General features: G+C 42.4%; 2 protein-coding genes across 2 annotated transcripts; one reads left to right on the forward strand and one right to left on the reverse strand.

The window, feature by feature from the left end:
• The first annotated feature begins 17,321 nt into the window (after positions 1 to 17,321).
• On the forward strand, positions 17,322 to 38,979 carry frmd6 (FERM domain containing 6). Its single transcript, XM_072457832.1, has 13 exons — positions 17,322 to 17,482; positions 18,189 to 18,279; positions 22,520 to 22,599; positions 23,012 to 23,088; positions 23,163 to 23,349; positions 29,596 to 29,751; positions 30,798 to 30,863; positions 30,954 to 31,022; positions 36,005 to 36,179; positions 37,052 to 37,360; positions 37,468 to 37,599; positions 37,795 to 37,886; positions 38,382 to 38,979. Exons 1-13 carry the CDS (start codon positions 17,384 to 17,386, stop codon positions 38,670 to 38,672), a joined length of 1,824 nt encoding a protein of 607 aa, XP_072313933.1. The 5' UTR covers positions 17,322 to 17,383; the 3' UTR covers positions 38,673 to 38,979.
• Positions 38,980 to 49,255: 10,276 nt separating this feature from the next.
• On the reverse strand, positions 49,256 to 56,094 carry LOC140370866 (guanine nucleotide-binding protein G(I)/G(S)/G(O) subunit gamma-2). The gene is made up of 3 exons (XM_072458121.1): positions 56,027 to 56,094; positions 54,265 to 54,368; positions 49,256 to 51,000 (listed from the first exon to the last, which is right to left on the reverse strand). The coding sequence occupies exons 2-3, from the start codon at positions 54,349 to 54,351 to the stop codon at positions 50,872 to 50,874; spliced, it is 216 nt and encodes a 71-aa protein (XP_072314222.1). The 5' UTR covers positions 54,352 to 54,368; positions 56,027 to 56,094; the 3' UTR covers positions 49,256 to 50,871.
• Between the last annotated feature and the right edge of the window lie 15,995 nt (positions 56,095 to 72,089).

Below are 72,089 nucleotides of genomic sequence, written 5' to 3' on the forward strand. Positions count from 1 at the left end.
TTTATCCCGACTGATGCTGGGACCTTGATGTTTATCCTGACTGATGCTGGACCTTGATGTTTATCCCGACTGATGCTGGACCTTGATGTTTATCCTGACTGATGCTGGACCTTGATGTTTATCCCGACTGATGCTGGACCTTGATGTTTATCCTGACTGATGCTGGACCTTGATGTTTATCCCGACTGATGCTGGGACCTTGATGTTTATCCTGACTGATGCTGGACCTTGATGTTTATCCCGACTGATGCTGGGACCTTGATGTTTATCACGAGTGCTGCTGGGACCTTGATGTTTATCCCGACTGATGCTGGACCTTGATGTTTATCCTGACTGATGCTGGGACCTTGATGTTTATCCTGACTGATGCTGGACCTTGATGTTTATCCTGACTGATGCTGGGACCTTGATGTTTATCCCGACTGATGCTGGGACCTTGATGTTTATCCTGACTGATGCTGGGACCTTGATGTTTATCCTGACTGATGCTGGACCTTGATGTTTATCCCGACTGATGCTGGGACCTTGATGTTTATCCTGACTGATGCTGGGACCTTGATGTTTATCCTGACTGATGCTGGACCTTGATGTTTATCCCGACTGATGCTGGGACCTTGATGTTTATCCTGACTGATGCTGGACCTTGATGTTTATCCCGACTGATGCTGGGACCTTGATATTTATCCTGACTGATGCTAGGACCTTGATGTTTATCCCGACTGATGCTGGACCTTGATGTTTATCCTGACTGATGCTGGACCTTGATGTTTATCCCGACTGATGCTGGGACCTTGATGTTTATCCTGACTGATGCTAGGACCTTGATGTTTATCCCGACTGATGCTGGGACCTTGATGTTTATCACGAGTGCTGCTGGGACCTTGATGTTTATCCCGACTGATGCTGGGACCTTGATGTTTATCCCGACTGATGCTGGGACAGGTCGACAGTCTTTGGTGTTCAGAAGGTGGCGGCCTCTGTTCTGAGCGTGAGTAATGTCAGGGTTTGAGACGAGCAGAAGTCTGAACACGTCTGGAACTCACCAAGAGTCTTTTCCACATCGTGTGCTTCAGGTATTAGCGCTTTAGCTCTTAGCGCTTTAGCTCCTAGCGCTTTAGCTCTTAGCACTTTAGCTTTTTACAACTTTAAGCCTCTCTAGAAAGTAAACAATTAACAATTATTGTCATGATTTTAGTGTAACGATTATTGTCACGATTTTAGTGTAACGATTATTGTCACGATTTTAAGAACCTATTTTTTCTTCTAAAATGGTCCCCCCCCCTTTTTTTTTGTATATGTCAAGCGTCTTTGGGTCCCTGAAAAGCGCTATATAAATAAAAGATTTATTATTATTATTATCATTTCTTTTAATTGAACTAAGAAAAGACCTGATTTAGTTTTTAGGAAATTATCACTTGTTCACAGTCGGTTTAGTCCAGAATAACAATTACGATGATCAAAGTACGACTACAAGTTATATTTTTGTCGACTCGTCACCGTTAGTGGCTCAGCAGCTGCAGCAGAAGATGGAGCCGTAAGAGCTGGAGCGTGAGTTCATCGTCCTCAGATCTGTGCGGTGGATGACAACGTTTGGCCTGAGGTGAAACAGCAGAGCGACTTGTTCTTGTGTGACAGTGGATTACATAAGAGCGTTTCATCTGAGGAAGAGGAGGAGGAAGAGGAAGAGGAAGAGGAGGAGGAGGAGGAGGAGGAGGAGGAGGAGGAGGAGGAGGAGGAGGAGGAGGAGGAGGAGGAGGAGGAGGAGGAGGAGGAGGAGGAGGAGGAGGAAGAGGATCGTCCACCATCAGAGACCAAACACTGAGACCTCTGACCCAGAAGAGCCTCCAGGGCCTCATCACTGCACTCAAAACACTCAAATGGACCAGTGGAAAAGAGGCGGAAAGCACTGTGCCGTCTTTTAAAGCGCCCCCTACAGGTCGAACCACTCATTGAACTAAAATGTAGTTCAGATGAATATATTTTGGAATTTTGCTACAAAGTATACATCACAGAATAGCACATTTTTTAGGTTTATAATTTCACTTCCTGCTTGTAATTGATGACATCACACTAGGAAATTACCCAGCAAACGCTGGGCCAAAACTAAAACAAAAACATATGAGCATATTACCCCAAATCACTAAATCCATTGAATTCTTCTTCCTCTGTGTCACTTCTAAACAACTCCACAAACTCCAGAGGAAGAGGAAGTGCAGATTTTTCTTCTGCGTCGCTTAGAGCCTAGAGCGCCCTCTTGTGGTTGTCAGTGTGAAAATAATCAACATGTGAAATGCCGTTGACAGTGTGAAAATAACAAATAATATCACATATAAGTCACTCCGGAGTATAAATCGCCCCCCGACTTATACTCTGAAAATACGGTAATATGGCAAAAATGTTACTTAGTTCTCCTTTTATTCATTGTGATCATAATTTATTACGCTTGATTCTGGCTTAGTAACTACTTAATAAAGCTTAGGGTTTGGGATTAGGTGTTAAGATCATAAATTATTGTGAACTCGTGACGCTTCTTCTCACAATAACCATTTAGCCTCAGTTACTGTTCTGTTGTTCGTATCGAAAATGTCTGATAAAGTCTACAATAGTGACGATTTTTTAAATGTTTAATGTCAATTTTGGAAACGCATTAATAATAGAAATGTAATACAGTTGTGAATGTGTTTTACTGTGAATGTGGCATAATATACAGTGTTAAAAACCTTTTGGATCCCACTTTAGTCACTTTAACGTAAACATTTGTTGCAATATTTATGGTTTATTGAGCTTTGTTGCTTACAATTCTCTGCTTTGATGGCACATTTTGAGCACTCCTCTGTATATAAATAAAAGCAGCTAAAACAGGTTTTATACACATTAAGTCTCAAATTCCCCAAGTGAATTCTTCATCAAAGTGGTTCGTTCCGTTTACATTAACGCTGCGTTTATGGCGGCGCTCTCGGTCGTCCCTCTGAAGCGAATCGATAGGAAATGCCCTGGTCTAATTCTGATGAAGTGAGTCAGAGTCTGTTAGATCTGCAGCGTTTCCCATCGGCCGAATGAAGCGGTCGTTTGGCAGAGGTCGTTTGGCAGAGGTCGTTTGGCAGAGGTCGAGGGACGCCTGAGGTCAGACTGCAGAGATGGCACTTTGTAAACTCTGAAGAGCAAAGAGGAACAGGATGTGTCTGTCTGTGTCACAGGAAGAACTGCTACACAAATATTACAGCCAAATACATGTAGTTTAAGAACAGCAAAAGAGGGATTTTATAATATGAGGAATTAAACGGGTATTTGTTTTTTTTTTTGGCATGGCAATATGGAATAAAATGACCTGTCCAAGACCTGTCCCAAGACCTGTCCAAGACCTGTCCAAGACCTGTTCAAGACCTGTCTCAAGACCTGTCTCAAGGCCTGTCTCAGGACCTGTCTCAGGACCTGCCCAAGGACCTGTCCAAGATCTGTCCAAGACCTGCCCAAGACCTGTCTCAAGACTTGTCTCAAGACTTGTCTCAAGACCTGTCTCAAGACCTGTCTCAAGACCTGTCTCAAGACCTGTCTCAAGACCCGTCTCAGGACCTGTCCAAGGACCTGTCCAGGACCTATCCAGGACCTGCCCAAAGACCTGTCCAGGACCTGTCTCAGGACCTGCCCAAAGACCTGTCCAGGACCTGTCTCAGGACCTGCCCAAGGACCTGTCCAAGATCTGTCCAAGACCTGCCCAAGACCTGTCTCAAGACCTGTCTCAGGACCTGTCTCAGGACCTGCCCAAGGACCTGTCCAAGATCTGTCCAAGACCTGCCCAAGACCTGTCTCAAGACTTGTCTCAAGACTTGTCTCAAGACCTGTCTCAAGACCTGTCTCAAGACCCGTCTCAGGACCTGTCCAAGGACCTGTCCAGGACCTATCCAGGACCTGCCCAAAGACCTGTCCAGGACCTGCCCAAGGACCTGTCCAAGATCTGTCCAACCCTGTCCAAGACCTGTCCAAGACCCGTCCCAAGACCTGTCCAAGACCTGTCTCAAGACCTGTCCCAAGATCTGTCCAAAGATCTGTCCAAGGACCTAGTCCCAAGGCCTGTCCCAAGACTTTCAGATTGATCCGCTCCTTTTGCTTATTTTGCCGAAACAATACCGGTAATTGCAACGTTGTATTAGCCACATATCGCCCACCTCTGAGTAACATCGACAAATATAGATATGAACCGATGCTCATTTCAACAGTTGGATTTTAGTTGTGTTTATTGTTTAGAAAAGCCAAATGTGCTGAGAGAGAACAAAGTCAGGACACTGAGGCTCTCGAGGGGAGACGCACCCAAAGTCATGTGCATTTTTAGACTTTGCCTTTCGCCGAGGACAACAAAAACAACGCAATTACGTCGTTGTGAATGAGAGAAACGTGTCTCAATAACGGCGAAAAACCGATGGAAATATGGTGCCATCGCCGCTGGACACGTTCTGAAGCTGCGTTTGAGCCGTGATCTTTACATTTAGTCTGAACTTCATCACGTGCTGCAGTTGTTGTTAGATAATTTGAATAATCCTGACTATTTCTACCAAACAATGTACTTTGATCATCGTTAATCCTTTTCTGGACTATGCAGATTCTAAAACACATACAGAAAGACCAGTTTTATGAAGTCTAAATGGCAAAAAAGGACAAACGGTATCTACATTTTCATCACTAATACACTGTATTTGTAAATATTCTGTATCTAGAAGTTTCCAGACACCATATTTCAACATTTATTTGACTAAAAACTAATTTAAAAGTCCCTGCATACAGTAGAAATCATCATTTGACTTGTCGACTATCAAAAAACATACATTTTCCAGACTATAAGTCGCACCAGCCAAAAAATGCATAATAAAGAAGAAAAAAACATATATAAGTCGCACTGGTGTATAAGTCTCACCCTTGGCAAAACAATGGAAAACGGTGCGACTTATAGTCCGGAAAATACGGTACAAATAAGTTTCAGCCCTAGTTGTTTGGATGATTGACAGCTTTCCATCAAACCTGTGTATACATATTTCTGCACTTTTGTGATTTACTCTACAGTTCCTATGGCACTAGAACCTCAGCAAACATATTTAAATGCGTGTTTTCGAACTTTCCCGATGGATTTCCACGATATCGTCAGCAAATGATGAACAATAAAGCGGCGATATGCGGTTTTATGGGTCAAAATGTTCCCTCTCCTGCGTCCTGTGTTCTCTAGATGTTCCATTGGAGACGTGCGTGTGCGAGTGTGCGTGTTCAGTGTGTGCGTGTTCAGTGTGTGCGTGTTCAGTGTGTGCGTGTTCAGTGTGTGCGTGTTCAGTGTGTGCGTGTTCAGTGTGTGCGTGTTCAGTGTGTGCGTGTTCAGTGTGTGCGTGTTCAGTGTGTAGATGTCCGTGCGTAGGGCCGTGTGCAGAGCCGTGCGCAGGGCCGTGTGCAGGGGAATCAAAGGCGTCCATTGTTAAAGGAGAAGCAGATGTGCGAGTGGACTCTCCTGATGCCGCATTCTTTTCATCTCTCCAAGCACAAAGAGCACAGAGTAAAAGTACTTCAGCAACACTTTTTGAGGTACCGGCTTGACTTAAGTCATCAGTGGTGGATATGTTATACTTTTACACCATTGTCGCTTTTCTAAAACACCTGATATATATATTTTTTCTGCCAAGAACAAACAAACGTCAGATTTATTGTCTTATATTCACAGTTTGAAGGTGTAAAGCTGTCGTTGTAGGTCGGGATTGAGCCTTTGTCGGGTTTTTGACGATACATTTTTCAAAGCTGAAGCTAATTTAACCAAAAATGTGATTTAAAGACGTAATAAAGTAAAAAAGTTCAGACAGAATGCACATAAAAGATAATATATAAAACCCAGATTTGACCGACAATAAGCCACAGATGTCAGTTACTTCAGTGGTGGAAGAAGTACTCGGTTTTATCAAGTAAAAGTACAGGATACATAAAACTACACAATTGTACTCTATACAATACTATACAAGGAGCACAATAAAATGAAATAATCCATGTAAGTAAAAGTTTTGAAGTGTTTAAAAATGCGCTTTAATAGTAAAATTTAGAAAATAATTTAAAGGAATTATTCTGCTTTTTTGTTTTGTTAAAAAGTACTTTCGATATGATTATTTTGTAATTCGCTGTAACAATATATCACACTTCAAACGACCTTAATAACAATATAATAATGCATTTTGCTCTATAAGATAAGCTTAATTTGTCCCACAATGAAGAAATCCAGTCACAGAAGAATAGAAACACACAATTATAAACTTTAAAACTGGACTCAAATCCAACACGATGTGCATAGAGCAAAAGATGAAATAAAATTATAGTAATAGAGTAAAAACGGTGTAAATGGCAGTTAAAGTGCGTTATATTCTTATAGTCAATAAGTGGGTTTGGTTATGGTTATTTACAGCGCAGCATAAACGAGATGTAACATGACTTTTCACATTAAACTGCACATGAGGCGTGGACGTCACACGAACAGAGCGAGCGGTGAAGTTCATTCACTTATAGTTTATAAATCAACTTTAATGAGCTTTAATCCTCATGACAACAGTGTTTCCTCAGCTTCAGTTGCACTCAGAGTCATATTTTGATTGACTGATTCGTACTTGTTCGAGTTAATCCTGTGTTTGTCCTGCTCAGAAAAACCCAGTTTTCACCTACCCCCTATCCCCGCCCACATACCCTTCGCTATGTTGAGAGTATTTGAAAAATGAAGACTTGGGTGACACACGTTGTGATCTAAATTGTCACGTGAACTCTTTTCAAAAATAAAAACACGCAAATGACGCTGCGAAGAGGCGGGGCTCGTTACTGTGAAGAGGCGGGGCTCGTTACTGTGAAGAGGCGGGGCTCGTTACTGTGAAGAGGCGGGGCTCGTCACTGTGAAGAGGCGGGGCTCGTCACTGTGAAGAGGCGGGGCTCGTCACTGTGAAGAGGCGGGGCTCGTCACTGTGAAGAGGCGGGGCTCGTCACTGTGAAGAGGCGGGGCTCGTCACTGTGAAGAGGCGGGGCTTATCAGTTTTTAACAGAAAGTCAATGGACCCGTTTCTCTTACTACCATATTTTCCACATTATAAGGTGCACTTAAAAGCCTTTAATTTTCTCAAAAATCAACAGTGCGCCTTATACCGTATTTTCTGGACTATAAGTCGCACCTTTTTTTCATAGTTTTGGCCGGGGTGCGACTTATACTTATATTTATACTTATGTACGTATACTCTGGAGCGACTTATATGTGATATTATTTGTTATTTTCACACTTGCAACCACATTTCATACTCCAGTGCAACTTATATATGTTTTTTTCTTCTCTATTATGCATTTTGTGGCTGGTACGACTTATACTCCGGTACGATTTATAGTCTGGAAAATACGGTAATATGGATTCATTCTGGTTGTGCTCACTGACCTCGAAGCGATTTTATGTGGTACACGTTTTGTTCCTCTTAACGCGCCTTATAGTCTGGTGCGACTTATATATGAAAAATGATCGAAAATAGACCGTTCATTGACAGTGCGTCTTATAGAGCGGACAATACGGTAAGCTGTTTTCGATCCATATTGCGCTTTATGACGTTATAGCTCAGTAGCAAACGCGTGACGAAAGCGGTGCCGAGTGCGATGTTTCCGTGCGGCGCCGTCGGTGCCACGTCGACACAATCGTCTGAAGGATGAGCCGAGGGAAGCGCCGTCAGCTGCTCTGCGCCGCACGGATCAGGAGAAGCCAGCGCTTCGTGCGGGGCGGGCGGGCGGGGGGGACCGGACCACCGTGAGCAGGCTTAACGCAGAGACGGTCCAGAGTTAAACGGATTAACAAAACCCTGATTCAGATGATGTCGTGAATGTTGTTTTGGAGATTGTGCAGTCGAAAAGGCAACGAAACAGATGATTTATGCACTGTTGTGACAGACATTTCACTTTGTCAGATGATTAAACCTCACCGAACACGTTTACAGACATGTTTTAACACATTTATGTCGGATTTATATGATATCGTCTGAAAATCGTTATAGGGAAAAATATTCACGTTTTCAATATCGCCCAGCTCGATTCTCATGGTCGTTCTGCTCTTTCTTAAACATTGTGGTCATTTTTTTATTACAGATTCTTGCTCAAACAAGTATATCAATTCAATACTAGTTCTAGTATCAATTAGTATCTGATTTTTATACTTTTGACAAGTATAAACGGACTATAACGCTGACCAGTTGCACCAACAACTGGTTTTATTGCAAAGACTTGCACTTGATTGTATCAGAATGAGAAGAGAATATATTTTGTGAGTTTTAATTAAACAAAATATGTAAATTTACACTGTCATTTTGGATATTTTACTTTTTTTTAAGTTTTATTTCAAGAAAACAGTCCAAACGAGACAAAAAATAATCACTTTACCTATTTAACTATTAGTTGTAGTAACAAATAGAGCAATGAATGATCTAAAAACATCATTAAAGTATATTAGACGTTTGTTATAGTGACATCAGTTATGATATTAACTGCATCTGTACTTCACTCTATTTCTTATCTTTTTGCATGTTTGTCAGCAAAATTAAATCTTAGTCAAAGGCAACACAAGGAAACACAAAATGTAGTTTTTAATGAGGTTTTTTCCATTATTAAGGGAAAACCAAATCCAAACCTACATGGCCCTGTGTGTAAAAGTCACTTCCCCTGAGCCTAACAACGGTTGTGCCGCACTGTAATCAAGCCTTTGTGATCACTTGCCATGGGTCTATTGCAGCGCTGTATTTTTGCCCACTCATCTTGTTTTTTCCATCCTTCACGGCCTTTTTGCTGTCAGGCCACATCATCTCAGCAGGATCCAGGTCTCAAGTCAAAGTCCAGCTTTGACTTGAGACTCTTTGACCCTCTTAAGTCTTCGTTTAGTTCAGTCATTCGGTTACTCGCTGGTCGATGTCATAAATAGATTGATTATTGGGCAGTGATCGGGCCCTGGGTGTGGCTGGAGCAATTGAACATCCACTCGTGTCGCCTCTCCACGCACCCGACCCGTGATTGGGCCCGGCAGCGTCACCTGCTCGTCTTTTACATTCAAATACTTTCCGCCGATCACTGAGCGTTTAGTCGATTCATCGGTCGACGCCGTCTTAGTCGACCGAGTTGTTCAATAGCAATTACCGTATTTTCCGGACTATAAGTGGCACTGGAGTATGAAATGCGGTTGCAAGTGAGAAAATAACAAATAATATCACATACACTTCGGAGTATAAGTATATAAGTGTGAATATAAGTATAAGTCGCACCCCGGCCAAAAATATGAAAAAAGGTGCGACTTGTAGTCCAGGAAATACGGTATAAGAAAGGAGAAGGCGCCGCTAAATACTTCAAGCTCAATAACGGGTTTATTTTGACGTACAAATACTGACTAAATAGTTGTTCTGGTGAGTCTGTTCTGTCTTTAGTCGAGCGAGACTTTCTTTACTCCAAAAAGCCCTTCTGCTCACAAGAACGGGTCATATTTAACTCACATTTCACAGTCGTTTCTTTTGTTGACGCCCCTGCAGGGTTCAAAACGTGCACTGTAAAAACACACGACACTCCAACAAACTTAATCCAACTTTATTTACATCACACACTTTTATAAACAAGATATTTGCGCGGATAAAACAAACATTTAGCTGTAAAAGTCGGCAAAACTGAAGTGAAAACGGTGCAAAAATGTAATGTAAAGTGAAAAAAAGACACTCATATAGTCATACTTTTGTGTCATATTTGAGCACATAAGTAGTACTGTACAGTTTAAAAGTAGCAGTATTTTGCGTTTGGTTGTCCTGTCACATTGAAGCAGTAAAGTTGTGACTCTCGTGTTTCTCGTGTACTTTTTTACAGATGCTCAGTGTACGTTTCCCTGTAACAATAGCTCAGTGTCGTCTCTGAACAGGACACGGCGCCTATAGCGGGGACAATAGGGCCATCCAGGTCGCCTTTGTGCACTGAAGCGGGCGCGCTCCATAACGAGGCGCGCTCCATAACGAGGCGCTCTCCATAACGAGGCGCTCTCCATAACGAGGCGCTCTCCATAACGAGGCGCTCTCCATAACGAGCTCCAGAAAAGAAACCGAGCCAAGGGAAAGCTACTGTGCGCAGAAAAGTGAAGTTTGTGTTGTTTATGCTTTGTTTAAAACTGAGAAAAACAGATCTGTGAAGAACTGGACCTTTTTAAATCAAATGTGTTGTCAACAAATGTATCTTGACTTAGTTATAGTAAAGTTAGGTCCTCAAAGTTGTGTTGAAACTGAAAAAAAAATTAATAAAATCTACAGAAATGTGACAAAGTTGGAAGGTTTTTGGACACTTGTAAATGCCTTCAGTGTCTGTAACTCTCCGTCTCTGCGGTGTCTGTAACTCTCTGTCTCTGCGGTGTCTGTAACTCTCCGTCTCTGCGGTGTCTGTAACTCTCTGTCTCTGCGGTGTCTGTAACTCTCCGTAACTCTCTGTCTCTGCGGTGTCTGTAACTCTCCGTCTCTGCTGTGTCTGTAGCTCTCCGTCTCTGCGGTGTCTGTAACTCTCCGTCTCTGCGGTGTCTGTAACTCTCCGTCTCTGCTGTGTCTGTAGCTCTCCGTCTCTGCAGTGTCTGTAACTCTCCGTCTCTGCTGTGTCTGTAGCTCTCCGTCTCTGCGGTGTCTGTAACTCTCCGTCTCTGCTGTGTCTGTAGCTCTCCGTCTCTGCTGTGTCTGTAGCTCTCCGTCTCTGCGGTGTCTGTAACTCTCCGTCTCTGCGGTGTCTGTAGCTCTCCGTCCCTGCGGTGTCTGTAGCTCTCCGTCTCTGCTGTGTCTGTAGCTCTCCGTCTCTGCAGTGTCTGTAACTCTCCGTCTCTGCTGTGTCTGTAGCTCTCCGTCTCTGCGGTGTCTGTAACTCTCCGTCTCTGCGGTGTCTGTAGCTCTCCGTCTCTGCGGTGTCTGTAGCTCTCCGTCTCTGCGGTGTCTGTAGCTCTCCGTCTCTGCGGTGTCTGTAGCTCTCCGTCTCTGCAGTGTCTGTAACTCTCTGTCTCTGCGGTGTCTGTAACTCTCTGTCTCTGTGGTGTCTGTAACTCTCCGTCTCTGCGGTGTCTGTAACTCTCCGTCTCTGCTGTGTCTGTAGCTCTCCGTCTCTGCGGTGTCTGTTACCCACGGTCAGCAGCTTTAGCCTCGGCGTCCTGCAGGTCCAGACTGCGGCGCTGCATTCGTCCAATGACCCGCTCTAATGAGAACCCATGCCGTATGTCAACGCAAGCGAGATTTATGACCGCATTACCCACAATGCTCTCTGTCTCTGCACCAACAAAGCGGCGCTATACGACCCCGGCACGAGCGCTGAACGGGCGCTCAGTCCGAGGACGCTCGAGTCCAGAACACACGCTGCGGTCAGAATGTTGTGTTCAGTGACGCCAAAGGTCCGCGAACGTGTTTGTCAGTGTCACATGTAGTTTTGGTCTGGTGGTCTGTAGTTTTGGTCTGGTCTGTAGTTTTGGTCAGTAGTTTTGGTCTGTAGTTTTGGTGTGGTCTGTAGTTTTGGTCTGGTGGTCTGTAGTTTTGGTCTGGTCTGTAGTTTTGGTCTGGTGGTCTGTAGTTTTGGTCTGGTCTGTAGTTTTGGTCAGTAGTTTTGGTCTGTAGTTTTGGTGTGGTCTGTAGTTTTGGTCTGGTGGTCTGTAGTTTTGGTCTGGTCTGTAGTTTTGGTCTGGTGGTCTGTAGTTTTGGTGTGGTCTGTAGTTTTGGTCTGGTGGTCTGTAGTTTTGGTCTAGTCTGTAGTTTTGGTCTGGTGGTCTGTAGTTTTGGTCTAGTCTGTAGTTTTGGTCTGGTGGTCTGTAGTTTTGGTCTGGTCTGTAGTTTTGGTCTGGTGGTCTGTAGTTTTGGTCTAGTCTGTAGTTTTGGTCTGGTGGTCTGTAGTTTTGGTCTGGTCTGTAGTTTTGGTCTGGTGGTCTGTAGTTTTGGTCTGGTCTGTAGTTTTGGTCTGGTCTGTAGTTTTGGTCTGGTGGTCTGTAGTTTTGGTCTAGTCTGTAGTTTTGGTCTGGTGGTCTGTAGTTTTGGTCTAGTCTGTAGTTTTGGTCTGGTGGTCTGTAGTTTTGGTCTGGTCTGTAGTTTTGGTGTGGTCTGTAGTTTTGGTCTGGTGGTCTGTAGTTTTGGTCTGGTCTGTAGTTTTGGTCTGGTCTGTAGTTTTGGTCTGGTGGTCTGTAGTTTTGGTCTAGTCTGTAGTTTTGGTCAGTAGTTTTGGTCTGTAGTTTTGGTCAGTAAAGCTGCACATGATGGAGTTATGTATGTGTCGACATTAGACGTCTTGTTGTTTTGAAGTTTGGGCAGAAGTTTATATAAAATCAAGTGCATCGTTTGTAACAGAATTAAGTGAGAAGGTCGACTCCTCAGTCCGTGTCTTCAGTCCACTACAGCCCGAGTATTCTATATTATATATATCTTTATTATATTTATATATAGTCGCTTGCAAATCTTTTCGCTTGAGATTTTTGGAATTTTTAACGATGAAAATACGATGAAAAAACCTTTATTTGTCTCAGTGGAGAAATTCGGGTTTAGTTCAAGAGCAGCAGGAGAAAAGAGACATAAATGACTATTAAATATACTTAAATCTCCTGTACACAACGTTCAGTCCACAAATAGACAAAAATATAGTCATTTTGAATGCTTTTATTGCACTAAAATGAATAAAAAGCATTGACCTTTCTGTTAAAGAGCTTGTATCTCCACAAACCTGACAAAAAGAGCTTTAAAAATGAATAAAGAAGAAACAGAAACTTCTTCTTCTTTTCTTCTTCTTCTTTTCTTCTTCTTCGACTGTTTTGTCTGTAATTAAACCTAAAAATGACCTGAAACAGTCAGATTGTCTTGTGTAATCTCTTGGACTGTAATCCTTTCATCGATTAATCGGCGATCAATGGTGTAATAGTCAATAACTGATGTTATTTAGGTTCAAAAGGATGTTTCTGGGACGACGGGGAAATGGAGTGAGTTATCTGAAGATCTGGGAATGACTCGTGCGTTTATACATATTCATCTCACACATAAATACAATGTTTGCGTGTACTTTTCTGCATACATTCTTTACAGTTTTGGTCGGCGCATTGAGGTACGCCATCGTTTTGAGAGCTTTGGACCCGTTTGGCCACGCCTCCTTTTAGTCGACTCCCCCTGTCGTGTCTTTAGTCGACTACAGCACTCGCACTCTATATTCCTGCCCTTTTGTGGTTCATCTTACCATCATTTTCGCACATTCCTGTTGAAATATCGTCCGAATATCGTTATCGAGGCCACGCGAAAAACATCGAGATATCCATTGTCGTCCTCGTCGTCCTCAGAGTTCATGAACGACGCCTGAAACTCTAAAGCGGCTGGAAAAACGCTCCGTAAAGTTGGATTTCGGCTGCTTCTTTACCGTTTTAACCGGGGCCACTTCTTTTCACTTTCGTACGCGAGTCACAGATGCCTCGCCGGGCCCCTCTTTTTGATGCTAATGTCCCCGTCCTGTGGAATGTGCCCCCCGCCCCGCCCGCTGCGTTTGAGGTGAGGTGACGATGAGCTCGCCGTTGTCCCGTTACGGTCTTTTGTCCTAAAGGTGGGACGATCGACGCCTCCCGAAGGTGCAGGATGTGACCCCGGGGCCTCGTGCGGAGCCGCTTTAAACTCCTGTGTGTTAATGTTTAGGGGCCCGAGGTGACACGTCCTCCTCTTTTGTGAGTTAAATGTGGGCTTCTGTTTCGGGAAAGTCGCTTGCTAATTTTGACAGGTTTTTTTGGGTCTGATGAGTATTTTAACGAGATTTTTTGCATTTTTAACGATGAAAATACGATCAAAAAACCTTCATTTGTCTGAGTGGAGAAATTCGAGTTTAGTTCAAGAGCAGCAGGAGAAAAGAGACATAAATGACTATTAAATATACTTAAATCTGCAGTACACAATGTTTTAGTCAAAAATAGACTAAAATAAAGTCATTTTGAATGCTTTTATTGCACTAAAATGAATAAAAAGCATTGACCTTTCTGTTATAGAGCTTGCATCTCCATAAACCTGACTCGTACTTCCACAGAGAATGTTCAGAAGTGTAGTTTTAACTTTATATTTCTGTGGAATCACATGCAGCAGCAGATCTTCCACCTCCTTCAGTCTAAAACAACACTGCAAGTAGAGCAAAAACACAAAGTAAATATTGCACCGTCAGTTCCTTTTCACTTTATCCAGTCATGAATTAAACTGCTTTAAATATGTGGATTATGTTAAACGTGTGATGTCATCTGCGCATCTCGTTAGCGCTCGTTCAGCTGCGTCGCGTATTTAACCATTTAGTTTTTTCAATTTTTTTACTTTTGCTTCATTTGAGAGGCATTTTTAACAAGACTAAAAAAGTAATATGTACTTTTCTTTTGTTTGTATTTTTTAGTCTGAGTTGACGCCCCTAAATTCGAACAAACAAAACAAAATACAAATAAAAACGGCTCGAAAACTTAAAGAAATTGATTCAGTTGAACAAAAATTCGCAAATTTTTACCATCCAGATCTGAAACATTGATATATATTATTGCGTCTCAAAATCTGCCTGAAAGTACATATTTAAACACGTACTTTTTACTTTGGTAGATTTATTTGTGTCATTCGTGTACTTTTAGTCGAGTCACTTGTACTTGTACTTTTACTTTAGTCGCTCGTTTTGCACTTTCTTTCAAAGCGACGGAAACTGCTAATAAACGGCGGCGTCCTGCGCATCGCCGTGAGCGCGTCGGTCGTCGCGTCGCATTCCGTGACCTCGATAATGGGGGCGTGGCATCTCGGTGATGAAAGTCGCGAAGAGGGAGGAGCCACGTTCTGCGGAGACGCTGTTTACTGTCGCCAAGGCAACACTGTGGCCCAATAAAACAAACTGACCCAGAGAACGTGCGGAAGAACGTGCCATTTTGAGGACCATTCAAAAGATGGAAGATTTTCAATTGTTTAACAGTAATTGCCATGGCAACAGTCGACAGTCCCAGTTTGTCTACATTATTTTACACAAATCTTTAGCTATTTTTGCCACTTTGATGATTGTGAAATGTATTTGTCTTACTCCTGTGTGAGTGCAAGTCGTTCTGTTTGTCTGAACTCGTCATCTCCATGGCGACGGGCAGCAATGGAATGCCTGCGATTGATAAAATGCGAGATGGACAAGATAAAAGCCGCACTGTGGAACTTTCCAGGCGAAGCGATGAGATCTGTAGCTGAAAATGAACATGAAGCTGAAGTAATGCAGCACAATCTGTCATAATCAAATCAAAATCTGTAAATAGAACATGCTTTATGATGCAATATATAGAAAAAGAGAGAATAATAATAGTAAAAATATAAACTATGATAAAATAAAAGGTTTAAATACACGATAAATACTGCGAGTACAAACTAACGCAAACTAAGTGCAAATAGATGAAGTGATGTTGACAAGAGTAATTAAAAGTAACGTTTAATTAACAAAGACTTAATAATATCACTGTAAACATCAAATTATCTCTTTATTTTGACATTTTGAGCTCTTTGACTAAACATTAGAACATTTCGGAGTTTCTTGTAACGTGTTCATATAACGGCAACAGATGGAACAGAAAACACGACCCTGCTGTTTAATTAAAATTGAATTAAGATGTGACGTTGGCTAAAGTACAAATAACCTTGAGAAGACTAATAACAGCTGCACTTCCTGGTTTTAAGCTCTTTCAAACACTGCAGTTTTATGATCAAATCAGAGTTTCCTAGACAATAAAAGCATATGAACAAGTGGGACGTCCTGAATCAGATTAGGACACGTCAGAATCGAACTTTTCAAGCATAAATTGCAAATCCAATCGCAGCCCGTGTTGTGTTCAGTGGTTTAAATGAGTCTAAAGTCGTCACGCTGTTATTCGCTGTAATATTTATGGTTTAAAAGTTGTTCTCGCTCGTTGCGTTGTCCTTTTATCAGGCGTTTAAGCCGCAGCAGCTTCGGCGTTGTGTGACTCAGAGGCTGAAACGCGTCACTTCGTCCACACAGATGTGCCCAAGGACGCTCTGACATTCCCCCGCTCTGAAGTCACCTTTTGTGGACAACACGGAGGAGCGCTTTGCCCTGCTTTTACTTTCTTTTATTCACCCGTTCCTGCTTTTACTTTCTTTTATTCACCCGCTCCTGCTTATGCGCCCACACACTGCCCTGTTTTTACAATACTGTATTTTGGCAGTATTTAAACTATATATACTCGTTTGGCGCAAGTTAACATCATGCAAATATCGTTTGTACCGTATTTTCCGGATTATATGTCGCACAAGCCAAACAAATGCACATATAGCACATATAAGTTACACTGGAGTATAAGTCGCATTTTTTGGGGAAAATTATTTGATAAAATCCAAGACCAAGAACAGAAATGCAGTTTAATAATAACAGATGAGAGAACATGGTGAATAGGTGTACGTATGCTAACGCTAACACCTTCAGCTACATGACGTATGCTAACGCTAACACCTTCAGCTACATGAGGCACAGACAGAACTGTGGTAAGTGTCTGGTATGTTAACGTAACATATGAACAGTTATTCAGATAACTATAGCATAAAGAACATGCTAACAAGTTTACCAAAGCATCAGTTTTACCCCAAATCACTAATTCCATTGAATTCTTCTTCCTCTGTGTCACTTCTAAACAACTCCACAAACTCCAGAGGTAGAGGAAGTGCAGATTCTTCTTCTGCGTCGCTTAGAGCCTAGAGCGCCCTCTTGTGGTTGTCAGTGGGAAAATAACGAATAATATCACATATAAGTCGCTCAAACTATGAAAAAAGGTGCCAAATACGGTATGTTTGTTTTGGTTTTGGCTCCACAATATATTTATGGTTTTAAAGCTCTGGTCAAGGTCGACCCACAGTGCACTTGTTTTACATCATTTTATCTCATAGTGTTTGTGTAAATGTGTTTTATATGTATTGGTTAATTTTATTGAATGTTTGTTTGTTTGTTCTCATTGGGTTTTCCCTGTATAAATAACTGAAATGAATGAATGAATATTTTGAGCTTCATATTGAACTAAAACGACTTGATTTTGCTTCTAAAATAGTTCTTTTTTGGTTCTTCTGATGACTAAATATCGACTAAACATCGATGAACCTCATAATCGTCACCTCTAACTCTCACTTTCGTCTTGTTCTGTGGCACAGGCGCCGCTCCGCGCTCTGGTCCCGATGCGCTCTCCCCAGACGCCGGCCCCGCCCGAGCCCCGAGGAGCCGACACCCTCCTGGGCTTCAGCTGAACCCCGGACCCCTGGAGGAGGAGGAGCAGCAGCAGGAGGGGGAGGAGCAGCAGCAGGAGGGGGAGGAGCAGGAGGAGGAGGGAGGTTCACTCAGGCCGCGCCCCTCGAAGATGAACAAACTGAACTTCCACAACAACAAAGCCATGCAGGACCGCCGCTGCGTCTGTGTCTTTCTGCCCAACGACGACACGCTCAACGTCATCGTCAACGTGAGTCGCGCCGTCAGAGTTTAGCGCCGTCGCTGTGGCCGTTTGTCGTTTAACCGGGAAGACGCAGAGGGGGTTTCACGGTTTATCGTTAAGACGCATCATTTCAGTTTTTCGTTAGTCGACGAGTCAAACGATGAGTATTTCTATTGCACATTGAGACTTTTGAAATACATTGTCGGCATACAACGGCTTCATAACGTGTAATGTTGATTAAAAGCTGAAAGAATTTGTTCTTTTTTGCCGTTTTGATTTGATAATGCCGCCGTCTTTGTTATAAAATGTCTTTTTACGTGCGTTTTAGAGTCAATTCTGATGATCAAAATATGAGTCCCTGGTGTGATGTCACTTCCTGTCTTTTTCTACAGATTTTTCAACGTTTTCTCCACAAACACCTACTCGACTGGTGTAAAACTAAACAAATACACCAAATAAAGTCAAAATTACAAAACGGTCAGAACACGGGAATGAAAGAAAATGAAAAGATTCCTCCGTTGTCCGGTCACGGTCCCAACAATAATCATGAATAACAGTTAAATCGTGACGTTTTTCCTCACAATGATGGCAACGCTAACGTGCGCTAGCGTCACATCCCTACGTGGTACGGTTGCTTGTCGTAGATGATTCCCCGTCTCTTCTGCCTGTGGTGTGTTTGCCGTAAACGAGGCCTCTTCTCTTGAATAAACGCTCTCTCCTCGCCTTTCCGCAGGTGAAAACTCTGTGCCAGGAGTTGTTGGTTCAGGTGTGTGATCTCCTGCGCCTGAAGGACTGTCACCTGTTCGGCCTCAGCGTCATCCAGAGTGAGTCATCTCTTTACACACGCTCTCTTTCCGCCCCGAGACCGGTTTGTGCGCTCGGCGTCGGCGTTCGCTCGTTCTTTCGCCGCGCGTCCGGCAAAAGCTCCTCTCGTTAAGAGCACGTGAGCGTTTCGACCGTTTGAAACTCGACTCACTTTGTAAATACGGGTGTAGCAATAAGCAAATGTGTGTTATTATCGTGTTTATTGTGTTATTGTGGAGATGCTGTAGAAATGGCATGAATCTTTAATGTCACGTTCCAAAGAATAAAGTTACAAACATGCTTTATCTTTACGGATCAGGTCTATGTTCTTTTAGCTGATGCTGCAGCAAAACACTGCGTTTAAGCAAAGAAGGGAATACATATATTTAGTGCTGATTAATCACACTTTTGTACTATGATTATCACGATTAATCGCTCAGAGCGCCTACGTTTTATGTCCTTTTTTTTTTTATAAGCAATATAAAACATTTGAACTTCTATCTCACATTTTGTTCAAGATTTTGAAATGATGATGATGATGATGATGATGATGATGATGATAACTTATTAATGTTTATATTGTGACAGCCCACGATATTATTGTGAGACCTGTGATGATAATATATTGGTTATTGTTGCATCCCTCTTTGTAAATTGTTATATTTTTAGTTATTGTGTATTTAATTCTTATTGTATGTATAAGTCTCATTGTGCGTATAAGTCTTGCCGTATTTTCTGGATTATAAGTTGGACCAGCCAAAAAATGCTTAATAGAGAAGAAAAAAACATATATAAGTTGCACTGGAGTATGAAATGTGGTTGCAAGTGTGAAAATAACAAATAATATTACATAAAAATCGCTCCGGAGTATAAGTATATAAGTATAAATATAAGTATAAGTCGCACCCGGCCAAAACTATGAAAAAGGGTGCGACTCATAGTCCGGAAAATACGGTAGTTCCAGATACAGTATTTCTTTATGAGGGAATTAGCGCTGAACTAACAACTGAAAAACATTATTATCATTATTAAATTCACAGGGCACAGTCCATAAAGAGCCTCTGGTTGTAAAAGACTTGGCTGGTCATTGAAAACTCTTAAAACCGGCTCCTGGATGCTCACGATCTGTCCAGTTTGCTCTTCCCAGCGCTGCGTTTTCCCACCGCAGAGCGCTTCCTGAACGCGGCGGCTCTCACCTACGTGCCGCGGCGGTTCCCAGGGGCCGGCCTCTGCACTCACAGCGCTCCCTTTGTCCGCCACGTCCAAACTTGTTTTCATTGCCGCGTCCTTTTCTCTTGTCGCCTCTTTACAGTGTGCTCTGAGTCACCGCGACTGACCCGATGTGAGGGGGAAACTCACCGTGCGCTTTCATAATGATTTACTCAGTTTCACCGGATGAGACCGTGCGTTTAACCAGGCTTTCAGATAAGACTAGAAAACCCCCCGTCCAAATAAATTTGTCCGCAAAATGTACTTAAATGTACGCCTATGGCGCGAGGACTAAATACAGAAGGCCAAAACTATGATCACACTCCGCCACTTAGAGCGGCGTATCACGCCGTATTTTCAGACGTTTTAACTAAATAAAGCGGCGCTTTTAGCGCCGTCGCACGTTATGCCGCGCGTGCCGTGAAAGGGATCCCTTGGTTCCTTCTTTTGTTTCATTCTGTCAACTTGAGTTGAAGTGTGTCAATTGACAGATTAAAATAACCTTCGTAAATCGTTTTACCTTGTTTGATCTTTGTCAATTTAATGCGGTGTTGATGAAATTCTGTCAAAGTGCGAGATAAAAACGTGGAGCTTCAGGAAACGCGGAGCTTAGGAAATCTCCGGAATAGGGGTCGACAGCCAATCAGAGCCAAGCACACAAATGTCGTCGACCAATCAGCACGCAACATGTAAATTTTCACTTGTAAACAGTAACGGCGCGGAACGTTCCGGACTATCGCCAAACGCTTCCCTGCCCGATTTAATGATAATCCCTTTTTTTCAAAGATTTATTAATAAAAATGACTCCGTCCTTGCACATTTCAAAATATCCCGTCCAAAATCTTTTTTTTAACCATGTTTTGTTTCCTTTCCCTTTTTATTAAGTTGCATTTAGACTTAATTCATGGCTGTTTGGATGAGTGCGCTATAATTCACCAATACTGGAGATGAATGAGGCGCATTTGACTTTAAACCTCGGACGCATGACTCCATCGACGGACACGACTGATGGATACCTTCGTTCTACAGACGTTTTAACTGCAGCGAAAAAGGCTGTAACGAAGAAACTGATGACGGGAACTGAGCCGAATGCGGAGAACTGGGAGGACTTTGCACTGAAGATAAAGAACTGGACCGACGCCATAAATGAAATTTGGAGAGAAAGAAAATGGGGGGGAAAATTAGAAAATTGGGGAGAAAATCACAGAAGGACCTTGTGTGGCTTAACCTTTCTTTTATTTTCGTTTTTGATGCCTTATTTTTCCTGTTTTTTTATTTAAAATTCTATGCAATTTGTTTTTCTCTGGTCCTGTTGTTTTTCTGGTTTTGTTTGTGTTTTTCTTTTTGTTTTGTTTTAATTTTGAAAAGTTAAAAAAACAAAAAAAACGAACTGGATTGATGCCATAAGTGATATTCGGAAAAGTTTTTTTAAAAATCGGAAAATGGGTGAAAAAATCACAAACGGACTCAAAAAATTGAACATTTTACAGAAACTTTACAAAATGGAAGCCTTATTTTGGACCTTATGTGGCTTAACCTTTCATTTTAATTTCTACTCTGGTCCTGTCGTTGTGGTTTTTTGTGTTTTTATGTGGATTTTTTGTATTTTAAAAAATTAAAAAAAAAATCTATATAAAAAAAAGATACATTTGGACATTTATAAAATAGAAAAAAACTGACTTTTACTCCAAACTTAAACACTTCGACACATGAGACCGATACATTGGGCCATTTTATACCTTATTCCTGTTTGATTTGACTGAACCCTCCCTGCTCTTGTTCCGTCAGTTCACTTCGTCACGTCGTATGTTTATGTTCTTATTTAGATTTTTACAGAATTAGAGTCCAGACAGACAGACGGACGGACAGGGGGGTCATCGGCGCCGCTGTGGTCCGTCCCACACGAGACACGGCGGCCGGACGCGCCACATTCCTGGAGCGTTTCTGTGAACAGCGTGAAATCCCCAAGGCAAACACGGGCCACCCGCAACCGCGTCACCCGACCCTCTCCACGCCCCCCGTCCCCCGCACACCGAGGACCAAAGCACTGTCAACAAACCCGTAATCTCCCAAGAACAGTGGGATTTGAGAAGCCAATCGCAAACGTCCCGCTTGCTCTTCGCCGCTTCACAAACAAAGCCCGAATGAGCCGTTCGAGGAAAGTAGCTGACGCCATAAGCCGGGTTTGTTTGGCTTATGTTGTTGCTTTGTTTCCGTGAAAGAGCCGCACGCCGTCCTTCCACCGTGGGAGCGTGAGCAGCGGCCGGGCCTGGTCTGGGACAGCGTCAGGAGTAGTTATTATTTCACTGGACTCGTTCTTGTTGCGAGTCTGCGGCGAAATCTGAGCGAAAACAAAGTCTTGACAGAAAAATAATTGGGAAAAATTGCTAATAATTGCCATATAAAGGTCATATTTCTGTCCGCCTGTTCTGGGTTGGAGTTTATGCACCTACATTGTTTTGTTTGAGACGTTCTCTTCAACACTTGGGCTCAAAAACATCTTATTTAAGGAGAGAAATGTGATCACAAAGTCTGCGTCGGTGCTAAATGTGATGCAGCTGCAGTGTTCCTACTGTTCATCTGTTTTTCTACAACTGTTTACTTGATTTTCTTCAGGTACTGTTTGACTTTTACATTGTTTTTTTAAATATTCCTGCTGCTCTTTCACACTTTTTGTCGTGTTTTGAGCTCTCGCCATCGACTCTCTACGACTTTGACACTAGAGTGACACGTTTGGCTCGTTTAGCTTTTTTGGGCCTTTTTCTGGGACTTTGTTGCTTGTTGCTCTCTGAAAACCTGCTCTCCCTGATGATGAGTTACAGGTCAGATCTGTGGAGCAATAAAAACACATGCAGTTGTTAATAAATGCAATGCTGCGGAACATTTCCTTCAAAGCATCAACATCTCTACGGAGACTTTTTTTTGTCGTAAACTGTTTTTTTGTTTTTTGTTTTTTCATTTTGCTGTTGAACAAATGGATATTTTTGTTCTGCTGCACCGCATTGAGGATGAAATCATTATAATCGTGCCACTCTTTACTCTCCTCCACAGATAATGAACACGTCTACATGGAGCTGGACCAGAAGCTCTCCAAATACTGCCCCAAAGAGTGGAAGAAGGAGGCCAGCAAGGTGAGTCCGTCCGTACTGAGCGCGTGCAGAGAGGTTTCCAAACGGGACCTCAAACAAAACTCTATTTTTAACTCGTTTAACTCGTTCAAACGTGTTCATTCTGTGTTCTGTTGCTGTGGCGCTCAATTTAAACATAGCAGAGTTTGACTATTTCACAGATTTTGTTCTTAGAAAGAGAATGTTTTGCCCACGACCCTCAAAATGATCACTTACGGCAGTTTACAAATGATACAATACTTATTCATGAAATGCAGACCGCGCACAGCGATCTCACTTTGACATAGTGGTCGTAGTACTGCTTTTATAATGTAATCAATGCGGAAAAAGCGTTATGTACTCATTCACAAGATTAAAGTTGTGTGTACCAGCTTTAATACTTCGTCCTGTAATGATTTGTTGTGTTGTTTTGCAGGGCATTGACCAGTTCGGGCCTCCGATGATCATTCACTTCAGAGCTCAGTATTACGTAGAGAACGGGCGACTCATCAGGTTTGATTTAATACTTCCCGCTGACATCCCTGAAGCCTCGTCGCCGGCCTTTAACCCGTTCTCTTGTTTTTCAGTGACCGCGTGGCTCGGTATTATTACTACTGGCACCTGAGGAAGCAGGTGCTGTTGTCCCAGTGCATCCAGAGGGAGGAGGCGTACTTCCTGTTGGCCGCCTTCGCTCTGCAGGCCGACCTCGGGAACTTCAAACGCAACAAGCACTTTGGGAAATACTTTGAGCCTGAGGCCTACTTCCCCCCCTGGGTGAGTCCTACCTCAAGTCCTTTTTGTGTCCCATTTCAAAATTGAACATAAAGATTTACTTTACTATTTTTATTTTTATTTAATTTATTTTATCTTTATCATTTATTTATTTCATCTTTATCATTTATTATTATACGGTAAAATACGGTATACACACAATAACTAAAAATAAAATAATTTTCAAAGAGGGATGCAACAATAACCAATTTATTATTTTATTTATTTTATTTATTTTATTTATTTTATTTATTTTATTTATTTTATTTATTTATAAATCTTATTATTTTATTTATAAATCGTATTATTTTATTTATAAATCTTATTATTTTATTTATAAATCTTATTATTTTATTTATAAATCTTATTGTGACGAGTTGGCCACTGTCCAGGATGTACCCCGCCTAAGGCCCGAAGTCACTGGGATAGGCTCCAGTCACCCGCGACCCCGAAAGGGAACAAGCGGTAGAAAATGGATGGATGGATGGATAAATCTTATTATTTTATTTTATTCATAATATGTTTTTGTCTGTGTGTATATATATATATATATATATGCATTGTGTTTTCTTTATTAAAAATAATAATTATAAAAAAGTAAACTCTCCAGTGAAACAACAGAAAAGTGCAGTATCTTTATTGTATTCAGTCAGTATCTGCACTTTTGCTTTGTATCACCGAGGAATTAGTTTAACTGCAATTCTAACATCAAGATTCCTCAAAGTCGTCTCAGAGTTGAGCCGTAAAACGTGGTTAAACGGGTGATTTGAAGCCGGTGTGTGGTCTTCTCTCAGCCTTGACGACGTACGCAGTCGTTTCCATGGTTTCCCTCGTCATTACTCACTCACAGCTGTATTATTTAGAGTGATTCATGCACGTTTGAGTAATCTTTATTGTCTTCAGTTCAGTCTTTGGCACAAAATGTACAACAGAATCCTCTGCTCAGTAATAAAACATGTGGTTAACTAAAGACACGGCAGATTCATCCACTGAACGACTAAAGGTCCTGAATATAAGTGACATAAAGTAGCTTTGAATGTCATAGTTATTATTCTGCAGCATCGCCTAAAGATTACCACTATTTCCATTTATTATGCCTTATTTTTCCTTCGTATCTAAACTATCTTCACAAATCTTCATTACTCTTCGTTATCTTTAAAGCGCCCCCTACAGGCCGGACGACGCATTGAACTAAAATGCTGTTAAAATAAATATAATTTGGATTTTGCTAAAGATTATGAATGTTATTATTACAGAATAGCTCATTTTTAGGTTTATAATTTCACTTCCTGTTTGTAATTGAAGACATCACACTAGGGAATTACCCAGCAAACACAGGGAAAAAACTTTATTTTGTTCAATTAATGTTTAGAGAGTCAAAAAAGTTGTTTCTTTGTGTAAATTCTGCATAAACTGGAATGAGTGTCTCCATTGTGATGTCACTTCCTGTAATTTTCTACAGATTTGTTTACGTTTTCTCCACAAATACCTGCTCGATCGGTGTAAAACTATAATTTATATGTACAACAAGTATAAATACACCAAATAAAGTCCAAATTACAAAATCATAAAAACCTGTCATGGGCCCTTTAAACGGTTCCTAACAATGAGATAAACGGTTCCACCATCGTTGACATTTTCACCTTCAGTTGCTTTTCTGTTATTTAAAGACGCTTATTTTTAGTCGTTTGGGCCTCAGTTTTGTCCAACTCGTTCATTCATCACCGCGGCGACGAGACCTGTGGGATGGTGAAAGTGGGACGTCTTATTTTGGTCCCTCAAAGTGGCTCACGGTCGGTCACTTTTCAAAAACACTGGATAAAACCATCCGACTCTGTGGTTTTTATCCAGGTTTATGCTTGATTTCCACGTTTAGATGGAGAGACGGAGCTAAAAACACACAAATGGGACGGAGCGTGGCCTTTTCTGAATCGTTGTGTGTTATTTTTCGGTTAAACGTTGTATTACGTCGTCCAAAGTGTGTTTTTGTGTTTTAGTGTCACGAAAAACACCAGAAGGCTGTATCACACAAAGATATTTACATAACAGGACATTTCTAATCGAATATTGATTAGAAAAACATTTTATTAAAAAACAAAAAACACAAATAGAAAATAAAGTGATAATAATATACTATAATATACTGAAAAAAATATATATTAATACAAAATAAAAGTACTAATTAAAAAAAAAAAAAAAAAAAAAATAGTAATAATATACAGTACCATAATATACCAATACAAATTATATACGAATAATATAATAATAAAAACAAAAATAAAACGTACTAATAAAATGCTAATTATAATATACTAATAAAAATAATAAATAATAATAATAATGAAATAAAAAGTACTATTTAAAACTATTAAATAGAGATAAAATAATAATAATAATATGCTGTACTATACAGTACTCATAAAAATAATATACTAATAATATACAAATAAAAACTAATAAAAAAAATAAAAAGTACTATTTAAAACTATTAAAACAACAAAATGCTATTATTATTATAATAATAATAATATACGGTACTATAATATACTAATACAAAATCATAAAATGTACTGTAGATGATATATCACAGAGGTCATGTCTGTGTCGCACGTCTTCTTCTTCTTCTGGTGTTTTAGACGTTTTAACAAAATGGTTTCTTCACGTTTGACTCAAGTCGTTCTTCAGTCAAATCCTCCTCACGACACAAACACTTCCTGTGATTAAGCTCGTCTCCAAGAGCTCAGGAAACTGTTCCCTCCCTCTCCTTTTCTTTACTCTCTCTCTCTCTCTCTCTCTCTCTCTTGCTCTTTGCCATGTGTCTCTTTCTTTCACATTTTCCTCTTCTCCTTCTCATACCTTCTTTCCCACCTCCTAACCCTCTCCCCCTGTTCCTCCATCTCTCTCTCCCTCTCTCTCCTTACCTCTCCCCCTCTTTCAAGCCCTCTCTTATCTCTCTCTCTCTCTCTCTCCACCCTTCTCCTTACCTTCTGTCCCCCTCCCCTCTTTTCTTCTTTTCCTCTATCTGTCTCTCTCTCCCTCTCTTCTTTCTCCCTCTCCCCTCTCCTCTCTCTTAAACCGCCACAACTCACACATCTATACACATTTGTACACATTCATTACACATTCCTCACACATTTATATACATGCATCACACATTTATACTAATTTATACACATTTATATACATTTATGCTCATTTATACACATTCCTCACACTTTAATACTCATTTATACACATGCATCACACATTTATACACATGTATACACATTCCTCACACATTAATACTCATTTATATACATTTGTCACACATTTATACACATTTATGCACATTTATACTCATTTATACACTTGCATTACACATTTATACACATTTATACACATTTATGCACATTTATACTCATTTATATACATGCATCACACATTTATACACATTCCTGACACCTTTATGCACATGCATCACACATGTACACTAATTTATACACATGTACATACATTGATATACATTTATACACATTCCTCACACATTTATACACATGCATCACACATTTATACACATTTATACACATGCATCACACTTTTATACACATTTATTCACATTTATACTCATTTATATACATTCATCACACATTTATACACATGCATCACACATTTATACACATTTATACACATGCATCACACATTTATACACATGCGTCACACATTTATACACATTTATACACATGCATCACACTTTTATACACATGCATCACACATTTATACTCATTTATGCACATTTATACTCATTTATACACATGCATCACACATTTATACACATGCGTCACACATTTATACACATGCATCACACATTTATACTCATTTATGCACATTTATACTCATTTATACACATGCATCACACATTTATACACATTCGTCACACATTTATACACATTTATGCACATTTATACTCATTTATACACATTTATACACATTTATACACATTTATACACATTTATGCACATTTATACTCATTTATACACATGCATCACACATTTATACACATTTATACACATTTATACACATTTATGCACATTTATACTCATTTATACACATGCATCACACATTTATACACATTTATACACATTTATACACATTTATGCACATTTATACTCATTTATATACATGCATCACACATTTATACACATTCCTGACACCTTTATGCACATGCATCACACATGCACACTAATTAATACACATGTACATACATTGATATACATTTATACACATTCCTCACACATTTATACACATTTATTCACATTTATACTCATTTATATACATTCATCACACATTTATACACATGCATCACACATTTATACACATTTATTCACATTTATACTCATTTATATACATTCATCACACATTTATACACATGCATCACACATTTATACACATTTATGCACATTTATACACATGCATCACACTTTTATACACATGCATCACACATTTATACTCATTTATGCACATTTATACTCATTTATACACATGCATCACACTTTTATACACATGCATCACACATTTATACTCATTTATGCACATTTATACTCATTTATACACATGCATCACACATTTATACACATTTATATACATTTATGCACATTTATACTCATTTATACACATGCATCACACATTTATACACATTCGTCACACATTTATACACATTTATACACATTTATGCACATTTATACTCATTTATACACATGCATCACACATTTATACACATGCATCACACATTTATACACATTTATACACATGCATCACACTTTTATACACATGCATCACACATTTATACTCATTTATGCACATTTATACTCATTTATACACATGCATCACACATTTATACACATTCGTCACACATTTATACACATTTATACACATTTATGCACATTTATACTCATTTATACACATGCATCACACATTCATACACATTTATATACATTTATGCACATTTATACTCATTTATACACATGCATCACACATTTATACACATTCGTCACACATTTATACACATTTATACACATTTATGCACATTTATACTCATTTATACACATGCATCACACATTTATACACATTTATACACATTTATACACATTTATGCACATTTATACTCATTTATATACATGCATCACACATTTATACACATTCCTGACACCTTTATGCACATGCATCACACATGTACACTAATTTATACACATGTACATACATTGATATACATTTATACACATTCCTCACACATTTATACACATTTATTCACATTTATACTCATTTATATACATTCATCACACATTTATACACATGCATCACACATTTATACACATTTATTCACATTTATACTCATTTATATACATTCATCACACATTTATACACATGCATCACACATTTATACACATTTATACACATGCATCACACTTTTATACACATGCATCACACATTTATACTCATTTATGCACATTTATACTCATTTATACACATGCATCACACATTTATACACATTTATATACATTTATGCACATTTATACTCATTTATACACATGCATCACACATTTATACACATTCGTCACACATTTATACACATTTGTACACATTTATGCACATTTATACTCATTTATACACATGCAACACACATTTATACACATTTATGCACATTTATACTCATTTATATACATTCGTCACACATTTATACACATTCATCACACATTCATACACATTCGTCACACATTTGTACACATTTATACATTACAGCCTGGTTCAGAATAGTTCTTTATCAGTTCAGTGACGTTAAAGCTTGGGCACAGGACTTAACTCTAGATCATAAATAAATTCATTCAGTTATTTCCCCTCACATGATATTGTAAAAGCAGCACTCAGACAAACTCTAGCGATTAAACATTTGACCATTTGACCATTTGTCGTAAACCCGAGTAAACGGCCTGATCCCGGTCCACTCGGCTTCGCTCCAACGTTCACAAAAGCTGTTGGCGAGCGGTGCCCAGAATGCACGAACACTGAACACTTTCCTTTGCGATATTCAGAGACAAATTACATCCAGGTTTTCCTCTGGTCCGGGGCCAGATCCTGCACCTGCCGAAGCTCCCGCCGTTCTCACACTCGCCCTGGAGCGCCGAGCTTTTATCACACGTCCGTACGAAGCTGAACCCGGCGACCCCGTGTAAAAGTGCCACATTTAACCCTGCGTGTGCGTGTTTGCGTGTGCAGGTGATCGAGAAGCGCGGCCGGGACTACATCCTCCGGCACATTCCGCTCATGCACAAGGACCAGTTCGCCCTGACCGCCTCCGAGGCTCATCTGAAGTACATCAAGGAGTGCGCGCAGCTGGACGACGTCACCGTGCACTACTACAGGCTCTACAAGGTCAGAGGTCAAACACGACACGCCAGCCTGTCCAGGCCTCCACACGCTCAAATGTATCATGCTGGTTTTATTTCATTTTTATTTGTGGTTGTTGTTTTCTGTGAACAAATCAAACCAATCAATCTATCCACATTTTTTATAGAGCTCAATTCGTACAAAGTGCAATTCAAAGTGCTTTACAACATTAAAAACACAAAAAAAGCACAATACAGTGTAAAAGTCACAATAAATCAATAAAAACATATTAACGTTGTATTTGAAAAAAAAAGTTGGAAGTTTTTAGCTTGGATTTAAATCACAGCAGCAATACAACAAAATGCAGTTTAGTTTGGGCTGCAATGATTAATCAATAAATTGTGACTAGTTGACGATAAAAATAATCATAATTACCGTATATTCCGGACTATAAGTTGCACATAATATGTAAATGCATAATAGAGAAGAAAAAAACATATCTAAGTCGCACTGGAGTATGAAATGCGGTTGCAAGTGTGAAAATAACAAATAATATCACATATAAGTTGCTCCGGAGTATAAGTATATAAGTATAAATATAAGTATAAGTCGCACCCCGGCCAAAACTATGAAAAAAGGTGCGACTTATTGTCCAGAAAATACGGTATATATTGATTGTTATCCGATGATTAAACAGACCCTGAAACAAGACAGTGACATTATTAAAGAAAAAAAGCATAAATTAATACATTTTACTTGTAAATATTTTCTATCTCGAACACTTTGGTTTAAAATGTCAATAGACATAATCTGACGAGTCGACTAAAAATAAAATCATCATTATTAACAGCCCCAAATTCCATATTTCTTCAATTTTGTTCAAACCTTATTTTAAATCAACTTCGTCATGATAATAATTGAATTGCCAAATGTTAAAAGTGGAAAGGTTTGCTTCATGAGAACTTGAATTGTGTCTTTCTCGTCAAACTTTCTATTGAAGTCGTTATAACTTACAATTTACAACTTCCAGACTTGCATTTTACGTGTTTTTTTACGTGTCAAAGTTTCACGTTCCACTTGTCTTTTCGCAGGACAAAAAGGAAGTCGAAGCTTCTCTGACGTTGGGACTGACTTTACGCGGGATCCAAATATTTCAGGTACAATTTAAAAATGTTCGCTAAACGATATTTTTGAAAGGAAAGTGTAATTCAGTTGTTCATTTCGCGTACATTTCCCTGTGTTTCCAGAACGTGGGCTCGGTGCGACAGCTCCTCTACGACTTCCCCTGGACCAACGTGGGAAAGCTCGTTTTCGTGGTGAGTTTTGGCCCTAAATCGTCCAAAACGCGAAACAAACACGACTTTTCCCGCACACGATTTCTTCCCCGTGGACAAATCCCCATCGCCTTCTTTCCCCGTGCCAGAAATCCGCTATTTCCTTTGGCTCGTCGCCTTCTCGAGTCCAGATTTATGTCATTTTCCACACCGCCGCTTCACCTTTCGCCGGAACCAATCTGGAATCTCCAAACGCATCGGTTCCACGTGCGCGCAGATGTGAACTGTAGCCTCGCGTGCTTTTCTCTACGTTTAGTCGCTGCGGGGGCGGGGCCTTGGCCGGGAGCGCCCGTGGCTGGAGGACGGGAAGATTTTGCGCATGTTTTGGAGCAAAGCGATGCCCAAAAGGAAACCACGCGCAAAGAGAGCCGTAAACTCGTTGTTGCGCGGCTCAAAACTGTGAAAACGTCAACATATTATAATATTAACGTCTTTATAATACTGTTCCCTCATCCAAAAACACCTGGAGTTGTCATTTAGCTTCACTCGCGCTTGTTTCGTTCATCCTGTTTGCGAGATCGTCTCCTCTGGGCCTCACAAAACACTCGGTTTCAAGTAGATTTCTGACGTCAAATGTAGAGCTCTGAGGTTGTCGAGTCCTTAAATCATCGCCAGACTCGTCCAGAGCATTTCTGCTGTCGAGTTTCGTTCATTAAAACTGCATTCTTACGTTAGCATGTCGGGGGAAAGCTAGCGTGCGTTTGTTTTCCCGCGGTAATTCCCTCTGCAGCCAGTAGATGGAGGGCCGGCCCGACATCTGAGGGAAATCATGTGTGGTTTTTGGTAGATTATACCATTGTTGTTGGTTTTAAACATGAAATGCCAAAGAAAATGTACTGAAGATTAAGATTAAAGGCCAATAAATAATAAAATAGCGTAAATCTGTCATTTAAAGTCCATGTTTTTGTAATTATGACATCGTTTGCTGAGTTAGTCCTGGTGGTAAATAATAGTCATAGTTTTACGTCAGTCAAGCTGCAGTTTGTGAAGAAATTTTGACACTTAAAAGTAGAAAATTACAGGAAGTAGAGCCGAGTTCTACAACAGAACACCTCCACTTCTGTGATGTCATCAAAAAGCGCCATTCCATCAAAAATGCAGACAAATATCACGCAACTTACACCTTTTCATGTCAGTTTAAACCGTAATTTCACCAAATAATCGCGTTGTCAGGGGTAATCACTTGTCAAATCGTAACTATTGTAGGATTTAAATAAACTTTGGCCTTTGTTTACGATCTGGTTGCTAAGTAACAGTTGTAGAATGACCAGTTCAAGAGCCAAACACTTTGTCTCAACCATTTGACCAAAGTTACATAACGTTTTTTCTAAATACATTTGCTCCAGACAATGTTTTGTTTCTCCTGCTTGTTTCCCTCGCGTGATTTGAACGTTTAGTTTTAGCCGTAAATAGCAGCAGCGCCCGTCTGACCCGCGCGCTTCTCCCCTAACGACTTCCTGTTTTCTTATTTTGTTTTCGTGGCGGTTTCTGCTGCTGTCGTCTGGAGCCGCGCCGCGCTCTCTCACTCGCACGGCGTGGCTGTGGTTTTAGACTCTATTTTGGCCCCGACCGTCCCGCCCTGGTCCCAAATAACAGGCTTCTCTGTGCGGCGCTCCACCCGAAGGTCACGTCACCCTCCACCGGCGCCGGGAGGGACGAACGCACTGCAAAAAAAAAAAAGGTTCATCCACCGTCAAGTCGAGCGCAGCGGCAACGCGTGTCGTGTTTCGAGTGGTTTTAACTCATTTCACTTCTTGAATTTGTAACGTTGAATCAAAACGTAGTCGTTAAATGTAGTTCTGTTTTAAATCATTTATACTATGTTCTTTAACTGTTCTCGATCTCTAACGGTTCTGACCTGGTTGAATAAAGGTTAATAAATAAATAAAACTGCAATTTGAATGGTCATAATCAGCGCTATTTAGAATATAATGTCTTTGCAAATACAACTGCAATGATTAAACGTCTAATCGTAATTGTACTGTGACAATTGTACTCGTTATTTGGACTTTACGGACTCTAAATTGTTTAAAATGCGTTCGAAAAGATCTTTTACAACTTGAAACTAGTTCATTTTAGAGCTCCATTTGTATCGCTCGCTTACCTAATGCGTTCCAAGTATCCTAAACGTTCACCGTGACGAGTTTAAGGCAAAGCTAGCAAACATTAGCATGCTAACAATGCGTTTCCTGCTTCTCGTGGACTAAAACGCTCTGTAATTAGACGCAGAGAACGCGCTGCGGTTTAATTCTCACCCAAACAGATGCTTTTGCAATACATCTGTGCTGAGGCCAAACAGATTTTAGTTTAGTACGTACGAAACAAATCCGGTAAATGAACTCGCTCTGTTTGTCGCGTTTGGAAACAGCGAAAAACAGGTTCAGCTTTTTAAATCAAAAATGTCAGAAAAGAAGATTTTAATCAGTATTACACGTTATTTTGTAAATCTTCATGGGTTCATAATCCCATCGTTTCTCGATTGTTGATGCTTCTCGATGAGTTTGAAACAATTCAATCTGGATTTTTGGGCATAAATTGCACATATAAACGCAACTGCAATCTTCGTTTCATAAAATAGCACATTTTGCACGTGTTTTCTGAATTTGCTCTAGATTTGCGGGATTGTTTCAGCGAATATCTAACTCATTTCAATGTTTATTTTTCCTTTCCTCAAACTAATTCATCTGTAAGAGTGAGATGTTTTGACTTTATTTAAGGGAACGTTTCGCGCCGCACGAGAGCCACGTTTTCTTTTCGTGAAATGCCATAATGCAGGAGGTACATCGTGTTTACAAGTTTACGATTCATGTACAACCTTGGAATAGATGTTCGGCTTTTGCAGTGAAGTCAGAGAGCGACCGGGAGGGTCAATAAACACCAGATGTTTTCAGAAGAATTCGGCTCAAATGGAATAAACGTGTCTCGAAACGTGTTCCCGCTGCTTTTCGGTGAATCCCATTTTTGACTGAAAATCCACATTTGCTTCGTGACCCGCAGAACAATGTAATTATCATTTCAGAACGTGTTTGTGGAGGTCAAAACTACACGTATCTGATTATACAGGAGGACGGAATATATATTTTAACTGTGGAGACTTAAACTTGTTCTCAGCCTTAAAAAAGAAGTGAGAAATAATATATCTAAAAATGTATATTGTGACAAAATTTGAAGATTACCGTATTTTCCGGAGTATAAGTCGCACCAGCCAAAAAAAAGCATAATAGAGAAGAAGAAAACGTATATAAGTCGCACTGGAGTATGAAAGGCGGTTGCAAGTGTGAAAATAACAAATGATATCACATATAAGTCGCTCCGAAGTATAAGTATATAAGTATACATACAAGTATAAGTCGTATCCCGGCCAAAAACTATGAAAAAACGTGTGACTTATAGTTCGGAAAATACGGTACTATTAAAAATGACAGCAAAAAGAGCATTATAATCTTCTTTAAAGTGATTTTTCTGCACTTTTCTCGTTAAATTCATGGCCCGTTCACGTTTTTTCTGCGATACTTGACATTTCCAGGCACATTTCAGCACATTCCTGATGCATCGTTAATAATCTTGTCCATAAAGCGTTTAAAATGTGATCTAAAAAGCTTTTTGAGGTAGAATTGCACGTTTCAAAAGCAGAAATGGACCGATTCCATGTATTAAATGACTGGTTTTGTTTTGTCAGCTCATAAACCACATGGCAAATATGCGTTCCTGGCGTCTTTGGCCAATCTGTATTCGTTTTGTTTTGGCGTCGGATCTGAAAACACTTGAGAGATTTCTCCGTCGAAAAACCCGATTCGTTCTTTGTGTGTGGCCGTTTTTTGGAGAGGTTTAGCCAAAGTTGTCAGAAAGCGACGAGCGGAGCACATGTTCTGAATGAAATCGGATCCCAGACTAAGTGGTTTTTCTGAACTCGTCTTAAAAAAGCCGACCCTCTCGCTAAAGGAGCCAATTCATTACGTCTTATGTAACACGGCTACAATAACACGGGAGAAATGGTTGGAGCGGTTCATGTTGAAGAAAAGCTGTGAGCAGAGAATGCAGTGACTCAGGGCTGTTTCTGCCATGTTTGCTGAACGTTTAAAAGCCTGTGAAAAACGCCAGGACAAAGTTGTTAACGCGTAAAAGTAAACTGCAAAGTTAGAACTGCAACGATTAATGCACTAAAAATAACGATTAATAGAGTAAAAAATAACGATTAATGGACAACAACAAAAAGATTAATGGACAAACAAATTACGATTCATGGGCTAAAAAATAACAATTTGGACAAAAAATAACGATTAATGGAATAAAAAAAATTATGATGAATGGACAAAAAAAAAACAATAAATAGATTAATTAATAAAAATTAATGGACTTAAAAAATAATTATTCATGGACTGGAAAAATAATGATTAATGGGTGAAAAAATAACGATTGATGGACTGGAAAAATAGCTATTCATAGACTAAAAAAATAAAGATTAATGGACTAGAAAAATACCTATTCATAGGCTAAAAAGTAAAGATGAATGGACTTAAAAAATAATGATTAATCGACAAAAAAAAAGATTAATGGACAAAAAAAATTATAATTAATAGTCTAAAAAATAACTATTCATGGACTGGAAAAATAATGATTCATAAGCTGAAAAATAATGATTCGTAGGCTAAAAAATAACTTGACATTCTAACTCGACATTCTGGCTTCCAAACTCGACATTCTGATTTCTAAACTCAAATTTTGGACTTTTAAACTCCAAATTTTGACTTTTAAACTCAGAATTCAGCCTCAAATCAAATGAAATACTGAATCTTGGAATGTAAAAGTCACTCTTGTCATGACTTCTCCCTTCCACTTGGCCTTCGGGCCTTTCACAATCACAAGCTCACATTCCTGCGTCTTAATTCTGTCTAATTAAATCCTATAAATCACTCGGAGATTAAATTCGGCTGGCGTTTTTTTTTTTTTCCCCTCCTCCTCAGGGCAAGAAGTTTGAGATCCTCCCGGACGGTTTGCCCTCGGCACGAAAGCTCATCTACTACACCGGATGCCCCGCCCGGTCCCGGCACCTGCTGCAGCTGCTCAGCAACAGCCACAGACTCTACATGAACCTGCAGCCGGTGCTCAAGCAGGTCCGCAGACTCGAGGAGAACGAAGGTAACCTGGAACATCACATGACCGTTTGGAGAGTTCAGGATTAGGATGGCGCTCGGAATGTACGGAAATGTTACAGGATTTTTGACGGAGCAGATTCACAAATCACTTTTTGAGAATTTGTAATTTTTTTTAAGGATTCTGCAGTGGTGAAAAGAGGTGGAATTTTTGTCCAATACCTAAAGGGCTTTTTTATAATTTTTTTGACAGATTTTAATGTTTTTCTATTTTATAAAAAATAAAAAAATAAAAAAATTAACAGCTTTTTTAAGTATTACAAAAGTTAACAGCATTTTTATCGATGTTTCAACCAATTTATTTAATTTATTTAATTTATTTAATTTATTTAATTTATTTAATTTATTTAATTTATTTAATTTATTTTATTTATTTTATTTATTTTATTTATTTTATTTATTTTATTTATTTTATTTATTTTATTTATTAAAAATATGATACAGTCACAAACACACAAAAGCTCAATCAAAACCTAAAATAGTTTTTTTTTTTGCCAAAATCCAACTGCAATAATTTATGTGTGATTTTTCAGCTATAGAATCGATGACCGTGAGAACATGATCAGTCTGTAATAAAAGTTTCATGATGATAATTATGTGACATGTGAAGATTAAATTAATATCAAGATTGCAAATTGATACATCGCAATTATTTATTCATTCAAGTCTTATTACGTCCATTGGAAGCTAAAACATTCTGTCTCAATGTAGATATAAAACCCCGATAAACCTGTGTTTAGATATTTGCAAACATAACACACTTATCAGTTCATATTTCACTCTTCTCTCAAACGTTATTGCTCCCGTTTGTGCCTAAACTCGCCCTTTCTTTGAGCGTTTCCCTCCTTCCACCCGCAGAGAAGAAGCAGTACCGCGAGTCGTACATCAGCGACGCCCTGGAGCTCGACATGGACCACCTGGACAAGCGCTCGCGGGCCAGCGGCAGCAGCGCCGGCAGCGTCTCCCGCTCCAAGCGCCTGTCGCGACACTCCACCACGTCCCACGGCAGCAGCCACACCTCCGGCATCGAGGCGGACAGCTTCAGGGCCCCGGGGCACGGACCGAACCGGCCCCGGAGGACGTGCAGCTCCTCCACCACGTCCCACGGCAGCAGCCACACCTCCGGCGTCGAGAGCGGCGGCAAAGAGCGAGCGCTGGAGGACGACGGTACGAGCGGCCCAAACTAAATATGTCTTAGTTGTAGAGTTGGAGGGTTCTTCACACGTTTTTCCACCAGGACAGAGCGCAGTTTTCTGATTTTTGTCACGTTGCAGAGATCGAGATGTTGGTGGACGATCCTAAGGACTACGAGGAGCTGCACGAGATGGCGCTGGACCAGGACCTGTGCATCCACATCACAGAGGACATGCTCACTCTGTCACCGGACCACACAAACGGATACTCAGGTCAGGACGGGACACTGCTGCTGAAGAGGGGCGTGGCTGTGGGGATGAGGGGTCGTGGCTGTGGGGATGAGGGGGCGTGGCTGTGGGGATGAGGGGGCGTGGCTGTGGGGATGAGGGGTCGTGGCTGTGGGGGGACGAGGGGCGTGTCACTGTGTCATCTGCATAAACCTCACGTCCGTCCTCTCGGTGCTGCAGGTCTGGTGGTGAAAGACATCAGCTCGTCCACGTCCAGCTCCTCAGAAACGGTGGTGAAGATGAGAGGACAGAGCATCGAGTCACTGCCACAGGTACGGCTCAAACACGGCTCACGATCCAAATACGGCTCACGATCCAAATACGGCTCAAGGCCCAAACACGGCTCACGGTCCAAACACGGCTCACGATCCAAACACGGCTCACGGTCCAAACACGGCTCACGATCCAAACACGGCTCACGGTCCAAACAAGTTTCAAAAAAATTGCTCAAAAAATGTACTCCATCACTGTAACATTAGTACCGTATTTTCCGGACTATAAGTCGCACCAGCCAAAAAATGTATAATAGAGAAGAAAAAAACATATATAAGTTGCACTGAAGTATGAAATGCGGTTGCAAGTGTGAAAATAACAAATAATATCACAAATAAGTTGCTCCGGAGTATAAGTATATCAATATAAATATAAGTATAAGTCGCACCCCGGCCAAAACTATGAAAAAGGGTGCGACTTATAGTCCGGAAAATACGGTATTTGTACTGATACTTTCAGTCATTGACATGGCCGTGTGTTTGTCGTTTCTGCAGCAGTCCGTGTGCAAAAAGCCCCCGTCGTCCACCGACCGCCACAGCCAGTCCCTGGACGACGTGCGGCTGTATCAGAAGGACTGTGCGCAGTGGGCGGAGCTGTGCCAGGACACCGCCCACAGCTACACCTTCGGCTGCGCCCAGGAGCTGAGCGACGGCTGCAGCTACCAGGGCCCGAGCGAGCAGCGCGCCAGCGTCCGCAACGAGCCGCACGCCTTCGCCATCAAGAGGACCAACAAGTACTTTTCCCTGGACCTGACCAGCGAAGACGTCCCCGAGTTTGTGGTCTGAAAAAAGGCCCCACGTTTTGTCTGCGCGGGACGGCACCGGAGCGACTCGGGGCGGAGACGAGTTCGGACGCTCAGGAAACTTTGAAAGGGATTTGTGGAGATCCCGAAAACGGCAGGAGGAGACGGACCAACCGAGCTGCCTAGTTTGACCTCCTTTTGTCCTAAAAGAGAGCAAACGCGACTGGTTTTGTGGCTTTTCTTGTCAAAACGACGATTCTGAGTTGGTTTCGGGCGATAGACTCTTTGCATTTGAGTCATTGGTCTCGCTTTACCATGAGGTTCTTTAGTAAACTACTTATAAACTGTTAATGAGCACATTTTGCACATGGTTTAATAAAACAGAATTTTTTGTTAATGTTTTTTTTCAAATGTGTAATAAGCCATCTACAAATGCTAGTAATTGCCTTATAAGTTCATAAATAAATACAGTTTATTTTCATTATCCAGAGGCAGCAGCAGAGTAACTCGTATGATTGTATAAGTACAATTACATGGCTAGAATTATACTAAATATGAATATCTTATGAATAGTTTACAAAGGAACCTTGTTTTAAAGCGTTAGCACAAGTTCTGTTTGACTCAAATGTCCAGGAATCATCTTCGGCTCCAAATTAAATCCATGGGGTTTTCTCAGAGTCTAAAAGAGGCTCAAATAATTCAAATCAATAATCAATATTTAAAGCCATTGATCATAACGAGGTCTAATCTACTCCACCACAGGAAACGTCTGTTCATAAAGGTACGCGTTTGTGTCTCAAAGCTAATCCTAACTAGACTAAATCAAACTGTTGAAGACTGTGACTTTTATTGTCTTAAAAATGTGAAAAAACAGAACCAGTTAAATTTTAATTCTTTGTCGTGGTTAAAACAGTTTTCTCACTTTCCTCATGCTCCAGATTCTTCACCGAGACGAGTTTATACGAAGCTTTTTCACAACTTTCAAAGCCCAGAGCAGTCGTCGCGGTAAAGCTAACTGACATTAGCATGCTAGCAGACATAAGAACGCTAACAGCGCAGCTCCTGTTTTTAGCGGGGAATAAAACGCTCTTTAATCAGAAGCAAAGAGTCTCATTTACACTGTGAACAAAGAACTCAAAACAGATTTTACTTTAACATGAGTTTGAATGTGCGTTAGCATTAGCTTTGAGACACAAACACAGACGTATCCTGTATTCACGACGTAAGTAAACTCTTAACATTTCGTCTGTAATTATCCACCTGCAACTCGCTTTAAATCTTTAAATATTGATTGTTTTAGCACATCTTGGAGAAAACCCCATAATTAGGGCGGAAAACGTTTAAAGAAATTGGTGAAATTGAAGAGAATTTTGTTTCCATAATTCAGGGATTTACCCAGAAAAGCAAAGCCACGTCGCGCTAAAATGTCAAACCATCGACCTTTAAAGTATGTGCGGCGATTCGGTTGACGTTTCACGCCCGATTTCCTCCCCGGAGACACGCCCATCGACATTTATCCTGGCTTGGGACCTGGCTGCAAATGGATTTTCCGTAAAGCCCGCCCTCGTCCGCGGATAACCGGGTTCCATTGGTCGAGAACGTTGCCAGTTTCGATGGGAGGAACTGTACCTACAAATGATCCGACTTCTGACTGAATTTTCGGGCGATTTCGAACCGCAAACGCTAAATCAACCCGCGTTTAGTCGAACCCGAGCTGCGAAAAGGAATCTAAAGGGAACAGTTTATAAGAGATTTTAAAATATTTAGTCTTTTGCTTTAAGATTTTTGTTATATATTATTATCAAACAAACTCGGATTTGAAGAGAACTTTATGAGCTGCAAACCAAAGACGCGGCTCCAACGCGACTGAAGCTTTCGGAAAAAAACGCGAAAACGCCACATGGAGATTACCCACGATGCATTGTGCCAGCCGCCGGTTCATCGTGTCGGAGTCTCGCCCGAATCATCTGACCACAAACAAAAAAACAAAAGAAAAAACAATGTGCCTTTCTCTGTTTGTCTCTCTCTCTCTTTCTATGCAGATTTCAAACTTGTGCAAAAATTTTTACGTCAATAATTGTCGATAACTTTCATTTTAATTGTGTTGAACTCGAGCGGTTCATTCGAGGAGACTTTTAAACCTAGATTTCGCCGTCGCAACATTTTAGCGTCACTTTAGCTCGACGATCGATGGTGGAATTTTGCGTTTTAAGCGTCGGAATGCGCCTGTTTTGACCTGGTTTATGGTTCACATCTCTGTTATTACCCCGTATAATCCACATGAAACGAAAACTGACACGAAGTTCGACGTCTTGTCTGTCGCCGGAAGTGATGGAAGTGTAAATCGCTCTCGCACGATAGCTTCGGAGAGCAGAAAGTGCCGTTATTCAACCCCTAAAGACGCGATTATTGAGCTGTAAAATCAAAATGGCGAGTAATGATGACATTTGACGTTTGTCGATCATGAATTTGGATATAAAACATAAATAAAACGGTTCAAAATAAACCCACAAAAATACAAATACCAGGGGGACAAACTACTGCAAAAGAAAATGTTTATCCTTTCAAATTTCACGTTGTCTACAAGGTTGTCTTCTACGAGCCTCAGAAAACACGCCGTTTCAAGTTTCCCCGATGTGTGATGTCAAAAGTAGAGATTCGTAGGTCTTGTTTGTTGTTTCTAAGTCTATAAATCCTCACTACACTCTAGTTCTGTGCATTTGTTACGTCAAATGTTGTTTATTTGTTTATTTCCTCACGTTAAATCCCTCGAATCCTGACGAGAGAACGCCTGACTGACAAAAAAAGTACTTTGTGCATGTTTTTGTTGCTGTTGCTAAAACAGGAGACGCCAAAGCAAAGCCACAGCAACACGAATAACGCGTAATATGTGTCCTTTAATATTAAAACCTCATTTATTTCGACCACTTCGACTTCCTGTTAATCTCTTGGATCTTCCTTTAATCCTGATTTGGAAACGCTTATTGTCGTTTTTTGCCGTGGAAACCGCCTTGACAATCGCGCACACACACACACACACACACACGCATGGACTTTTCCGCAGACGCGCCTCGTACTCAAAAGCGTTCTGAACTTCGGCCGGTGCAAAAGAGTCAAGTGCGTCGTCCAAGTCTTTGGTTCCCGTGTTTTCTGTGTGTTTCGTGTGAACTGGAAAACGTTTCTCGCTTTAACACGTTTTATTCACGTTGTGTCCAAAGTCGTTCCATGTTTTCGAGCAGTATTATTGTCACTTCAGATTATGTGAGCAAGAAATACACGTTTTGTTTTTTTTATTGTTAAACGTCATTCAGCTGTGTCCATAGGTTTGTTTGTTTGTTTGTTTGTTTTGTGCATAAAACTTTCACTTTCACTGGAATAACTTCAACCTTGGTCTAATTTAAAGGCGTAAAATGTATTTTTTTCTCTTGGAGTTTTGGCTTTTCTCTCCAGATGTTTCCACCATGTTGCGTCAATCTCCACGGAGACGAAACAGGAACTAAAAGCTGCTTTGGTGAACCGAAGAATCAAAATGTCCCAAATCGAACAAATTGTTGTCTTCAAATGTGACGAACCGGCTCAAAATTTAGAATTTCCTTTGGCATTAACCGTCTATTTATCTATTTAGTCAAGATTGTGGACAATTTTCAAAGTTTTTCCAGCATTTTCTTTGCATAATTTCAAGAAATGGGTTCGTAAATTGCACTTTACGAGGCAAATAACAAAAAACAAACAGAAAGTCTTGAAATTTTAGCTCTAAACATGAAAAAAACACGTTGAAATCTGTGGTAAACATCGTGGAACGTGTTGTGGGAAAAGCATCTAAACCTGCAAATGTAATAAAACTGACTTGGCTAAATCATATACGCGTAAATATTCTGAATTTAAGTAGTTTTAACTTGATATTGGGTTCATTTTTTGCCACAGTTACACACAAACGACATGACAACAACAACAACCTTTATGATTTCGTACAACTACAAACTGTGTTTACGTCGAAATACACGGCTTTTTCCGTTAATTGTTGAACTTTTGTCTCTGAACTGTTGTAAATCCATTTGTCGGTTTATGCTATTATCGCTTTCCTACCGCGCGTGTCAACAACTGCATATATTTAATTCTAACAATACTTTGACGCTGTCGTGTATTTAAACTGCTTATATTTCCCACGACGTGTGCGATTATTGTCGGACGTTTCCTTTTACAAATCGTATGTTACAAAAGGTACACAGCCATAACCCGAGTCCTTAAAACCTTCATATTCTATTGTTTTTTTTAGAGCTTGAACCGTTGGTTACGTCGTGTCCCGGTCCTTTCCGTGAAAGGATGAGCGTCCGTCTCTTGTACTTTATCCTGTGTTTTACTGTAAGTCTGGTCTGTGCCTTGTGGTACTAAAACTACCCTCAATATCCAATAAAGTGGTACAGCCCAGTCTCCAGTCTCTTCATTGTTATTTATAATGTTTACTTCAGTGGGAGCGTGTATTTATAACTCTAATGTATAACTCTATTTTTATTTTTTACTATTATTATTAATATTATTATTACCATTATTATTATTACTATTATTACTTTTTTATTATTACTATGTTTTTTTATTATTACCATCATTATTATTATTAGGCCCGAGCGCCACAAGCTTCGCGGTCGTCATCCCCATATAAAGCACTCATTTGCGCTAAGTAGCTCACGAATACGTTCCCCATCTCTTGCATGTTCCGTGCATATAAGCATGTAATGCAAAAATTTAACATTATTACTGTATAGAGGGCCAAAAACACAAAGTGGGCGGAGCCCACTCAAAATTAACGAAAGTACCCGTCAGTGACCAGGGACCCACACCATGAGGTAGGAAGCGAAGTGCGCACTAAACGAGCGCTTTACATGGGGAAGAGCCACGGACTTTGTGCGGCAGCTGCAAACTTTTCCCTTTATGTGTAAAGCAAAGGGGTGTAATAAAAGGAAAATTGGGGCGTGTTATCGCCCCCTCCTCTTCCGGCGAGGGCCGATCATCGCGGCTTGCGGCTATATTTCTCTTTCTTTTGGAAAATTACACTTTTTGTGGTTGATTTTTTTCATATAATTTTAAGTATATCTCCAGGACAATGATTGTATAATAATTGGGAATATTTTAGAAGCAAGATTAAGTTACAACAAACATCTAAATGTAAACAACTTTTTTGTCTGGTTGTTTACTTTATTTTGTGATTCAGAAATGTCAGAGTTAATCACTTTGTCCTCTGAAAGTCTCCACTGCAGTGAGGACCCGAGGAGCAGAGTTTGAACCTTCATTATTGTAACCGACACAGAAATATGGAATGAGTTTCTCCCTGAAGCAGCAGCCGCTGAAGGAGAAGAGAAGATGTCCAGAATCTGCATCATAAAAGGAGACATGTCCACCAACACCCCGACCTTCTGACGATCTCGCTGCACAGACAGACATCAGAACCTGCCCAAACACTGTAACATCTGTTTCTCAACCTGATGCACCAGATTTATCGTTAGGACAACTCCTGTTGATGGACTCATTGGCCACTCCTAAATCCCAGGTTGTTTTCCCTTTGACCTGAACCTCAAAGTAAAACCTGAGGAGAAACTCTGCTTTGCCAGAACAGAAGGACAATAACCAAACCACAGAGAGCTTCTTCCTCACGTCACCAAAATGAACCTGTTTGAGATCTTCAGACAGAACGAGCTTTGGATGAGCAGTGGATCCAGAGTGACGTCCACACAAACCGCTGCACTCTCAGTAGTTCTAATCGTGAAGACACTTCAGAGAGATGTTTCTCCAGATCACACAGAGCCCGGGCTGCACTGCCCTCACACGTCTCCGGCTCAAAGCTCACGCTGCTCCACTGCTTCAGCCCAGCAGAGGGTAGAAGGTGGAGGGGGTCTTCTGAGCCTGAGAGCCGCTCCACCTCAGTGCTGCTCTTCTCCAGCTCACAGAAGGAGGCTTATTCTTCTTCCCCCCTCCCTCCCCTGGGCAGCTCGGACCACAACCTTGTACATCTGAGGCCTGTGTATGAACCCATCGTGCGCAGGCAGCCTGTGGTGTCCCGTGAGGTGAGGATGTGGTCTGCTGAGAGCGAGGAGGCTCTGAGGGACTGCTTCAGCACCACTGTCTGGACTGAGCTTTATGACCCACATGGGGAGGACATCAACACCATCACAGAGTGCATCACGGACTACATCAACTTCTGTTTTGAGAACATTGTTCCCTCCCGGACGGTGCGGTGTTTTCCAAACAACAAGCCATGGATTAACCGTGAACTCAAGGCTCTGCTGAAGGAGAAGAAGAGAGCCTTCAGGTCAGGGAACAAGGAGGAGCTGAGGACTGTGCAGAAGGAGCTGAGGAGGAAGATCAGGCAGGCTGAGGCCGGCTACAAGAGGAGGATGGAGGAGCAGCTGCAGCAGAAGAACATTCAGGGAGTGTGGAGGAGCCTGAAAACCATCTCGGGCTTCAAAATCCCCCCCTGCCCAGACAGAGGGGGATCTACAGTGGGTGATTGATTTAAATGCTCACTTCTTGAGGTTTGATCGGTCACCCGCCCCTCCCCCTGCACAGCTGCATGCTCCCTCTTCCACAGCTGGACAATGCCCTGCATCTGTTCCTCTTCGCTTATCTGCCCCGGACCATCAGCTCCCCACTTCGCCTGGACTCACCCATCCCCCCAGCACACGGTCCCCCTGCCAACCACTGACTGTCACAGCAGCACAGGTGAGGAGTGAGCTGAAGAGGATTAAAGTGAGGAAGGCAGCAGGACCTGATGGCATCAGCCCCAGGCTCCTTAAGTCCTGCGCAGATGAACTGTGTGGAGTTATGGAGCATGTCTTCAACATGAGCCTGAAGCTGAGGGTGGTACCACAGGTCTGGAAGACCTCCTGTCTGGTACCTGTGCCTAAGACACCGCGCCCCAAAGACCTCAACAGCTTCAGGCCAGTGGCTCTCACGTCCCACCTGATGAAGACACTGGAGCGGCTGGTCCTGGACCACCTCCGCTCCACCGTGAGCTCAGCCATGGACCCGCTGCAGTTTGCATACCGGCCTGGCATCGGAGTGGAGGACGCCGTCATCTCCCTGCTGCACCGCTCTCTCTCTCACCTGGAAAAGCCTGGCAGCTCTGTGAGGATCCTGTTCTTCGATCTCTCCAGCGCCTTCAACACCATCCAGCCGCTGCTCCTGAGGGACAAGCTGGAGACGGCTGGTGAAGAGTATGACCTGGCAGAGTGGATCCTGGACTACCTCACAGACCGACCCCAGTTTGTGAGAGCCCGGAACTGTGTGTCTGACACTCGGACCTGCAGTGTGGGGACGCCCCAGGGCACTGTCCTCGCACCCTTTCTCTTCACCCTTTACACTGCAGACTTCAGACATGACACGGACAGCTGTGTCCTGCAGAAGTTCTCTGACGACTCTGCCATCATCGGACTCATCACGGACGACGATGACGCGGAGTACAGAGGACTGGCGCAGGACTTTGTGGACTGGTGTCAGCGGAACCACCTCCTCATCAACGCGGGGAAGACCAAGGAGATGGTGGTGGATTTCCGCAGACGTCACCCCACTGCCCCCTCACCAGTGAACATCCAGGGACGGGACATTGAGAGAGTGGACTCATACAAGTACCTGGGTGTTCATCTGAACCACAAACTGGACTGGACTCATAACACAGACGCACTGTACAGGAAGAGCCAGAGTCGGCTCTACCTCCTGAGGAGACTCAGGTCTTCAGGAGTGACAGGGCCACTCCTGAAGACCTTCTACGACTCTGTGGTGGCATCAGCTCCTGTAGGTGTGGCCTGCTGGAGCAGCAGCATCACAGAGAGGGAGAGGAGGAAGCTGGACAGAGTCATCAAGAAGTCCAGCTCCGTCCTGGGCTGTGCTCTGGACTCGGTGCAGGAGGTGGGGGACAGGAGGGTCCTGGCTAGATTCACATCTATGCTGGACCATGAGTGTCGCCCCCTGCAGGACACTCTGTCCGCTCTGGAGAGCAGCTTCAGTGAGAGACTGATCCACCCTCGATGTGCGAAGGAAAGGTTCCGTAGGTCTTTCCTTCCTGCTGCTGTCGGACTTTATAACAAACACTGTTAGTACTGAACACTCGCAATACTGACCTAACCATGTGCAATTCTGTCATATGTGCAATTGCTGTTGGAATTCATGTGCAATCTATGTGCTGTCGTGACACATATTCATGTGCAATTACTGTCGTGATCACATGCAATGGTATTTATGTATTTATTTATGTATTTATTTATTTATTTATTTGTCTATAGGAGTTTTTATTTATTTATAGGAGATCTTCTACTGAAAGTGTTTTTCAGACTTCCTATAAGTGATCTGTTCTTCTGTATCTACCTCTGTATCTACCTGCGTTGCACCAATGAAATTTCCCCATGTGGGACAATAAAGGAATATCTTATCTTATCTTAGATCTCCTGCTCCAGCTGCTGCACCAGCTCCTGGATGTGAATAAAATCTAAAGAATAAAGCCTAAAGAATAAAGCCTGAAGAATAAAGCCTGAAGAATAAAGCCTGAAGAATAAAGCCTGAAGAATAATGTCTGAAGAATAAGTACTTTTTTCTATAATATGATGCATCTCCAGTTAAAGTATTCCAAGTATTCAGAATACAATGATTGGGTCGATTAACAGAATACAATGTCCTCTGATTATTGTTATCCATCCATTTTCAACCTAATAAAGTATACAAATAAAATGTATATGATTTGTTATGACGGAACAGTTTACCTTTGATAATATTATAATACTCGTCCGTTTGAGTTGTTTTCTGATCCTGAAACACCGCGTTTCTTATCCAAAATCAGCCAAAACGGGCTTCCGTACGTGTAGAGGTTAATCCGACAGCGCCCTCTGCTGTTGAATATGTAGAATGCTGTTACTGTCGCTCACTGCGCATGCGTGTTTGCCGTACAACGCTGCAGACGGTATATATTTATTTATAATATAAATAAATATATATTATAAATATATATATAAATAAATATATATATTATTAACGCAGTGGCGTCTGTACTTTAGAGATTTTACCAGAAGATGGCGCTATTTGTCTAAAATGTGAAGTATGAGTATTTTATAAAATACACAGTATTTTACAAAATACACAGAATTTATTGCTCGTAAAGTAAGTTTAAAAAAAGTTATTATTTGGGATTTTTTATTTAATTTTTGGGGAAACTAGATTTGGTGATTTTTGCCTCATTTATTTATTTTTTGTTAGGTCTAAACCAGGACTAAACCAGGTCTAAACCAGGACTAAACCAGGTCTAAACCAGGACTAAACCAGGTCTAAACCAGGTCTAAACCAGGACTAAACCAGAACTAAACCAGGTCTAAACCAGGACTAAACCAGGTCTAAACCAGGTCTAAACCAGGACTAAACCAGAACTAAACCAGGTCTAAACCAGGACTAAACCAGGTCTAAACCAGGACTAAACCAGGTCTAAACCAGGTCTAAACCAGGTCTAAACCAGGACTAAACCAGGACTAAACCAGGACTAAACAAGGACTAAACCAGGACTAAACCAGGTCTAAACCAGGACTAAACCAGGTCTAAACCAGGTCTAAACCAGGACTAAACCAGGACTAAACAAGGACTAAACCAGGTCTAAACCAGGACTAAACCAGGTCTAAACCAGGTCTAAACCAGGACTAAACCAGGTCTAAACCAGGACTAAACCAGGACTAAACAAGGACTAAACCAGGTCTAAACCAGGACTAAACCAGGTCTAAACCAGGTCTAAACCAGGACTAAACCAGGACTAAACCAGGACTAAACCAGGTCTAAACCAGGACTAAACCAAGTCTAAACCAGGTCTAAACCAGGACTAAACCAGGACTAAACCAGGACTAAACCAGGTCTAAACCAGGACTAAACCAGGTCTAAACCAGGACTAAACCAGATCTAAATCAGGTCTAAACCAGGACTAAGCCAAGAGTAAACCAGGTCTAAACCAGGACTAAACCAGGACTAAACCAGGTCCAAACCAGGTCCGAACCAGGTCTAAACCAGGTCTAAACCAGGTCCAAATAATTCTAATAATAATAATTCTGGCGACCCCCACTTTGGAACAAATGTTTAAATGCAGGGGGATTTGGGTTTTGGGATGTTTTATTTCATTTTTATAATAGAATAACTGGCAGTTATTCTATTATATTCTAATTGATCTGTGTCATGATTGTGTTTCCTTTGTTTTCTGGTTGACGTCTATTTGCAATTTTATTTTATATTTCATGCTCTGGTCCTGTTTTGTATATATATATATATATATATATATATATATATATATATATATATATATATATATATATATATATATATATAATAATAATAATATAATACATTAAATAAAATAAATAATCTGTGTTTTATGTTTTAAACTTAAAAAAATATATATAATAAAAAACAAAATAAAACTAAATAAATAACATTAATAACATTAATAAAATTAACGAGATTAATAAAATTAATAAAATGAAACTAAAATAATCAAGAAAGATTTTAATTTTAATATCTGTAGTTTATCTCTGAAATAATCAGTGAATAGTTAGCATTTTCTTTTGTTGGAGCATGAAAACACACAAAAAGTAAAAAACACGGAGAGGCATATTTGAGAATTCACAACACATTTTACTTCATATTGTTTTCATACAAACTGTAGAAAGGGGACTGTATCTGAAGGGCACGAGATCACTCTTTTTAAAAATACAGAAACAGAATTAGAAAGCTTCTGGAAAGAGAATCACAAAGTTTCAATAAAAATCTTGTTTAAAAAGTAAAAAAAACAAAACAAAGAAAAGCCACATCTCTTCTTCAGTATTCACGGGACAGAAATAGAAAGATAGAACGGGTTGAGACGCAAGAAATGTAAGAAAAAGACTCTAAACAGGAGGCATCTTGTGGAACGTGCCGACCCGTTTAACCAAAAGGAGCACAAAATATTCCTCTAACGACACGAGTTCAGAGAGAAAGAAATGGTGGAGAAGTCGATCGTCTCAATGGTTTGAGTCTGAAAACTGACATCGACTTCATTAAATGCATCGAAATATCGCCCAGTTTTAGTTCTGACGTGGACTTGACTTGGTCCTGTTCAGCCCTGGGTTAGTTTAGTTTATGTAAGAGCAGGATTAAACCAGGGCTAAACCAGTGCTAAACCAGGGCTAAACCAGGACTTAACCGGGACCAAACCGGGGCTTAACCAGGACTAAACCATGGCTAAACCAAGGCTAAACCGGGGCTGAACCGGGACTAAACCGGAGCTAAACCGGGGCTAAACCGGGGCTAATCCAGGGCTAAACCAGGGCTAAACCAGGACCAAACCAGGACCAAACCAGGACCAAACCAGGGCTAAACCAGGGCTAAACCAGGACTAAACCGGGGCTAAACCGGGGCCAAACTGGGGCTAAACCAGGACTAAAGCAGGACTAGACCGGGTTTAAACCGGGGCTAATCCGGGGCTACACCAGGACGAAACCAGGGCTAATCCGGGGCTAAACCAGGACCAAATCAGGGCCAAACTAGGGCTGAACCAGGGCTAAACCAGGACCAAAGCGGAACTAAACCAGGACTAAACCAGGGCTAAACCAGGGCTAAACCAGGACCAAAACAAGTCTACATAAAACTTAAACTGGTGTTTTAAACCGGTTTGGTTTTTTGACCCGCCCACGTTGTGCTTGGAAAGTCAAATATTTAACAAGTTGTAGTTGTTGAGAAAGTCTGAGCTGAACCAGACAAACGGCTCTGGTTTAGCCTGGTTTAGTCCTGAGTTTAGCCCGGTTTGGTCCTGAGTTTAGCCTGGTTTGGTCCTGAGTTTAGCCTGGTTTGGTCCTGAGTTTAGCCTGGTTTGGTCCTGAGTTTAGCCTGGTTTAGTTCTGACTTTAGCCTGGTTTGGTCCTGAGTTTAGCCTGGTTTGGTCGTGACTTTAGCCTGGTTTGGTCCTGACTTTAGCCTGGTTTGGTGGAACTGTTGAAATGATTCGACTTCTCCACGATATTAGGACGTACCGACACGCGCCTGTTTCATAAACACACGTCACAACGTGGCAAGACTCTGTGACATCACATCCTGTTTGTCCCGTTTCCACACGCTCAGACCCTGGTCCGGCCGCTCTCCCAGCCGGGGGCCGTGACCGTCGCCTTTTCTACATCAAAATCCGACATATTTCTAGTCCGAAGGTTTCAAACGCCGGGCGTGTCTCGGAGGGGCGTGTCTCGGAGGGGCGTGTCTTACAGGATGGAACAGAAGAACTTCTTCTCCCTGAACGGGTTTTCGGAGGCGGGAACAGGTGAGAGGAGCGGGTCCTCTTTGGCGTGAGCGTCACAGTACGACATCAGGTCCGCCGCCGCCTTGGACACCTGAGAGAACCACAGAGAGAACATGAAGAGAACCACAAAGAGAACCACAGAGAGAACATGAAGAGAACCACAGAGAGAACATGAAGATAACCACAGAGAGAACCACAGAGAGAACATGAAAAGAAACCATAGATAGAACATGAAGAGAACCACAGATAGAACATGAAGAGAACCACAGATAGAACATGAAGAGAACATGAAGAGAACATGAAGAGAACCACAGAGAGAACATGAAGAGAACCACAGAGGGAACCACAGAGAGAACATGAAGAGAACCACAAAGAGAACCACAGAGAGAACATGAAGAGAACCACAGAGAGAACATGAAGAGAACCACAGAGAGAACATGAAGAGAACCACAAAGAGAACCACAGAGAGAACATGAAGAGAACCACAAAGAGAACATGAAGAGAACCACAAAGAGAACCACAGAGAGAACATGAAGAGAACCACAAAGAGAACCACAGAGATAACATGAAGAGAACCACAGAGAGAACCACAGAGAGAACATGAAGAGAACCACAGAGAGAACATGACATGAAGAGAACCACAGATAGAACATGAGGAGAACCACAGATAGAACATGAAGAGAACCACAGAGAACATGAAGAGAACCACATATAGAACATGAAGAGAACCACAGATAGAACATGAAGAGAACCACAGATAGAACATGAAGAGAACATGAAGAGAACCACAGAGAGAACCACAGAGAGAACATGAAGAGAACCACAGATAGAACATGAAGAGAACCACAGATAGAACATGAAGAGAACCACAGAGAACATGAAGAGAACCACATATAGAACATGAAGAGAACCACAGATAGAACATGAAGAGAACCACAGATAGAACATGAAGAGAACATGAAGAGAACCACAGAGAGAACCACAGAGAGAACATGAAGAGAACCACAGAGAGAACATGAAGAGAACCACAGATAGAACATGAAGAGAACATGAAGAGAACATGAAGAGAACCACAGAGAGAACATGAAGAGAACATGAAGAGAACATGAAGAGAACCACAGAGAGAACATGAAGAGAACCACAGAGGGAACCACAGAGAGAACATGAAGAGAACCACAAAGAGAACCACAGAGAGAACATGAAGAGAACCACAGAGAGAACATGAAGAGAACCACAGAGAGAACATGAAGAGAACCACAAAGAGAACCACAGAGAGAACATGAAGAGAACCACAAAGAGAACATGAAGAGAACCACAAAGAGAACCACAGAGAGAACATGAAGAGAACCACAAAGAGAACCACAGAGAGAACCACAGAGAGAACATGAAGAGAACCACAGAGAGAACCACAGAGAGAACATGAAGAGAACCACAGAGAGAACATGACATGAAGAGAACCACAGATAGAACATGAAGAGAACCACAGATAGAACATGAAGAGAACCACAGAGAACATGAAGAGAACCACATATAGAACATGAAGAGAACCACAGATAGAACATGAAGAGAACCACAGATAGAACATGAAGAGAACATGAAGAGAACATGAAGAGAACCACAGAGAGAACCACAGAGAGAACATGAAGAGAACCACAGAGAGAACATGAAGAGAACCACAGAGAGAACCACAGAGAGAACATGAAGAGAACCACAGAGAGAACATGAAGAGAACCACAGAGAAAACATGAAGAGAACCACAGAGAGAACATGAAGAGAACCACAGAGAGAACATGAAGAGAACATGAAGATAACCACATAGAGAACCACAGAGAGAAGATGAAGAGAACATGAAAAGAACCACAGAGAGAACATGAAGAGAACCACAGAGAGAACATGAAGAGAACCACAGAGAGAACCACATAGAGAACCACAGAGAGAAGATGAAGAGAACATGAAAAGAACCACAGAGAGAACATGAAGAGAACCACAGAGAGAACCACAGAGAGAACCACAGAGAGAACATGAAGAGGCCACAAAGTGGACATGAAGAGAACCACAGAGAGAACCACAGAGAGAACCACAGAGAGAATATGAAGAGAACACGTGTTTATGACACTTTTGAATGAGGGAAAAAAATAGTTTTTAGTTGTTCTTTTTACGACCCATTTTGGAGTCGTAAATGTTTTCATAGTTCATGGGACAGTCAAGAACCTGGTCTCACCTTTATCCTGTCCATGTTTCAGAGGAACCTTCAGAAGAACCTTCAGAAGAAGCTGGTCTCACCTTTATCCTGTCCATGTTTCAGAGGAACCTTCAGAAGAACCTGGTCTCACCTTTATCCTGTCCATGTTTCAGAGGAACCTTCAGAAGAACCTGGTCTCACCTTTATCCTGTCCATGTTTCAGAGGAACCTTCAGAAGAACCTGGTCTCACCTTTATCCTGTCCATGTTTCAGAGGAACCTTCAGAAGAACCTGGTCTCACCTTTATCCTGTCCATGTTTCAGAGGAACCTTCAGAAGAACCTTCAGAAGAACCTGGTCTCACCTTTATTCTGTCCATGTTTCAGAGGAACCTTCAGAAGAACCTTCAGAAGAACCTGGTCTCACCTTTATCCTGTCCATGTTTCAGAGGAACCTTCAGAAGAACCTGGTCTCACCTTTATCCTGTCCATGTTTCAGATGAACCTTCAGAAGAACCTGGTCTCACCTTTATCCTGTCCATGTTTCAGAGGAACCTTCAGAAGAACCTGGTCTCACCTTTATCCTGTCCATGTTTCAGAGGAACCTTCAGAAGAACCTGGTCTCACCTTTATCCTGTCCATGTTTCAGAGGAACCTTCAGAAGAACCTGGTCTCACCTTTATTCTGTCCATGTTTCAGAGGAACCTTCAGAAGAACCTTCAGAAGAACCTGGTCTCACCTTTATCCTGTCCATGTTTCAGAGGAACCTTCAGAAGAACCTGGTCTCACCTTTATCCTGTCCATGTTTCAGAGGAACCTTCAGAAGAACCTGGTCTCACCTTTATCCTGTCCATGTTTCAGAAGAACCTTCAGAAGAACCTGGTCTCACCTTTATCCTGTCCATGTTTCAGAGGAACCTTCAGAAGAACCTTCAAAAGAACCTGGTCTCACCTTTATCCTGTCCATGTTTCAGAGGAACCTTCAGAAGAACCTGGTCTCACCTTTATCCTGTCCATGTTTCAGAGGAACCTTCAGAAGAACCTTCAGAAGAACCTGGTCTCACCTTTATCCTGTCCATGTTTCAGAGGAACCTTCAGAAGAACCTGGTCTCACCTTTATCCTGTCCATGTTTCAGAAGAACCTTCAGAAGAACCTTCAGAAGAACCTGGTCTCACCTTTATCCTGTCGATGTTGGCCTCCATCTTCAGCTGCTCCACCAGTTTCCGCGCCTGAGCGATGCTCGCCGTGTTGTTGGTCGCCATTGGACCGTCTGCTCCGACTGGAGGAAACGACAAAGACAATTAACTAATAAACATTTGACAAAGTAAGTATGTTTTATGAAGACCACATGTAGTTCTGGACGGACTAAACATGGACGATTACTCACACAAACAATGTCACACGATTAAAAGCTGTGAAACTGGTCTCAAAGTGCATGAGACGTGTGTGTTCTCCTCTCACTTCCTCTGAGTGGAGCAGATGTTCTGGTCTGTGTCTAATGTTAACACACAAATGTAAACTGAACGTTCTTGTAAACCCAACGACCTTATAAGGACGCGCAGATTTACACAACTGTCGCCGCTTTACAATAGGCAGAACAGGACCTGAAAGTGGCCCGTGCGGGGGCAGAATACGGCCCATTGTTTCCAGATATTTCATTATATTTATCATGTTGTATTCCAGTTGAGATATGTCATTGTAGAGATTAAGTTACACGACAAAGCCACGCCGTCTTTGTACCGTATTTACCGGACTATAAGTCGCACCCTTTTTCATAGTTTTGGCCGGGGTGCGACTTATACTCCAGTGCGACTTATATATGTTTTTTTCTTCTCTATTATGCATTTTTTGCTGGTGCGACTTATACTCCAGTGCGACTTATATATGTTTTTTTCTTCTCTATTATGCATTTTTTATGTCTGGTGCGACTCATAGTCCAGAAAATACGGTAGCTTCTTTTCGTGTTCCGTGACTTGTGTTGTTGCAGTGGTTGGTTTTATGAGTTGGATTATGAGGGACGTATTAGGCTCAAATAAAAATACAATGGACGCAGTAAAAAGATACTTCTGGAACATACATGGGGAAGTGAATATAAAATAATAATGATAATAATAATGATAATAATAATAATAATAATAATAATAATAATAATAATAGTAATAGTAATAATAATAATAAACAGCCCTAACAGAAAAGTAGTGCTTAGTTTAAAAATCTGATGATAATAATAATAATAGTAATAATAAAAAATAATAATAGTAATAATTATTATAATAATAATCATATTAATAATAATGATAATAATAATAATAGTAATAGTAATAATAATAATAAACAGCCCTAACAGAAAAGTAGTTTTAAAAGTAGTTTAAAAATCTGATAATAATAATAGTAATAGTAATAATAAAAATAAAAATTGTAATAATTATTATAATAATAATAATAATAATAATAATAATAATAATAATAATAATAATAATAATAATAATAATAAACAGACCTTACAGAAAAGTAGGGCTTAGTTTAAAAATATAATAAGAAAAGTAAATTCCGTCATGTTAGTTTTCAGGCACCACAGAATATACTTGGTCAGTGTCTCTTACTCGAGTAAAGTGTGTTTGCTCCTCCCACTGTGAGTTTAAAAGGGACAAATGATTATGTTTCTGGCGCTGCTCATTCATCTGTGATATTTTCAAATCAAACATTAATTTTCTATCGTCTATTCAGATTTTGTGACTCGTTTATTTAATGTTACGTCCTTAAAACGATCTTCAGAAAGACAGTTATTCTGGATCAGCCGTTTCCTTAATTAGTATCATTTCTTGGACAAATACTTTGTCCTTTTGCGTGAGCGATGTCCTTATGAAGTAACGGAGCCGGTCTGAGCGTCTCTCCACCTTTTATCCAAACAAAACCAAAGGGACGTGTGCGTCTCACCTCGATGTCTCCTTCTCCGATGTCTCCTGCTTCGATGTGTCCTGCTTCGATGTGTCCTGCTCCGATGTCTCCTGCTCCGATGTCTCCTGCTCCGATGTGTCCTGCTCCGATGTGTCCTGCCTCAGTGTCTCCTGCTCCGATGTGTCCTGCTCCGGTGTCTCCTGCCTCAGTGTCTCCTGCTCCGATGTCTCCTGCTTCAGTGTCTCCTGCTCCGATGTCTCCTGCTTCAGTGTCTCCTGCTTCAGTGTCTCCTGCTCCGATGTCTCCTGCCTCAGTGTCTCCTGCCTCAGTGTCTCCTGCTCCGGTGTTTCCTGCTCCGGTGTCTCCTGCTTCAGTGTCTCCTGCTTCAGTGTCTCCTGCTCCGATGTCTCCTGCCTCAGTGTCTCCTGCCTCAGTGTCTCCTGCTCCGGTGTTTCCTGCTCCGGTGTCTCCTGCCTCGGTGTCTCCTGCCTCAGTGTCTCCTGCTCTGGTGTCTCCTGCCTCAGTGTCTCCTGCCTTGATGTCTCCTGCTCCGGTGTCTCCTGCTCCGGTGTCTCCTGCCTCAGTGTCTCCTGCTCCGGTGTTTCCTGCTCCGGTGTCTCCTGCTTCAGTGTCTCCTGCTTCAGTGTCTCCTGCTCCGATGTCTCCTGCCTCAGTGTCTCCTGCCTCAGTGTCTCCTGCCTCAGTGTCTCCTGCTCCGGTGTTTCCTGCTCCGGTGTCTCCTGCCTCGGTGTCTCCTGCCTCAGTGTCTCCTGCTCTGGTGTCTCCTGCCTCAGTGTCTCCTGCCTTGATGTCTCCTGCTCCGGTGTCTCCTGCTCCGGTGTCTCCTGCCTCAGTGTCTCCTGCTCCGATGTCTCCTGCCTCAGTGTCTCCTGCTCCGGTCTTCCTGCTCCGGTGTCTCCTGCCTCAGTGTCTCCTGCTCTGGTGTGTCCTGCCTCAGTGTCTCCTGCTCTGGTGTCTCCTGCCTCAGTGTCTCCTGCTCCGATGTCTCCTGCCTCAGTGTCTCCTGCTCCGGTCTTCCTGCTCCGGTGTCTCCTGCCTCAGTGTCTCCTGCTCTGGTGTGTCCTGCCTCAGTGTCTCCTGCTCTGGTGTCTCCTGCCTCAGTGTCTCCTGCTCTGGTGTGTCCTGCCTCAGTGTCTCCTGCAGTGTCTTCAGCTCATTCAACCCACTCGATCTGAAACGGGAAGAAACAAACGCACAATTACAACCTTTCAACGCAACACGCAGGACAAATTATACACCGCGGTCTAAACGTCTTTGTGTCTTTGTGTCTTTGTGTCTTTGTGTGCGCTCGAGACCTGAGGAAAAACAACAGCTTTCCAACAAAACAACTTCAAGTGTCACGTCGAAGAGAGAGAAAAGGAATAATTAAATGTGTAAAAGTGAGAGCAGATCGCTCCGACTGATCGAGTCGACTGTGAGAAACAATCGTAGTATTTTGATAATTGTGATAGTTATCTGGACTGTACAGACTCTAAAGCACACAAGCAAAGGCCTTTGTGTCTCCCCCTCTGTGTCTCCCTGTGTGTCTCCCCCTGTGTGTCTCCCTCTGTGTCTCCCTCTGTGTCTCCCCCTCTGTGTCTCCCTGTGTGTCTCCCCCTGTGTGTCTCCCTCTGTGTCTCCCTCTGTGTCTCCCCCTCTGTGTCTCCCTGTGTGTCTCCCCCTGTGTGTCTCCCCCTCTGTGTCTCCCTGTGTGTCTCCCCCTGTGTGTCTCCCCCTGTGTGTCTCCCTCTGTGTCTCCCCCTCATGTGTCTCCCCCTGTCTCTCTCTCTGTGTTTCCCCCTCTGTGTCTCCCCCTGTCTCTCTCTCCCTGTGTCTCCCCCTGTGTCTCTCTCTCTGTGTTTCCCCCTGTGTGTCTCCCTCTGTGTCTCCCCCTCTGTGTCTACCCTCTGTGTCTCCCTCTCTGTCTCCCCCTGTGTCTCCCCCTCTGTGTCTCCCTCTCTGTGTCTCCCCCTCTGTGTCTCCCCCTCTGTGTGTCTCCCCCTCTGTGTCTCCCCCTCTGTGTCTCCCCCTCTGTGTCTCTCCCTCTGTGTCTCCCCCTCTGTGTCTCCCCCTCTGTGTCTCCCCCTCTGTGTCTCTCTCTCTGTGTCTACCCTCTGTGTCTCCCTCTCTGTCTCCCCCTGTGTCTCCCCCTCTGTGTCTCCCTCTCTGTGTCTCCCCCTCTGTGTCTCCCCCTCTGTGTGTCTCCCCCTCTGTGTCTCTCCCTCTGTGTCTCCCCCTCTGCGTCTCTCCCTCTGTGTCTCCTGTTGTTTAAGTTGGAGCTGCTCCTGCGGCGCTCATTATCAAAGACACAGTCACAGGATGTTCCCTGGTGTAAACGCCACAGTTCAAACACAAGAGCCACACCCGCCCACAAGAGCCACACCCGCCCACAAGAGCCACACCCGCCCACAAGAGCCACACCCGCCCACAAGAGCCACACCCGCCCACAAGAGCCACACCCGCCCACAAGAGCCTCACCTGCCCACAAGAGCCTCACCTGCCCACAAGAGCCTCACCTGCCCACAAGAGCCACACCTGCCCACAAGAGCCTCACCCGCCCACAAGAGCCACACCTGCCCACAAGAGCCTCACCCGCCCACAAGAGCCTCACCCGCCCACAATAGCTACACCCGCCCACAAGAGCCTCACCCGCCCACAAGAGCCACACCCGCCCACAAGAGCTTCACCCACCCACAAGAGCCACACCCGCCCACAAGAGCCTCACCCGCCCACAAGAGCCACACCCGCCCACAAGAGCCACACCCGCCCACAAGAGCCACAGCTGCCCACAAGAGCCACACCTGCCCACAAGAGCTACACCCGCCCACAAGGGCCTCACCCGCCAACAAGGGCCACACCTGCCCACAAGAGCCACACCTGCCCACAAGAGCCTCACCCGCCCACAAGAGCCACACTTGCCCACAAGAGCCTCACCCGCCCACAAGAGCCTCACCCGTCCACAATAGCCACACCCGCCCACAAGAGCCTCACCCGCCCACAAGAGCCACACCCGCCCACAAGAGCTTCACCCACCCACAAGAGCCACACCCGCCCACAAGAGCCTCACCCGCCCACAAGAGCCACACCCGCCCACAAGAGCCACACCCGCCCACAAGAGCCACAGCTGCCCACAAGAGCCACACCTGCCCACAAGAGCCACACCCGCCCACAAGGGCCTCACCCGCCCACAAGGGCCACACCCGCTCACAAGAGCCACACTCGCCCACAAGAACCTCACCCGCCCACAAGAGCCTCACCCGCCCACAAGAGCCACACCTGCCCACAAGAGCCTCACCCGCCCACAAGAGCCACACCCGCCCACAAGAGCCACACCTGCCCACAAGGGCCACACCCGCTCACAAGAGCCACACTCGCCCACAAGAACCTCACCCGCCCACAAGAGCCTCACCCGCCCACAAGAGCCACACCCGCCCACAAGAGCCACACCTGCCCACAAGGGCCACACCCGCTCACAAGAGCCACACTCGCCCACAAGAACCTCACCCGCCCACAAGAGCCTCACCCGCCCACAAGAGCCACACCTGCCCACAAGAGCCTCACCCGCCCACAAGAGCCACACCCGCCCACAAGAGCCACACCTGCCCACAAGAGCCTCACCCGCCCACAAGAGCCACACCTGCCCACAAGAGCCTCACCTGCCCACAAGAGCCACACCTGCCCACAAGAGCCTCACCCGCCCACAAGAGCCACACCCGCCCACAAGAGCCTCACCTGCCCACAAGAGCCACACCTGACGACACCTGCACCTGCCGCTTCTCTCTCTCTCCCCCTCTTCACAGAATCATCCCTCTTTCTTTCTTTGTTTATTGCTTTCTTAGTCAGTTTTCTTTCTCGCCTTTTCACTTATTTTTTCTTTCTCTTCTTTTCTCTTTCTGCTTCTCCCCCCCTCTCCTCCCCCCACACCCATCCTCCCCCTCCCTCTCTTTCTCTCCCTCCTCCACTTTCTTTGTTCACTCCTCACCTCGTTTCCTCTCCCTTCCTTCCTTGCTGTCCCCCTCATTTTTCTCTCCCTCCTCACATTGTTTGCTTCTTTTTGTGCCTCTAGCTTTCTCTCTTGCCTCTCTCATACCACCCTCTTTTCTCTCTCTCTTTGTCACCTTTTCTCCCTCTTTCCTCCCTCTTTCCTCCTTCCTCCTTTCCTCCGTCCCTCCCTCTCTTTCTCTCCCTCCCTGTTTATCACACCTCTTCTTTTTTCACCCACTTTCCTCTATCTCACCCCTCTCCTTTATTTCTTTGTGTACCTCTTTCTCTATGACCTCTCTCTCATACCTCCCTCTTTTCTCTCTCTCTTTGTCACCTTTCCTCCCTCCTTTCCTCCCTCCCTCCCTCTTTCCTCTCTCCTTCTTTCCTCCTCCCTCCCTCCCTCCCTCTTTCCTCCCTCCCTATTTCCTATCTCCTTCTTTCCTCCCTCCCCCTCTTTCCCCTCTCCTTCTTTCCTCCCTCCCGCCCTCCCTCCCTCTTTCCTCCCTCCCTCCCTCCCTCCCTCCTCCCTCCCTCCCTCTTCCCTCCCTCCTTCCTTCCTTCATTCCTCCTCCTTCCCTCCCTCCTCCCTCCTTTTTTCCTCCCTCCTCCCTCCCTCTTTCCTCCCTCCCTCCCTCTTTCCTCCCTCCCTCCTTCCTTCCTCCTCCTTCCCTCCTCCCTCCCTCCCTCCCTCCTCCCTCTTCCCTCCCTCCTCCCTCCTCCCTCCTCTCTCCCTCCTCCTTTCACAAACGTCTCTTCTGTGGAGCGCAGATGGGAGAGCTTTACAATTACCTCGCTGTGATTTCACCATGTGGGACGCTCCCGGACACAAACGGGCCGTTCCCTGCGGACACCGAGCGCGACTGACACAATATTAAATTAACTACGACGGACGTGTCTCCGAGGTCCACGGAAATAGCCGCGGTTCGTTTGGATTCGCTCGTGCTTTTCATTGATTAGTTCTCTACTTAATGGTAAAATAAATAAAAAGCCAAGTGGAATGAAGAAACAATGATTCCAGTCGCTACACATTCACGTTCATCAACCCAGCAGTGGCCGTTACCATGTAAACTAAGACTAAGGTTAAGGTTAAGGTACACTTAATTGGCCCTCTGCATTCGACCCAACCCCATATACAGTACGATTCATCCACAGTTCCCAGTCTGAGGCGTCGTGATGCTAAAAACACACACCGCACATGTCTAAAAAAAACATATTGCACGTTAAATCCTATAAAAAGCAGGCCTGGCAGGACTATTGCACTAGTATCTGTCAATTAAAGGCACATTTTAGTGTTTTAAAACTTGAAAAACAGAACTAAATACTCCACACATTGAGTTTAAAGGCACTTTTCATAGTGAAGCTAACAAACATTAGCATGCTAGCAGCTGACAGCGCTCTTCCTGAATAGAACGCTCTGTAAATAGCTGCATCGTGGGCTCATTTTGCCCCCAAACAGATGCTTTTAAGATATATTCATACAGGGGCAAAACAGATTTCACTTTATTACATTGACCGTACTGAACTCAACGTTTGGCACACTGTATCGTTCGCCGTATCGTTCGCCGGACCGCAAAAAAATTGGTACTTTTACGCATTTGCTTCCTAAATATGCTGTTTGAATTCATATTTTATCACCGCACTTGCTTTTCAAGTGTTTTGGGATCATCTTTTACTCCTCTACAATCGAGCTACCGCGCAATTTCCCCATAAATCAATTAAGTTGGTCCCACTTTATTAGATTTAGTGGGGTAGGATTAGATTACCCGGTCAAATCGCAGTAGCTCCAGCAGTCAATCAAGCGGCCAGGATCTCACAAACACACGTGGTGTTTTATGCACTTTAACTGAATTTATTGCAGTTTAACTTCGCGATGCAAAGTTTGAATGTCGAAAACAAACAAAAACGGCACGAGCGCAACAGTTTAATTCGATCTGGGCTTCTAAAAACACAGAATTTCTCTCCCGCGCGAATAGCTAGCTCCCCGTCGCGTCTGTTCTCAAGTGACAGGTGTTCTCGGGCCCCTGACGCCGAGCGATCGATGTCAAACGCGCCGCGAACCTCCGCTGACATTTCAGACGCTTCCCCCGACGGATCGGCCGGGATTATAACTCCGCGTCGTGGTCTTTCAGAAGTAGCTGAACCACAGATCAACGCGTAACGGCGGAAATGTCCAAACAAACAAAAAAATGCCCTGGTTAGTATTTTTGTTTGTTCGTTTGCTGTTTCGTAATCATTGGCGTGAGCGGTTTCATTGAAGCTTGTCCCTCTGAACTCGGGCCCCAAAACAGAAGCTCACAACCAATTAAAGCCTCAATCAGAGCTTTGTTCACCAACGTATTCATGCCACTCAATGGAAGAAAAGAAGGCCTGGATTTTTTCATAATTGTCAACACATTTTTTTCTTCAAAAGGTCTCAATGAATCACAAATCTAATTTAGTCCTGGTTTAGTCCTGCTTTAGTCCTGCTTTAGTCCTGCTTTAGTCCTGCTTTAGTCCATCATCACTGCTGGGGAACTGCATGTTGAGTGTTGGAGAAATACTTTTTTAAAATAACATAATCACTTTTTTGCGCTTACGTAATGTCAAGCTTTAAACGTAACATAAAACTTTACTAAATTGAGATCATTTCGCACATTTTCTTGAAGAAATATTCAATCATCTCATTTAAAAGCCTTAATGGCTACTGCATATTAATATGTGTGGTCACATGACCAAACAACAGGCTTGGTGGGGTTGAAGGCCCTTCACTGCTGCTTGCGGGTGTAACTGCTGGTGTTGGACATCTACAAGTGTCATACATGTTGTTAGATGGAGCGCTCACACGCAGGAGTGAACGTTTTGAACTCCAGATCTCTGCCCCGCCCTGCCCAGCCCTGCCCCGCCCTGCACTTCTCCGCTCTGCGCTGTCTTGCCTCGCCCTGAGGGGACTCCCAGCTAGTGGTCAAGGGGTCGCTGAACCCCACTTTGAAAACCACGTTGAAAACCAAGAGCGTGTTTGATCAAAACGTGATTCATCTGTGTCAGTCCAGGATTGATGCACACGTTTCTGTGATTAATCACATGAGTTAACTTTGTAAATATATAAAGATTCTGCAAAAAGAAGAATTTAAAGTAAAAAGAACAGAAACACAAACAAGGGACTAAAGTGACATTTGGGTTTAATGTTACTGTCGGACATCATTACCAGACCAAAATAGGACTAAAGCAGGACTAAACCTGGATCCTGTTCCAGTTTGACTTTTAGGACGACCGCGGAAACACAAGCCAAACGTCTGGAGTTTTCCACCATCGACTGAAACGCAGAGAGCCGCCCTTCACCTCCTCAGAGGGCGACACGGGGAGCACCCTTCACCTCCTCAGAGGGCGACACGGGGAGCACCCTTCACCTCCTCAGAGGGCGACACGGGGAGCACCCTTCACCTCCTCAGAGGGCGACACGGGGAGCACCCTTCACCTCCTCAGAGGGCGACACGGGGAGCACCCTTCACCTCCTCAGAGGGCGACGCGAGGAGCACCCTTCACCTCCTCAGAGGGCGACACGAGGAGCACCCTTCACCTCCTCAGAAGACAACACGAGAAGCACCCTTCATCTCCTCAGAGGGCGACAGAGGGCGACACGAGGAGCACCCTTCACCTCCTCAGAGGGCGACACGAGGAGCACCCTTCACCTCCTCAGAGGGCGACACGAGGAGCACCCTTCACCTCCTCAGAGGGCGACGCGAGGAGCACCCTTCACCTCCTCAGCTCTGCACCCTTCACCTCCTCAGCTCTGCACCCTTCACCTCCTCAGCTCTGCACCCTTCACCTCCTCAGCTCTGCACCCTTCACCTCCTCAGCTCTGCACCCTTCACCTCCTCAGCTCTGCACCTCAGCTCTGCACCCTTCACATCCTCAGCTCTGCACCCTTCACCTCCTCAGCTCTGCACCCTTCACCTCCTCAGCTCTGCACCCTTCACCTCCTCAGCTCTGCACCCTTCACCTCCTCAGCTCTGCTCCCTTCACCTCCTCAGCTCTGCTCCCTTCACCTCCTCAGCTCTGCACCCTTCACCTCCTCAGCTCTGCACCCTTCACCTCCTCAGCTCTGCACCCTTCACCTCCTCAGCTCTGCACCCTTCACCTCCTCAGCTCTGCTCCCTTCACCTCCTCAGCTCTGCTCCCTTCACCTCCTCAGCTCTGCACCCTTCACCTCTGACTTAAAACCCAGTGTAGATGAGTTTGTTTGAGACTTTGCAATTCAAAAATTAAGCCAATATCACAAAAAAGTAGATTTCTTGACTTGATTTCAATTCATGTAAGCCTGGTAGTTCCCTGAAATTGATGGTTATAAAATAGAATAAAAGAAGACAAATTCAAACGTCCAGAATGTGCATCTACGTTCAATATGGATTGTTCTTGTCGTCCTCCTAAAAATAAACGCTGCTGATCTTATCGGATCAATGAGCCCCGACCTCTGCTGTGACTCTAAAGTCTAAGGACTGAACCAGGACTGAACCAGGACTGAACCAGGACTAAACCAGGTCTGAGCCAGGTCTAAACCAGGTTTAAACCAGGTCTGAACCAGGTCTGAACCAGGTCTAAACCAGGTCTAACCAGGTTTAAACCAGGTCTGAACCAGGTCTGAACCAGGTCTAAACCAGGTCTAAACCAGGTCTGAACCAGGTCTAAACCAGGTCTGAACCAGGTCTAAACCAGGTCTAAACCAGGTCTGAACCAGGTCCGAACCACGTCTGAACCAGGTCTGAACCAGGTCTAAACCAGGTCTGAACCAGGTCTGAGCCAGGACTGAACCAAGGCTGAACCAGGTCTAAACCAGGTTTAAACCAGGTCTGAACCAGGTCTGAGCCAGGACTGAACCAGGACTAAACCAGGTCTAAACCAGGACTAAACCAGGACTGAACCAGGACTAAACCAGGTCTAAACCAGGACTAAACCAGGTCTAAACCAGGTCTGAACCAGGTCTAAACCAGGTCTAAACCAGGACTGAACCAGGACTGAACCAGGTCTAAACCAGGTCTGAACCAGGTCTGAACCAGGTCTAAACCAGGTCTAAACCAGGTCTAAACCAGGACTAAACCAGGACTGAACCAGGTCTGAACTCGGTCCAAACCAGTTCTGAACCAGGTCTGAATAGTGTACCTTTAAGTCGCATAGTGTGCCTTTAAAATATGCAAATGATGTACAGTGAGTGGGCGCGTGTCATGGTCCCGCTCTCTGAGGCACAATGTGACGGGGTTAATCCAGGTCCCGGGAGCAGAAGGGAAGGGGGGAGGGGCCACCGGCACTGTCCCAGGAACGCTGCCTCCGCTGGGGGCAAAGGACACGGCACCGGCCAGGCCCCGGGCCCAGGCGCGACCAGCCGAAACCGCTCCATTATGTTTACAAAATGCACCGCTCCGGGCACCGCGCTGCTTTGTCGGGAATCAAATCTGAAAGTGTTTTCCCCCTCAAACATTTGGAGAGGAGTCTAAAGCTGGGGTTACGTAACAGAGCCGTGGTTAGCGGGCCAGAAACAATTTTACAGCAGAGCAAGCGATGATGACGTCAAAATGTCATGTCGGGTCCAGGAATGCGACTTACTGTATGTCAGATTAAGCAGAACATGACCTGAAATTGTAATATATTTATTTTATTTATTTTATTTATTTTATTTATTTTATTTATTTTATTTATTTTATTTATTTTATTTATTTTATTTATTTTATTTATTTTATTTTTATTCATTGAAATTTATTTTTATTCATTGAAATTTATTTTTATTCATTGAAATTTATTTTCATTCATTTTAATTTAACTTTAATTGATTAATTTGATTGATTTTATTTTTATTAATTGAAATTTATTTTCATTCATTTTAATTTAATTTTAATTAATTTAATTGTTTTTTATTGATTTATTTCATTTTATTCATTTCAACATTTTCATTTCATTTCATTTTTTTATTTTTCTCGAGTGGTCTGTCATCTGCTTGTCTCAGTTGAGGTGTTATTGCTTTGCCAGGAATGTTCCATAGTATGTCATTAAACCCTTGAAATTACCTTGGGGTGACCTCTCCGCAGATCTGGCCTGTTACTCGGCTCGGAGATAGACAGGTTTAATGCCACACTGTGGAACAAACACTGTGACTTGTTGTTGTGACAAACCACCGCATTTCAAGTGACGATAACTTTATTTGTTGAACCGACAGACGTAGTAAAACAAAGCTAGCACACGTTAGCATTAGCTGTTTCCTGTTTATCGACGCACAGCGCTTGCATCAAGACCCAAAATATTGTATTTCCAGCGCATAATCTATAATCTAGCATCAGTCAAACCTGAGGAATTAAAATAAAAAGACAGAAAAACACAATGTAAAGACGCAGAGAATTAGCGGTTAAAAAGCAGAGTTGTGTCTTGCTTACGCTAGCTTTAGCCACATCTCACAGGCAGCGCCACTAAACGACTTTTTGCGAGTTGCTGACATAGTTATTATAATTTAAAAAGTACAATTCAGGTGCGATTTAGGTTTGTGGGCACCGGGAACAATCAAAACGTGAATGTAGTGCCCCTTTAATAAATAAATAAGTGATAAAACATGTCCTTTTGTTGATTAGCTTCAGGCTAATGTTTCACTAAAGCGCATACGACAGGTTTGACCACACGTGTCACTAAGACGTAGTAAACATGTTATATTTATGTTTTTACATCGTTGTTTCGCTATTTCCCCCCAGTTTTACTCTTTTAGTGACGCTCATAATGTTACTTCCTGGCCGGACACGAGCAGCAGATGTGACGTAACTCCACAACCGTTACCTAGCAACCGCACCGTAAACAAGGGCCAAAATCCTATTGTTACGATTTGACAAACAATAATAATGATACCTTTACTTTGTTAAATGATGGTTTAAACCCCACAGAAAAATGTGTCAGCCGTGCATCGTCGATTGTCCCCGGTATGTCGCTCATTGATTCTGCTCCACTTCCTGTCATTTTCAATTAAAAAAAAACACTTTTTCTACACAAACTGCAACTTGACGGATGTGAAACTATGATCAATATTTACCAAAGGGACTATCCCACCAAACTAGTGTAATATGCACTTTAAATTGTAGTAGTAGTAGTAGTAGCAGCAGTAGTAGTAGTAGTACCAGTAGTAGTAGTAGTGGTAGTAGTAGTAGTACCAGTAGTAGTAGTAGTAGTAGTAGTAGTAGTGGTAGTACCAGTAGTAGTAATAGTAGTAGTAGTAGTAATACCAGTAGTAGTAGTAGTAGTAGTAGTAGTAATAGTAGTAGTAATAGTAGTAGTAGTAGTACCAGTACCAGTACCAGTAGTAGTAGTACCAGTACCAGTAGTAGTAGTACCAATACCAGTAGTAGTAGTAGTAGTACCAGTACCAGTAGTAGTAGTAGTAGTAGTAGTAGTAGTACCAGTAGTAGTAGTACCAGTAGTAGTAGTAGTGGTAGTAGTAGTAGTAGTAGTAGTAGTACCAGTACCAGTAGTAGTAGTAGTAGTAGTAGTACCAATAGTAGTAGTAGTAGTAGTAGTAGTAGTAGTAGTAGTAGTAGTAGTAGTACCAGTAGTAGTAGTAGTAGAAGTACCAGTAGTAGTAGAAGTAGGAGTAGTAGTAGTAGTAGTACCAGTAGTAGTAGTAGTAGTAGTAGTAGTAGTAGTAGTACCAGTAGTAGTAGTAGTACCAGTAGTAGTAGTAGTGGTAGTAGTAGTAGTACCAGTAGTAGTAGTAGTAGTAGTAGTAGTAGTGGTAGTACCAGTAGTAGTAATAGTAGTAGTAGTAGTAATACCAGTAGTAGTAGTAGTAGTAGTAGTAGTAATAGTAGTAGTAATAGTAGTAGTAGTAGTACCAGTACCAGTACCAGTAGTAGTAGTACCAGTACCAGTAGTAGTAGTACCAATACCAGTAGTAGTAGTAGTAGTACCAGTACCAGTAGTAGTAGTAGTAGTAGTAGTAGTAGTACCAGTAGTAGTAGTACCAGTAGTAGTAGTAGTGGTAGTAGTAGTAGTAGTAGTAGTAGTACCAGTACCAGTAGTAGTAGTAGTAGTAGTAGTAGTAGTAGTAGTACCAGTAGTAGTGGTACCAGTACCAGTAGTAGTAGTAGTAGTAGTAGTAGTAGTACCAGTAGTAGTAGTACCAGTACCAGTAGTAGTAGTACCAGTAGTAGTAGTAGTAGTAGTAGTAGTACCAGTAGTAGTAGTAGTAGTAGTAGTAGTACCATTAGTAATATTAGTAGTAGTAGTAGTACCAGTAGTAGTAGTACCAGTAGTAGTAGTAGTAGGCGTAGTAGTAGTAGTAGTAGTAGTACCAGTAGTAGTAGTAGTAGTAGTAGTAGTAGTAGTACCAGTAGTAGTAGTAGTAGTAATAGTAGTAGTAATAGTAGTAGTAGTAGCGTTTATTTTTAGGAGGACGACAAGAACAATCCATATTGAACGTAGTAGTAGTAGTAGTAGTAGTAGTACCAGTACCAGTAGTAGTAGTAGTAGTAGTAGTACCAGTACCAGTAGTAGTAGTAGTAGTAGTAGTAGTAGTACCAGTAGTAGTAGTACCAGTAGTAGTAATAGTAGTAGTAGTAGTAGTAGTACCAGTAGTAGTAGTACCAGTACCAGTAGTAGTAGTAGTAGTAGTAGTACCAGTACCAGTACCAGTACCAGTAGTAGTAGTAGTAGTAGTAGTATTAGTAGTAGTAGTAGTACCAGTAGTAGTAGTACCAGTAGTAGTAGTAGTAGTAGTAGTACCAACAATAGTAGTAGTAGTAGTAGTAGTAGTAGTAGTAGTAGTAGTAGTAGTAGTAGTACCAATAGTAGTAGTAGTAGTAGTAGTAGTAGTAGTAGTAGTAGTAGTACCAGTAGTAGTAGTAGTAGAAGTACCAGTAGTAGTAGAAGTAGGAGTAGTAGTAGTAGTAGTACCAGTAGTAGTAGTAGTAGTAGTAGTAGTAGTAGTAGTAGTAGTAGTAGTAGTAGTACCAGTACCAGTAGTAGTAGTAGTAGTAGTACCAGTACCAGTAGTAGTAGTAGTAGTAGTAGTAGTAGTACCAGTAGTAGTAGTACCAGTAGTAGTAGTACCAGTGGAAGTAGTAGTACCAGTAGTAGTAGTAGTAGTACCAGTAGTAGTACCCACCAGATTTCTAAAGTCTGTGCTGAACAGTTTGTTAGCACCATTCACTCACATAGTTAACATGTCGCTTCAATCTGGAACATTCCCAATGTCTTTGAAAACTGCGGCCATAAAGCCTCTCCTAAAGAAGAGCAGTCTTGATGCAGCAGTACTGAGTCATTACCGGCCCATCTCTAATCTGCCATTTTGGGGCAAAGTCCTTGAAAAGGTTGTTTACCAACAGCTCACAGATTTCCTCTTAATAAACAACTCATTTGATGTTTTTCAGTCAGGTTTTAGACCTCATCACAGCACTGCTCTTGTCAAGGTGACAAATGACATCCGCCTGAACACTGACACGGGCAAAGCCTCAGTCTTAATTCTGTTAGATCTGAGTGCTGCTTTTGACACTGTCGATCATGGGATCCTCTTACAGAGACTAGAGGACTGGGTGGGCATCACTGGCACTGCCCTAAACTGGTTAAGGTCCTATCTGGAAGACAGGAAGTACTTTGTTGAAATTGGTAGCTGTGTCTCAGACCACATGACCCTGACCTGTGGAGTGCCCCAAGGGTCAGTCCTGGGTCCCCTTCTGTTCAACCTCTACATGCTGCCGTTGGGTCAGTTGATACGCAGTGAAAATGTGTCCTATCACAATTATGCAGACGACATTCAGATCTATGTTTCACTATCGGCAGGTGAATAGGGACCAGTAGATTCACTCTGTCACTGCATCCAACAGATCAGTGTGTGGATGCAAAACAACTTTCTCCAGCTGAACTCAGACAAGACTGAAATAATCGTTTTTGGCCCACAGAAACAAAGAGAAAGTGTTAGCGGTCACCTCCAGAGTCTCGCTCTAAAACCTACAAACCAAATTAGAAATCTGGGGGTAATAATGGACTCAGACTTGAACTTTAATAGCCACGTCAAATCAATAACATCAGCAGCTTTTTACCATCTAAAAAACATTGCCAAAATCAAAAATATAGTGTCAACCCAGATTTAGAGAGACTTATCCATGCGTTTGTCTCCAGTAGATTAGACTACTGTAACGGCCTGCTCACTGGTCTCTCCAAACGAGCTGCAGTACATCCAGAACGCTGCTGCTCGGGTCCTGACTAGAACCAGGAAGTATGATCACATTAGTCCTGTTCTCAGGTCTCTGCACTGGCTCCTGTGGCTCAGAGAATAGACTATAAAGCAGCTCTGCTTGTGTACAAGTCTCTCCATGGCCTAGCACCAAAGTACATCTTGGACATGTTAGTGCCATATGAACCATCTCGGACTCTGAGGACCTCAGGGACCGTCCTCCTGCTGGTGCCCAGAGTCAGGACAAAACATGGGGAATCTGCGTTTCAGTTTTATGCAGCTAAAATCTGGAACAGTCTTCCTGAAGATGTGAGACAGGTTCTACTCTGACAATGTTCAAATCTAAGCTAAAAACAGTTTTGTTTAGCTGCGCATATGACTGAAAGGATTTTTTCTTTGCACTCTTCTCTTTTTTATTAGTTTAAAAAATCAGTTGGATTGATAATTTTGAATTTAGTTAATTTTATTGTAGTTAATTTTTATCTTTGCACTCTTCTCTTTTGTTTGTGATTTTATTAGTTTAGAAAATCAGTTGGATTGATAATTTTTAATTTAGTTAATTTTATTGTATTTCTGTAATTTCTTTGTGATTTGAATGCATTTTTCCTGCTGTGTGAAGCACTTTGAATTGCCTTGTGTATGAAATGTGCTCTACAAATAAACTTGCCTTGCCTTGCCTTGTAGTAGTACCTGTAGTAGTAGTACCAGTAGTAGTAGTAGTAGTAGTACCAGTAGTAGTAGTACCAGTACCAGTAGTAGTAGTACCAGTAGTAGTAGTAGTAGTAGTAGTACCAGTAGTAGTAGTACCAGTACCAGTAGTAGTAGTAGTAGTAGTAGTAGTAGTACCTGTACCAGTACCAGTAGTAGTAGTAGTAGTAGTAGTAGTAGTACCAGTAGTAGTATTAGCAGTAGTAGTAGTACCAGTAGTACTAGTACCAGTAGTAGTAGTAGTAGTAATAGTAGTAGTAGTAGTAGTAGTAGTAGTAGTAGTAGTACCAATAGTAGTAGTAGTAGTAGTAGTAGTAGTAGTAGTAGTAGTAGTAGTAGTAGTACCAGTAGTAGTAGTAGTAGTAGTAGTAGTAGTAGTAGTAGTAGTAGTACCAGTACCAGTAGTAGTAGTAGTAGTAGTAGTAGTAGTAGTAGTAGTAGTAGTACCAGTAGTAGCAGAAGTAGTAGTAGTAGTAGTAGTAGTAGTAGTACCAGTAGTAGCAGAAGTAGTAGTAGTAGTAGTAGTAGTAGTAGTACCAGTAGTAGCAGAAGTAGTAGTAGTAGTAGTAGTAGTAGTAGTAGTACCAGTAGTAGCAGAAGTAGTAGTAGTAGTAGTAGTAGTAGTAGTACCAGTAGTAGCAGAAGTAGTAGTAGTAGTAGTAGTAGTAGTAGTAGTAGTAGTACCAGTAGTAGCAGAAGTAGTAGTAGTAGTAGTAGTAGTTCCATGTCCCAGGGTCTAGTTTTGTTTCCCCAATCAACCAAAACTGTGCTATCGACGAGTCCAAAGGTGCTGCACTTTTCCCTACAAATACAACAAAGTACAACAAAGTACAACTCCTCTGTAGTAAAAGTAACATTCACGTCGTCCAGAGCCGCGCATTTGACCTCCGAACGCATCTGGACCGTGCGATCTGGACGGCGGGTCGACTAAAACTCCAGAGATGTGGTCTGTGTTTCCGTCCACACTCGGAGGGAACGCAACCACGGCGACAAAAAGTGATTCTCCAAAGTGGCGAAAATGCGAAAACGTTGACAGAGACGAGACGTTTATGTGATTATGTGTTCTTGATGTTATCACAAACTTTACATATTGCAGTGTTCTTTTCATTCTTAGTCCTGGATTTACAGTCTTTATGAAGTTTTGCTGCTTTAATTCTGTGGTTTTGTGATGTTCCTGACTTCTTATTTACACCTCTGAAAACCTCCCCTCTCTCCTTTCTCTCTCTCCTTTCTCTC

Source organism: Eucyclogobius newberryi, unplaced genomic scaffold (genome assembly GCF_026437365.1).
Source record: "Eucyclogobius newberryi isolate DKJ021-1_F unplaced genomic scaffold, fEucNew1.0.hap1 SCAF_21, whole genome shotgun sequence".
Classification (NCBI taxonomy): Eukaryota; Metazoa; Chordata; class Actinopteri; order Gobiiformes; family Gobiidae; genus Eucyclogobius; species Eucyclogobius newberryi.

What these genes read in the sequence shown, in the direction of transcription:
- frmd6 (XM_072457832.1), top strand. Translation starts at nt 17,384, where the DNA reads ATGAACAAACTGAACTTCCACAACAACAAAGCCATGCAGGACCGCCGC. An exon ending in CAGACTCGAGGAGAACGAAG is followed by an intron (nt 36,180 to 37,051) that starts GTAACCTGGAAC and finishes TTCCACCCGCAG; the next exon opens with AGAAGAAGCAGTACCGCGAG. An exon ending in GCGAGCGCTGGAGGACGACG is followed by an intron (nt 37,361 to 37,467) that starts GTACGAGCGGCC and finishes GTCACGTTGCAG; the next exon opens with AGATCGAGATGTTGGTGGAC.
- LOC140370866 (XM_072458121.1), bottom strand. Translation starts at nt 54,351, where the DNA reads ATGGCGACCAACAACACGGCGAGCATCGCTCAGGCGCGGAAACTGGTG. An exon ending in CCAACATCGACAGGATAAAG is followed by an intron (nt 51,001 to 54,264) that starts GTGAGACCAGGT and finishes TGGTTCTCTCAG; the next exon opens with GTGTCCAAGGCGGCGGCGGA.